The sequence below is a fragment of the Scomber japonicus genome, chromosome 22 (assembly GCF_027409825.1).
Source record: "Scomber japonicus isolate fScoJap1 chromosome 22, fScoJap1.pri, whole genome shotgun sequence".
Classification (NCBI taxonomy): Eukaryota; Metazoa; Chordata; class Actinopteri; order Scombriformes; family Scombridae; genus Scomber; species Scomber japonicus.
The window spans coordinates 24,747,369-24,808,316 of record NC_070599.1 but is presented as its reverse complement, the minus strand read 5'-3'; the positions used below and the strand labels follow the sequence as shown (position 1 = coordinate 24,808,316).

General features: G+C 39.8%; 3 protein-coding genes across 3 annotated transcripts; 1 reads left to right on the top strand and 2 right to left on the bottom strand.

Moving 5' to 3' along the window:
- Positions 1-6,265: 6,265 nt before the first annotated feature.
- Positions 6,266-11,947, top strand: LOC128384121 (coronin-2B-like). The gene is made up of 13 exons (XM_053343701.1): positions 6,266-6,487; positions 7,150-7,266; positions 7,542-7,691; positions 8,191-8,391; positions 8,493-8,609; positions 8,981-9,085; positions 9,320-9,416; positions 9,914-10,029; positions 10,130-10,220; positions 10,340-10,452; positions 11,133-11,300; positions 11,669-11,737; positions 11,882-11,947. Exons 1-13 carry the CDS (start codon positions 6,287-6,289, stop codon positions 11,945-11,947), a joined length of 1,611 nt encoding a protein of 536 aa, XP_053199676.1. The 5' UTR covers positions 6,266-6,286.
- Positions 11,948-25,648: 13,701 nt separating this feature from the next.
- LOC128384126 (acidic leucine-rich nuclear phosphoprotein 32 family member B-like) lies at positions 25,649-33,371 on the bottom strand. The gene is made up of 7 exons (XM_053343706.1): positions 33,184-33,371; positions 30,314-30,463; positions 28,283-28,405; positions 27,976-28,162; positions 27,780-27,877; positions 26,122-26,191; positions 25,649-25,793 (listed from the first exon to the last, which is right to left on the bottom strand). The coding sequence occupies exons 1-7, from the start codon at positions 33,235-33,237 to the stop codon at positions 25,717-25,719; spliced, it is 759 nt and encodes a 252-aa protein (XP_053199681.1). The 5' UTR covers positions 33,238-33,371; the 3' UTR covers positions 25,649-25,716.
- Positions 33,372-40,802: 7,431 nt separating this feature from the next.
- On the bottom strand, positions 40,803-45,087 carry LOC128384168 (endophilin-A1-like). The gene is made up of 8 exons (XM_053343757.1): positions 45,022-45,087; positions 43,856-43,928; positions 43,623-43,766; positions 42,893-43,026; positions 42,620-42,778; positions 41,618-41,721; positions 41,387-41,517; positions 40,803-40,999 (listed from the first exon to the last, which is right to left on the bottom strand). The coding sequence occupies exons 1-8, from the start codon at positions 45,028-45,030 to the stop codon at positions 40,803-40,805; spliced, it is 951 nt and encodes a 316-aa protein (XP_053199732.1). The 5' UTR covers positions 45,031-45,087.
- Between the last annotated feature and the right edge of the window lie 15,861 nt (positions 45,088-60,948).

Below are 60,948 nucleotides of genomic sequence, written 5' to 3'. Positions count from 1 at the left end.
CTTCTTTTCATCTTGGTGTGTACACAGTTGGTGTTTGTGTTTACTTACTGTGTTGTACTTTGTTAAAGCCACACAGTGGTGGTGATTTAACAATCATTAACCAAGTAATACCCTTGAACCTTCATTAGTTTAATGCCATGATCTAGAAAATTCAAGTACAGGGCACACAACACAAAAGGAATTGTAGTATATTTTAAACTCCATGAATCAAAAACTCAGACAAGAAAGAAAAAACATCTAAAAATATTCTATTCATGATTCATAATAAAGAAAAAACTAAAACTAAATGTTGATACCAGGGGTCATCTAAGTATGCATTGCTGTTTCTGTTTCTTGAGTTTTTTTTTGTTCTCTCTTCTGACCAAAGGACACACAGTGTTTGACGATGACGTCACTGAAGACGTGGTGTTTCCTGCCCATTACTGCCCTCCTCCTTCTGTCCGTTGTTCCCACAGCAACAGAAGTGGTGAGGTCGATGTCAGATTGTACAGGGTTTCTCCTTAACGGAACTCTACCACAGGTACCAGGAGTCTTGGAGGGCGGGAACATCCAAGATCAAAACCGATACAAAGTCATTTGCCAGACTTTTAACAACACAAGAAGATTTGTGACGCTCTACGACACCAAGAACAGGATCCCAGTGTTTTCTGCTGCCAAGTACAGAGGGGCAGAAAAGGGGGAACGCCCAAGGGAATGGAATATGGAACCACAGGTGTGTTTTTTTATTTTGATTTACTCATGCTGTCTTTTAACTAATTTGTAAGAGTTTTTGGGACTGCCAAAGTGCGTAACAAACAACTTTTAAATTTAGTTGGTCAGATGGAAGAACATGTTCATATTTTTGTTATGAGGTGGAACTTTACAAGTGTGCCATGTTGGATCCTGTTCTAAATGGAGAATAGTAAATTAACCCTTAAATAGGCAGGAGCAGAATATGAGATGTGAAAAATAAAATCCTAGTTATCTCATGTGTATCTAAGTAAAACTTTTTCATAAATATATTTTTAAATTTTGGGGCTAGTTAGTACTATAGTGCCAACTATAGTACTAACCATAAAAAAATATTTGTATGTTGTTAGGATGTTGGATAGTAGATAGGCTTTATTTTGTCACTATACAGAAGTACAGCGAAATTACAGCAATCACGATGTTTAACACAACGAAAAACAAGAGCTTCAGTCTATTCTGAATGTTTGCAAAGTTAGCTCTACTTTTACTTTATATTGTTCTCACCTGCACACAAATGGCTGTCCATTCTGTACCCTTTATTACGTAGGTTCTTTCATAGGTTTTTTGAAATTATTTGAAAATGACACAGTCCCGTCCTATCTTTAATTTTAGCCTCTTTCAGACAGAGGCTGAACTGAGGGGTCGCATGAAGGGCCAGATAGATTAGAATCAGGATGTGTTTAAAAACCTAAAAAAGTGCTTGAACTAGTTGGTTTGGTTGTCCAACACCTCCTTCTGTAAATGCTTTTAACAATTATCATAAAATCCTACTTTTTCAGTCATCATGTTTATCATTTAGTGACTGTTGTACTAGTGCTTTATATATACAGATTATTTCCCATAATACATGTTGCTTTATGCTGCCACTGACCAGGTTTGGCTGAAAGCTGATGTCATCTCAGTCTTTTAATTGTTGTCAATCCACCTTTGCTTTGTGAAATGAGCAGAATCTAGTAAAATAAATTAGTCTTATTATTGAAACTTGTCCAGTTTTGGGCTCATAGGGATAGGATTGCTGAGAGTTTAAATTATTTTCACTTTATTTATCTATTTAACATTTAATCTATTTCCCCGTTATATTGCCTGCATCAGTAACTTTCTTACTTACTTCTTACTTACAGCTTGAGAACATACTTTACAACAAGAACATGGAAAATGTAACCAGAAACAGGACCTACGAGCATCAGGCTGGGGACATTGATTATCGCAATAACAGCACGTTTAACAGGGGCCATTTATTTCCAAACTCATATGCATTTACTCAAACTGATAAAAACTCTACCTTCACCCTGACCAACATTGTTCCACAAGTAATCACATTCAATGGTGGAAGCTGGAGCAACATGGAGACCTGCATCAGATGTGTTATGGACAAGTACTGCATAAACAACAATAATAAAATTGAAGGCTTTGTGGTAACAGGAGCACAACCCAGCAACAACTCCCTCCTCAACAACAGGGTAAATATCCCCTCCATGCTCTGGTCAGCATTCTGCTGCTATAGTCGCAGTGGGAACAAGTGGCTAGCGAGTGCACACTGGGGCAACAATGATAAACCTAAAGGCAAATACCTGCAGACTAAGACCCTGGCAGAACTCGAAAAAGAATTGAACACAACGGCCTCAGAATTTAAAGTGTTTCCTGGAACACAATGTCCTCTCAACACAACTGTCAGCAAGTTTTACCCAAATCTTAATGCTAACTGCAAATGCCCAAAATACATTTCAACTACTTCTGCCTCGACTTCCACCCTGTGTCCTTTTCTTACACCTATGTTCATTATTATGTTTATACATATCTTGTATGTGTTTTTGCTGACAGCTGATTAACAGCTAAGCCTTTTCTTCACATTCAGTGCCAAACCATTCCAGCCCTCCTTGAAATTACAATCATGCCAATGTCCAATAAAATAGGAAGGGATATGTGTATATTCTGTCTCATAACAGTTGTCACAAGTGGCCCTGAGTTAAAATGTAACTTTAATCAAGTAGTTCAAATTTACCTTAACTGCATTAAGACCAGTTTAAAAAAGTTGTAATAAAATGTAACCTAAGCTTTGTAGAATTGTCATTCTTACTGTTGAATCAAGCTTTTTCTGCAGTTGATCTACCGTATATAATAAAATCAATCAAATCATGTTTGTCAATAGTTGAGTTTTGTTGATATGGTCCAAACCTACACTCACAAATTTGCCTCTAAAAACATCCCATCTTTAGACCTGAGAGAGAATAAAACTCACATGCTTATTCTGGAGAAGAAAACTCTTTAAGGATGTTACATTTTGAACAAAAGCATCACCAGCTATGTGATGCATGAATAGGAAAACTTTATTAATACATCAGTAGTTTTTCTCTACTCTACATTCAGATCTGTGAGCAACTCACTGATGTCAGCATATCCGACTCCGTTGGTTAAGATCTTAGCACGAACCTTTGGCTTGATCAGATGAGGAGCCACACCCATCCGCAGAGTTTGTTTCACCAACTCGCTGTTCATCATTAGTGCATCCTCCAGCTGGTCCTCTGTGGAACTGGACGTGTCGCTTGTCTCAAACAGGTCTGCCATCAGCTCCTTCATTTCAGAATAATTTGTGCCGTGGGTTTGAACCCTGCGCTGGACATTCCCGAGGACCAGGTGGTGAGGGAGGTCCATCCTCAGCACCTCTCGGACAATCACTGAGTTTTCTGGATAGTTTCCAGGTAGGACGTTTTGCTGCCTAGAAAACAAGGTGTTGATAATTGTGATGACAGCAGCACTGCTAGAGGTAGTAACTGTTGAGACTTAAATCAGGTAATGTGAAAGGAGTTAAAAGGATATTTTTCAATGCTTCTGCATCAATTCTCAGGTTCACAGTATCAGGCCAATATTAGGCCAGACAGATGTTGGCATTGAGACAGAAAATGGGTATTGGAAACAAGAATGGATTTTTAAAATCCTGCATGGTGAATCATGTGGTTGGTTTCCAGTGCCACATAAAGATAAAAACTGTCAAAGCTCAAACTTGTGGATCACATAGACTTTATTACCAATGTTTTCTTACTGCAGTGTGGTATCCAATGGCCCAGAGTGTTGCCCGGAAGAGGAAGCTAAGTGTTTGTTGTTATTCAGACTATACAAACGTTTTGTAATTCAGAGAGCAAAAAGCTTATTGAAGAACTGTGCAGGTCATGTAATCTGATTAATAACTCTTCTGAACTGTTTATCAATATTATTGATGTGAATTATGAGACACACATTTGTGGAAATGTGGTGGTGGTTTTCTCTTTTGTAGAAACATGTAACACTTTGGTAAGACAGTATGCTACATTATGCAAATGTTTATATATCTATGTATATATATATTTTATGCCTTAATCATAGGAAAAAAGACAGTAATGAGGACTAGGGTTTAAAACTCTTCTATCTAACTGTTCTCAGCTTTCAGTAACTATTGTTGAGTTATTGTCTAAAACTGTCGAAAGCTGTAACATTAAAATGTGTGTGTGTGTGTGTGTGTGTGTGTGTGTGTGTGACCATAGTATCGGATGTAGAGGAGTGTTTGTGTGCATGCAGCCGTGCATAAACTCGCTGGTTAATGTAGAAGGGGAGGCTAGATGTCATGGATCAGGAGTGAACACACACACACACACACACACACACACACAGACACACACACACACACACACACACACACACAGAAACAAAGCAAAGAGAGCAGCCTGGAGGTGGCTGCAGTCAGAAGTCAGCAGGAGTGCAGACACAGACAGCAGTATTCACAGCAGCAGAAGTTTGTTCTACTGATTCCTACATGACTGTATGCAAGGTAAGACACATTATATGCAGTTTTTGGGGGGATATTTTGGGCGCCTTTATTAAAAATTAAAGAGTCAAAAGAGAATTGGGGAAATATAGTCAACAAAGACCCATGCAGAGACTCGAATCGTGGACATTGTGGCACGTGGTCACCGCCTCAACCCTCTAGACCACCATGACCAACATGGTGCCCCTTTCTAAAATGTTATAATGTTTAAAGTGATTGAAATTAGTCTACAAAACTCTTTGTACTTGGTTTACAGAGCAACAAATGAAGCAGAATACTTGCTTTTGTCTTTTATTCTGTCATATTTATCTCATGCCATGTTTTCCTTTTAGTCTATTTTTATTTCTATTAATTCTACATTGAACACACATATATATGTTTCTATTGACCCTCGCTGCCCTCTAGTGTTTTGTTATCATATGACACCTATCCTATGACTTGAAATTATGAAATGAGTGACTCATTGACTGAAGACCTCTCATTTTAATGTTCCTTTTCCTCTTTCATCGTCATTTCCTTACTGTGGGAATTTGAATGAGGAACCTAATCTGTGGTTTGTTGAAATGTCACAAATACAGTGAAGGGAGCTGTGATTCAGTCCTCATATGTATCATATTAGCATAAATACAGTTGAGATGTTTTTGATATGATTTATATTGAGTGAGAGGAGCATCTGTGTTATTCCATATTAGAGAAGTTGTACTTGAGCTCTACTTGGTGGCCTGTACAAATATATATATCATGATACAAGTCAGTCAGTCCACGCTGAACAATCCTCAGACTGTCAAAGCTGGAGTCGAATGTCAAATAACACATGAATGCAACCTTGAGAGTCCTAGACTATTAATACAGCTAATTGGAAAGGATGAATAACGTCAGTGAGCACATCTGGACCAAATCTAAATACATCAGTGAGAGGTATGAAGCCAGATTTGCTCTGGAGAAATGTTGCCGGCCTCCAAATTTGTTGGTGGATGTAATAAGTCAACCTCTAAATTCATTATTGTGCAAAAGTGGCGCATAGTATAAATGTTTTCTGGATCACTTTTTGAATAACTGTCATGATTAAGTTAAGAAATCAGCTTTTCCTCACTGAGAGTAAACCTCTTCACCTTCTGAAACCAATCTTCAACAAAGAGTGGGGACGTTTTTCCACAATGCTTCCCGCATCTCCTTTCCTTTCTTCCCCTCTACTCTTTCCACTTTCTTCTTTCGTCTCCTCATGCGTTTCTTCTTCCCCTCTCTCCCTATGGTAAGCTGATCTTCTCCAGTCACAGTAAAGGTCAAAGGTCAGGATGAATTTGTAACCACAGGAAGTTTGTATGTTACTTCTGAATATTTGATGAGACAAGAAAACTGTTCTGTTCATGACGAAGGGATTTATCAGGGTCTGTGTGTGTGTGTGTGTGTGTGTGTGTGTGTGTGTGTGTGTGTGTGTGGTGGATGAATGATTCAAAAGTTCAGTTATTGAAGATGTATTATTGATAAGATTATCAAAGCCAATAATGACAGATGATTGCATTATTGATTAGACTGGATAATGCTGCTGCTGAAGTTCCACAACACTATTATGAGATTAGGTCAGTCTATCTCTCTCACACACACACACACACACACACACACACACACACACACACACACACACACACACACACACACACACACACACACACACACACACACACACACACACACACACACACACACACACAGATAAATCCTCTCAGGTTTCCTCCCCTCGTACTTCCTGTCCCACAGATGTCGTGGCGTTCCTCCTTCCGCTGCTCAAAGTTTCGTCACGTCTTCGGGAAGCCTGCCACCAAAGAGCACAGCTATGACGGGGTGCCAATCACACGCAGCGTCCATGACAACCACTACTGCTCAGCCAACCCCTGCTTCATCGCCGTGGTGACCGAGTGCGCGGGGGGCGGGTCCTTTTTGGTCCTGCCCATCCATCATGTGTGTAGTCATTTTTAAAGATGCTTGAAGACATAAAAATACTCAACTGACTAATAACTTGTGTCTTATATACTTCTTTGTCTCTTATTAAAAATACAAATGAATATATGAATAAGCAATTTCTTTTTAAATTCAAAAGTATGCTTTACTTATCCAGGAGTCATGCCCGTGGGTCCATGCCTTTAACTAAGATTTTTAATGAGCACTGAGGAAATTTACACTTTCATCAGATGAAGATGAGCGGAGGAAGACTTTCATCACGTATTGCTAACAAAACAAACCACGTCCTTTTGTTCAGGCTTTGGTGGAAAAGTCTCCATCTTTTGTTTGCAGTAGGGTTGTCATGTACTCCACAGTGTAGACTTATTTCAACCTTTGAGTCCATTGTTTGATAAGAATGTTTAATTTTATGCTAATCATGTCAAGAGGCTTTTAAAGTAACTCAGACATCAGCTGGATATCTGTCTGTGGTTAAAGTTCTTAATTTGGTACTAGTTGTAGGGAAAATAGGATTTTTCATGCCATAAAAATCTATATTAAAGCCCAAGTAACTTTATATAGTATTGACATTTTTGCATATTTAACTGACTGAAAGACTCTCTAGGTGACAGTTAACGCTTTTCTTCAGAGCAGTAAAAGTGGTTTCATGCTGTCTCTCTCAGACAGGCAGAGTTGACCCTCAGCACCCGAGGGTCTGCGGTCACAGGAGCAGAGTCCTGGACGTCAAGTGGAACCCGTTTGACGATCACTGCATCGCTTCGTGCTCAGAGGACTGCACTGTATGCACTGTCCCCTTCATGTTTTCCCTGTGTGTGTGTGTGTGTGTGTGTGTGTGTGTGTGTGTGTGTTGACTTTAATGCTCAGTTTTGTTTGTTTTGTTCTGAAACACAGTTTTTGGGTTAAAACTTAGTCTAAGGTTTAAAGTTAGAGCTGCAATGATTAGTCGTTTAGTTGATAATCAATTAACAGAAAATTAATGAAAAGCTATTTTAAAAATCGTTAGCTGCAGCCCTGAACACGTATAGTGAAAATAAGGATATGTGCGGGTGTCTAGGTAAAGATCTGGGACATCCCGGTCTGTGGCGTCCAACAGAACCTCACCCAGGCCAGGAAGACTCTGATCGGTCACTCCAGGAGAGTGGCGCTTATTGAGTGGCATCCGACAGCTGAGAATCTGCTGCTTAGCTCCGCCTATGACTACAAGGTAAGGAGCCTCATTATTAGGAGCCTCATTATACAGTGCTTATCTCAGTCTAATATATTACTTTTGTTCTTATATTGATGGTGGCAGTGGTTCAGGAGGTGGAGTGGTTCATCCATTAATCACTTAGCAGAACGTTTACTAGCTCCTTCAGTTTAAGAGTCCTTGAGCAAGATACTGAGCCCCAAATTACTTGATTGCTTAAATGATTAGATTAGATCCGGATGAGCAGGTTGGCACCTTGCATGGCAGCGCCTGCCATCAGTGTGTGCATGTGTGCATGTGGTTTGTAGTGTAAAAGTGCTTTGAGTGGTCAGAAAGCTAGAAAGGTGCAGTCCATTAACCATATCAAACATTATAATATATCCACACTGCAACTTGAATACACTATGCAGTTATGAGGCATTAATGTATTTCTTGCTGCAAAAAATGTAATGTCTGTGCAGATCAGGTGAACATACCCTGCATAGTAGCCTTGACTTTGTCTCTCTTTGGGCCCCAGGTGCTCCTGTGGGATGTTTCTCAGGAAGGTGCAGTGCTCAGGTACCCGGTCCGCATGGTTTTGATGCCAATCCACCACCGTTGCCCATCTGAGATGCTGCTGCTGTCTGTCAGCTTCAACAGTGATGGCAGCAGGCTGGCAATCACATCCAAAGACAGACGGGTTCGAGTCCTGGACCCACGGACAGGAAAGATTTTACAGGTGTGTGTTGGAAGAAAAAAAGGGCATGAGCAACAATGGTAATGAATGTTTTTCTGTAAGGCACATCTCATACATACAGTACATGGTGTGTTTTCCTGCAGGTGTCCAACAGTAAGTCCCACAGGGCCAGTAAAGTTTTATACATTGGAGGGTTGAAGATGCTGCTGTCCACTGGCAGCTCGCCCTGGAACCACAGACAGATTGTTCTTTGGGACCCTGTAAGACACAAACATAACGGCAAAACACATGTGCATTTTCATTTTTCTCTTTACTTTCTATTACCATAATCTCTTTCTGAACTGTGGTCAATGCACGAAGACCTTGTTCATTGTAAACAATGGTGACCAACATCTTCTATCAAAATATCTTCTAAAAAAAGTTTAAACATGTCTCCGCCTTTTAGGAATTATTACAGCAAGAAAAACACACACCAGTGTTCATTTGGGCATCTGACAGTTATTTTAAGACCGACTTGTAAAACTGTGAACGTGTCCTCTAACATTTCATCTGCCAAAACATGATGTTTTTGAAGATGTTTATTAAGAAAATGTAGAGGTGAAACTTTCATTCTATGTATATTTGTGTGCAGGACGACTTATCTGAGCCTCTGTATGAAGAAGATTTGGACGGGTCTGCAGGAGTTCTCTTCCCGTTCTACGACCCAGACACACACATGCTCTACCTGGCTGGAAAGGTCCTACAACACAGAAAAACATGCACACAGACAATATTGATTAAGGACAGGCAGACGATTTACACTCCTTTAGTTGGGTTTCTTTGGTCTGAACAGGGATGCTCCTCTGAGTTCAAACTAACTGCCTCAAAAAATATCATTGTGCACTGAAATTCCTGCATCACCATTACACAAAACCAACAGTAAGAAGGTCAAGGGTCACCATAAGTGTTTTGGTGTGTTTGCGTGCTATAGGGTGATGGGAACATCAGGTACTATGAGCTGAGTGCTGAGAAACCTTACATCAGCTTCCTAACAGAGTACAGATCCCTGCTGCCACAGAAAGGACTGGGTGAGATGTACAAACATACACACACTCATAGCTGCTAATACACACAGTCATAACCTGGGCTGTTCACTTACATAAATAAAAGTTGATGGTGTGGTCTTGATACATTTTTAAAACCAATAACAGCATTGAAATGTGTCGCTGTTGCATCCTAATACTGAAAAGGCAGACTTTAGCAACCAATCTCAAACGATAGTTGATGCAATTACATCGTTTTTTGTTAGCTGAACGCGACAGAAAAACCACACAAAGTTGGCCACAACCAAGCGTTGAAGACAAATGTAAACTATCCAACAATATGAAACAAATTTTACAAATGTACGACTTAGATTGAGTTAAAGTTTCAGCTTTAGGCAGGCGTTCCCTTACTATACTTTTCCCAAAAGTACAATTCTTATTCTTATAAGAATGCTTATTTCAGACAAAGACCAACTTAAGCTATCTGTACTTTGAAAAAGTAGTATCATTATTCAGCTTGCTATGCTCTTTTCTTCATTCAGGAGTGATGCCAAAGCGTGGTCTGGATGTGAGCGCATGTGAGGTTTTCCGATTTTATCGTCTGATTGCTGTCAAAGACCTCGTGGAACCACTGTCAATGATTGTACCACGAAAAGAGGTTAAGTTGATCTTGTCATTGTCATAAGTGGTGCGCTTTACCATGATATTCAAGACAGAAAAAAACTCTGAACGATAGAAAGTTATGTCTTTTCCTTCAGTCAGGTATTTTCCAGGAGGATCTGTACCCAATGACATCAGGAAACCAGGCAGCCATGACAGCTCAGGAGTGGCTATCAGGGATTAACAGAAGTCAGTAACATCTGTGCTTTTGAATGACCGACAGTGACTGCATGCCTCTAGTTTTTCTCAATGACCCAGAAATGCTCTAATTAGAAAAGCTACTTCATCTCAATTGTGTCTTTCACTAGACCCAGTGCTGATGTCTTTGAAGCCTGGGACTCAAATAGCCAACCCTTACCCAGAAACCCCAGCTGACAAGGGGCTAGTGAGGCAACTGAGCTGGTTCCAGATGGGCCCGGCTGTCGGCACAGTGTCTGGAGCAGACCTGGACTTAATGGAGGAGGTAGCAAATGTTTTACTATGTATTACACTTTAGTGAATTTCCAGTTTTGTGAGTTATGTCATGTCCTTTCACAAGAGGTGGAAGAACAGGTCTCTCAGTGCTTTGGCTGTACAGATGGAACTGTTGAGCTTCTGTGATGTGTTGATTAGATAAAGATGGTGCAACACCAAGATTTCTTTGTGCTTGTCCTGCTCACTCTGACAGACAAATAGGACCTTCATGTAAATGTTCTTGTATTTTAGAAAATGACCAACTAAGCAAGCTATTCCAATATTTATTGTTGTAAAACTATTATTGCACTTAATTTTGGAAAATAAAAAGCTAGCTACGAGTACATACTTTGGCACTAATTTAGCTATCTGTACCAATTCTTATTCTGGAAAAAGATCAACTTAGTCATTTAAGAAAAAGACCAGCTTTAGCTATACCTATTTTACGTAAGGACACACTTTATAGTTTGCTGGATACTTTTATTGGAAAACGAGCAACTAACTAGCTGGACTAATACTCCCACCTTTCTTTATAATAATAGAGTGATGTTTTCTCTCCATCAGCAGCTCTTATTCACAGTTAACCCAATAATATCTGAATGTGTCAGGTTGAACTGGCTTACCAGCTGATTTTCTCTCTCTGTTGAGGCCTTCATCAAAGAGCAGCTGGCCTACCAGGACGCCAAATACCCAAAGGAGGTGAGTGATCTGTCGGGGTGGCAGCCAGATGAGACACAGACCCCGCTGTGGACGTACTGCTGCACACCGCACTGCTGCGAACCTGCAGAGAAACCGCCACCCACCACTGAAAGCGAGGTGAGATACAGAATACCAGTGTATGTTTGTGGACACACACTGGGGGAACATTCTTCTGACTTTCCGGATTTTGCTATTTGAATTAGAAGATGTCTTTACTATCAATTTGTACCAACGTTTTCTTTTTTCCACATTTGTTCATATTCATCTAATTTGTAGAATTTGCAGTGGTTGAATACAGTCGAACAAATGCAATTGTTTAAATCTAATGTAAATCTTCCAAAACTGACTAGAAGAAGAGAAAATAGTTAATTTCTCTCTAAATTTTATCCTTCCCACTAAAAATGGACATCATTAATAAATGATGTACAGGAACAGTTTCCTTGTTCCTGCCAATAAATTCACTGGACTTTCCCTTTTTATTTCAGCTCCTTCAAGCATTTTATAGACAGCAAGACGAGATTAGAGGCCTGAGAGAACAACTTCATCAGAAAGAAGTTAGTACACAAACACAATTCAGAAAAGATGAAAACATGAATGAGAAAACATGTTAATCAAACAGTAATGTGCAAACCTATTACAAGCTATTGATATTTGTATTGTGGGGGATTAAAAGGACTCAGCTTGTTCCTGTTCTGCAGGAGAGGATCGCTCAGCTGGAACTGGAGATCAAAAACACCAGAAACAACATGAGGGCAACGTTCTGATTCAACCAATCCACTCTCGCATTGCCGTTTTCACACAATGAACCAATCAAACTGTTCAACATTTCCAACCAATAAAAGAAATATGTTGCTAATATTTTTACCTGGGTACTGATTTTCAGTTACATTCTTTGGATGGCTAACAACCCCTCAACTCTAATTTCTTTCACTTTTGGGTTAGGGTTACATAACTTCAACAAACTTTAGTGATAATTAAAATGATCAGCCATGATGTCAACAGCACATTAAAGTGATCCACATCAACGATTTAGCAAATTAACATGCTTTCAGAGCATTATTGAAGTATATCCGTTCTGCCAGACTCTTTCAATGATGTGGGACAGTGATCTTTTTTTCCCCACAACATTTCCAAAGTAAATGTGCATGTAGTAATTTATAGGATTGATCCCTAAAGATCTGAGTTCAATCAAAAGTGGAAATTCCCCCTGATTTTTGGGCCAGTGGTAAAATTTGAGACATGCAAGTTTAAAAAATGTTTCAACAACAGCCAAAAATGCGCACAGGAGCTCAATGCATCTGCTGCATGAACAAAGTTTCTGGTGAGTTCTGAGTTCAGTCAGAAGCTGAGCTGAACACAAACATTCCCACACAGGTAGATAGCTTGTAAATTGGCCATTTGGGGAAAACGATGCAGTTAAATCCATGTAAATGAGGCAAAATGTTCTCACTCTGGATACAGTTTTACTGGTAAAACCTGAGACTTGACATAGTTTGTAGGTGTCCATGTACCCATTACATGGGGGAATCATTAGAACTCAATAGAAAGTGCTCCAGTACACCACCACCACCACCACCCATTATGACCTCAGTAGTAAACAAAATATTATTATCACCTTTCTGTCGAGCTTCATGAAAGTAGTATTCACGGCATTCTTCCTCCATGACTGGAAACAGGTGATTTCGCCTCTGATTGGACACCAGGTGTCATTAATGACTGTGACTGGAGCAGAGAGCATGAAGAGCTGCAATATAAGGAGCGAGCAGCCACATGTTACTCACAGCTTCAAGCCTAAAGTCGACATCCTTTAACTGTCTGCTGCTGGAGCTGAACTACTGTTGTTTGTGAGTCAAACATGATGCTTGGACTCTCTTTAAGGTGAGTTAAATGTCTTTATTTTCCCCTTTTGAGATGACAGTGAATGTTTAACTCCTCAACCAATTTAATGTTCATGCTTGAAATAATTTGCTTTGTAACACTACTGCAGGGTTTCTTGGATCTGTCTGCTGCTATTTAGCAGTGGAGCATGCTTTCCTGCAAAAGGTGGTGACTATGCTCCTGGATCATCAAACCTTCAGCCTGAAGGCTCATTTCGTCCTCTAGTGCACCGCCAACCATCTGCTAACCCTGGTTCTCCTACTGGAAACCACGCCTCCTCCAGCATGGCTGCAGGCTACGCACCCAGCCTTCCTATCTCCTTCTCCAGTGCAGGTTACACCAGCCATCCTGCTGGCTCTGGCTCTGGCTCGGTGTATCGTCAGCCTTCTGCTGGCTCCGGCTCTGGCTCGGTGTATCGTCAGCCTTCTGCTGGCTCCGGCTCTGGCTCGGTGTATCGTCAGCCTTCTGCTGGCGCTGGCTCTGGCTCGGTGTATCGTCAGCCTTCTGCTGGCGCTGGCTCTGGCTCGGTGTATCGTCAGCCTTCTGCTGGCGCTGGCTCTGGCTATGGAGACACTTCAGGCTTTGCATACTCAGCTGGAAACGCAGGTACAAACTTCAACTAGCTTGAGAAACATGAATGTGCCAGTGTAATATTCTTGAAGTCCACGTTATGGCTTGGATGTCAGGTTTCAGTTGTAGTTCTGCTTTACTAACTTCTGCATACAAAGGATCAACACTGAATCTTTACTTAAACTCTAATTCTCAAGATTTAACCCCTTCCTTTTTCAGGCAATGCATTTGGATCTTCTGGCTCACTGTCAGGCGGTGCAGCCTCTGATCTGAACGCCTGGATAGAGGCTCGTCCTTTCATTGACTTGAGCTTCCTGGAATCTGCTCAGGGGATGCCAGATGGCCTAAGCCAGGAGACTTCCCTTCCAGTCCCTTCATCCTACATTGTCCAGTCCAGAAATGGTTACCTGCGAGATAGACAGGCCTACTCCCACAAGACTTACGACCCTGAGTTTCCTGAAGCACCAGTTTTGATGTCTGCACCAGCAAGTGGCTCCAAAGGAGGAAAGAAGGTCTAATGAGGTAAAATGAACAAGAGAAGCCTGAGCTCATTCTACAGTTTATGGTGATTAACCCATGTGTCTTGTTGCAGGGTAAACTGATCTTCAGCCCTTCTGGAACATCGAGTAAAATTTCTGAAAGTATTAAATAAAAAAATGACCATGACAAGTGTGTTTGTCTTTGCCCTACAGAATTGAATGTATTTGAAATATGAAGTATTTCAAAGAAATTAAACTGTCTAGCTTAATCAGACTTGGACATTAAGGTATTCTGAAATGGGTTCAGAAGTCAAACTTCCATCAAAACATGGTTGCAACTTGACATGTCATACACCTCAACATGAAGTGCTTTGGAAAAGTATTCATACCCCTTGCACTTTTCCTGTCACATTACAACCACAAACTTCAATTTTGTGATTGGCCCAACACAAAATGGCAGATAATTAAAGTGGAAGGAAAATGACTGTTTACAACTACCTGGAAGTTAACATGTATTCAGCCCCTTTTATACTGGTTACAATCCAGTGTAACCAACTTCCTTCAGAAATCGAAATTGGTAAATGAGTCCACCTGTATACTTCAAAGTATAAATACAGCTATTCTGTGAAGGCCTCAGGTTTATTAGTGAACTAATAGCATCATGAAAACTAGAACACACCAGACAGGTCAGGGTTACATTATAAAAACATATCCCAAGTGTTGAGCATCTCAGAGCACTGTTCAATCCAACTGAATGTAAACCATGGTACAACTGCAAACCTACCAAGATGTGGCTGTCCACAAACTAACAGGCTGGGCTAGGAGAACATTAATCAGAAGCAGCCAAGAGGCCCAGGGTAACTCTGGAAGAGCTGCAGATGTACCAGAGTTAGAAAATGCACTTTAACTTTTTTCTAATTGTATTTGGGGAACTTATTTTTTTGAAAATTTGTGAATTCTCAGTTTTACCTTTTTGGCTGTCATCTCTTTCTGTACCTCCTGGGTTTCCGTAGTTCATCGCGTCAGCTCCTCACAGTGCTGTGTTGTATTGATGAGGGTGAGTTGTGTTAGGAAATGCTGCTGTGATTTCTAACAATTTTCTTTGAAAAACGATCTATTTATGTTAACATTTTTGGCGCATATTATATAATGTAAATGCCGCTAGCATTACGTAGCTGTTTTTATATGGTTTTAACCATTAATGGATGTTTTTATTTTTCGCGCCTTTTGTACTACGGCAGGCTGCTGCGTAATGGAAACCAGACAGCGCTGCAGAGCATTTTAGCACATCTCATTATTTTACTTATTCAGGAGCAGAAAGTACAGAAATAGTCCAGAAGACTGGTACATATGTGTTTATGTCTCCTTTGTTAAATGTAATTATTTTCGCTATTTACCCCACATATACAATATTTTGTCCACTAGGTGTCACTTTTCTCATATTGGTTATTATGGTTTGAGATTTATTAGTTAAAAACAAAGTGTTTTCGTGTCTGCTTTTATTTAGTAAAGTGTAAAAGTACATTTCTAAGCATTGTAAAAGTAAATCTATTAAATCAGACAGTGGTGTGTTGCATTGATGAGGGAGCAGAAAGTACAGAAAGAGTCCAGAAAACTGGTACATGTGTGTTTATGTCTTCTGCAGGAGCAAATAAATGCAGGAAAACAACCCCTGACTCATCATTATCCACACCTGATCCAAACCTGTTACACAGAGATCAACAGCTCAGGTGTGAGAATCTGTTCACAGGACAACTAACAGTCGTGCACTCCACAAATCTATGGAAGAGTGGCAAGAAGTCCTGTTTGCATTTTGCCACAAGCCATGTAGCGGACACAGGTAACATGCAAAACGCCATGTGAGGCAGAAACCTAACACTGCACATCAACCTGAACACACCGTCCCCACCGTGAAACATGGTGGTGGTGGCATCATGCTGTGGAGATGCTTCTCTTCAGCAGGGACAGGGAAGCTGGTCAGAGTTGTTGGGAAGATGGATGGCGCTAAATACAGGTCAATCCTGGAGGAAAACCTGTTAAGGCTGCAAAAGACTTGACTGGGACAGAGGTTCACCTTTCAGCAGGACTACGACCCTAAACATACAGCCAGACCATCAATGGAATGGTTCAGATCAAAGCATATTAATGTGTTAGAATGTAGTAATTTATGGGACTGATCCCTAAAGATCTGAGTTCAATCAAAAGTGGAAATCCCCTTCCCTTCACAAGCACCACCACCCACTATGACCTCAGTAGTAAACAAAGTATTATCACCTTTCTGACGAGCTTCATAAAAGTAGAATTCACTACAGAGCTCTTTGAATTGTATTGAATTGCATTCGATTGCACAAGTGTTCCTAATAAAGTGCTCACTGAGTATATCTCTTCTTATTATTATATAGATAAAGATAATTAAAAAAAAATGTGTTTCTATAGATTAATATGTTGTTTTTGTCAGTTGACAAGCTTTTACTCTTAACAGAGTATGTTTACATTCATTTGGGTAGGAGTTCTTCCTCCATGACTGGAAACAGGTGATTTCGCCTCTGATTGGACACCAGGTGTCATTAATGACTGTGACTGGAGCAGAGAGCATGAAGAGCTGCAATATAAGGAGCGAGCAGCCACATGCAACTCACAGCTTCAAGCCTAAAGTCGACATCCTTTAACTGTTTGCTGCTGGAGCTGAACTACTGTTGTTTGTGAGTCAAACATGATGCTTGGACTCTCTTTAAGGTGAGTTAAATGTCTTTATTTTCCCCTTTTGGGATGACAGTGAATGTTTAACTCCTCAACCAATTTAACGTTCATGCTGGAAATAATTTGCTTTGTAACACTACTACAGGGTTTCTTGGATCTGTCTGCTGCTATTTAGCAGTGTTGCATGCTTTCCTGCAAAAGGTGGTGACTATGCTCCTGGATCATCAAACCTTCAGCCTGAAGGCTCATTTCGTCCTCTAGTGCACCGCCAACCATCTGCTAACCCTGGTTCTCCTACTGGAAGCCATGCCTCCTCCAGCATGGCTGCAGGCTACGCACCCAGCCTTCCTATCTCCTACTCCAGTGCAGGTTACACCAGCCATCCTGTTGGCTCCGGCTCTGGCTCGGTGTATCGTCAGCCTTCTGCTGGCTCCGGCTCTGGCTCGGTGTATCGCCAGCCTTCTGCTGGCTCCGGCTCTGGCTCGGTGTATCGTCAGCCTTCTGCTGGCTCCGGCTCTGGCTCGGTGTATCGTCAGCCTTCTGCTGGCTCCGGCTCAGTCTATGGAGACACTTCAGGCTTTACATACTCAGCTGGAAATGCTGGAAACGCAGGTACAAACTTTAACTAGCTTGAGAAACATGAATGTGCCAGTGTAATCTTGAAGTCCGAGTTATGGCTTGGGTGTCAGGTTTCAGTTGTATTTCTGCTTTACTAACTTCTGCATACAAAGGATCAACACTGAATCTTTACTTAAACTCTAATTCTCAAGATTTAACCCCTTCCCTTTTCAGGCAACGCATTTGGATCTTCTGGCCCACTGTCAGGCGGTGCAGCCTCTGATCTGAACGCCTGGATAGAGGCTCGTCCTTTCATTGACTTGAGCTTCCTGGAATCTGCTCAGGAGATGCCAGATGGCCTAAGCCAGGAGACTTCCCTTCCAATCCCTTCATCCTACATTGTCCAGTCCAGAAATGGTTACCTGCGAGATAGACAGGCCTACTCCCACAAGACTTACGACCCTGAGTTTCCTGAAGCACCAGTTTTGATGTCTGCACCAGCAAGTGGCTCCAAAGGAGGAAAGAAGGTCTAATGAGGTAAAATGAACAAGAAAAGCCTGAGCTCATTCTACAGTTTATGATTATTAACCCATGTGTCTTGTTGCAGGGTAAACTGATCTTCAGCCCTTCTGGAACATCGAGTACAATGCCTGAAAGTATTTAATAAAAACTAATTCAACCATGACAAGTGTAACTCTGTCTTTGCCCTACAGAATTGAACCTACAAACATTAAGTGTCAAAGAAATTAAACTAGAGTCTAATATCAGACTTGGACATTAAGGTATTCTGAAGTAGGTTCAAACTTTCTCCATCAAAACATGGTGCCAACTTTGCCCACAATGCAAATTGACCTACACTGGACAAGTGGTACACATCTACATACTAGTGTTGCAGTCAAGACCGCACCAACCGAGACCTTGACATTTAGAGGTCGAGACAAGACACATCAAAATGAGTTGTTTGCTTTTAAATGCAAAAATCTGTTTTCAGAGCAACACAATTATCAGTTGGGCATGGACAAAAAGCCCATCAGCAGTGGTCTTTCTTAAAACAACGTCAGTCCGAGACAAGACCAAGAACCTCAAAATGGTATCAAGGTCAAGCTCAAGTACTATTTACAGTGCCTTGCAAAAGAATTCATACCCCTTGCACTTTTAATTTTGTGATTGGCCCAACATGAAATGGCAGATAATTAAAGTGGAAGCAAAATGCTGTCAAGTGTTTCAACTATATGTAAAGTGACATGCATATGTATTCAGCCCCTCTTACTGATAACATCCAGCTGCCTTCAGGAGTCACATAAGTGAAGACTCCACCTGTGTACTTCAAAGTATTATACACCTATTCTGTGAAGGCCTCAGGTTTGTTAGTGAACAAACGGCATCATTAAGACTAGGACCACATCAGGCAGGCCAGGGATAAAGTTGTCAAAGTTTAAAGCAGGGTTACATTACAAAATCACAAGTTTTGAACATCAGAGCACTGTTCAATCCATCTGAAAATGGAAAACATGGCACAAGTGCAAACCTACCAAGACATGGCCGTCCGCATAAACTAACAGGCGGGGCAAGGAAAGCATTCAGAAGCAGCCAAGAGGCCCAGAGTAACTCTGGAGGAGCTGCAGAGGTCAACAGCTCAGGTGTGAGAATCTGTTCACAGGACAACTACTAGTCGTGCACTCCACAAATCTATGGAAGAGTGGCAAGAAGTCCTGTTTTCAGTTTTCCACAAGCCATGTAGCGGACACAGGAAACATGCAAAACGCTATGTGAGGCAGAAACCTAACACTGCACATCAACCTGAACACACCGTCCCTACTGTGAAACATGGTAGTGGCATCATCATGCTGTGGAGATACTTCTCTTCAGCAGGGACAGGGAAGCTGGTCAGAGTTGATGGGAAGATGGATGGATCTAAATACAGGTCAATCCTGGAGGAAAACCTGTTAAGGCTGCAACAGACTTGACTGGGACAGAGGTTCACCTTTCAGCAGGACTACGACCCTAAACATACAGCCAGACCATCAATGGAATGGTTCAGATCAAAGCATATTCATGTGTTAGAATGGCCCAGTCATAGTCCAGACCCAAATCCTACTGAGAATCTGTGGCAAGACTTGAAAATTGCTGTTCACAGACGCTCTCCATCCAATCGGACTGAATTTGAGCTGATTGCAAAGAAGAATGGCCAAAAAATGCTGTCTGTAGATTCGCAAAGCTGGTAGAGACATACCCCAAAGGACTTGCAGCTGTAATTACAGCGAAAGGTGGTTCGATAAAGTATTGACTCAGGGGGACTGAATACATATGCACGCCACACTTTTCAGATTTGTATTTGTAAAAAATCTTGAACACATCATTTTACTTCCACTACAAAATTGTTCGCTACTTTGTGTTGGTCTATCACATAAAAATCCCAATGAAATACATTTAAGTCTGTGGTTGTAACGTGACAAAATGTGGAAAAGTTTCTAGATTTTATCCTTTCCACGAAAAATTGAAATCATAAATAAATGATAGACAGGAACAGTTTCCTTGTTCCTGCCAATAAAACATTTTAATTTTTTTTTTTTTAATTTTTTAATTTTCTGCTCTGTAGCACTTTGAGATTGCTGAAATGTAAAGTGCAATACAAATACATTTATTATTATTATTGTTATTATTTTTGATAAATTCACTGGACTTTCCCTTTTTATTTCAGCTCCTTCAAGCATTTTATAGACAGCAAGATGAGATTAGAGGCCTGAGAGAACAACTTCATCAGAAAGAAGTTAGTACACAAACATGAATGATAAAACATGTTAATCAAACAGTAATGTGCAAACCTATTACAAGCTATTAATATTTGTATTGTGGGGGATTAAAAGGACTCAGCTTGTCCCTGTTCTGCAGGAGAGGATCGCTCAGCTGGAACTGGAGATCAAAAACACCAGAAACAACATGAGGGCAACGTTCTGATTCAACAAATCCACTCTCGCATTGCCGTTTTCACACAATGAACCAATCAAACTGTTCAACATTTCCAACCAATAAAGGAAATATGTTGCTAACATTTTTACCTGGATACTGATTTTCAGTTACATTCTTTGGATGGCTAACAACCCCTCAACTCTGATTTCTTTCACTTTTGGGTTAGGGTTACATAACTTTAACAAACTTTAGTGATACTTAAAATGATCAGCCATGATGTCAACAGCACATTAAAATGATCCACATCAACGATTTAGCAAATTAACATGCTTTCAGAGTATTATTGAAGTATATCCGTTCTGCCAGACTCTTTCAATGATGTGGGACAGTGATCTTTTTTTCCCTCAACATTTCCAAAGTAAATGTGCATGTAGTAATTTATAGGATTGATCCCTAAAGATCTGAGTTCAATCAAAAGTGGAAATTCCCCCTGATTTTTGGGCCAGTGGTAAAATTTGAGACATGCAAGTTTAAAAAATGTTTCAACAATAGCAAAAAATGCGCACGGGAGCTCAATGCATCTGCTGCATGAACAAAGTTTTTGGTGAAAACAATCCAGCAGTTAAATCCATGCAAATGAGGCAAAATGTTCTCACTCTGGATACACTTTTACTGGTAAAACCTGAGACTTGACATAGTTTGTAGGTGTCCATGTATCCATTACATGGGGAAAACATTAGAACTCAATAGAAAGTGCTCCAGTACACCACCACCACCACCACCACCACCCATTATGACCTCAGTAGTAAACAAAGTATTATTATCACCTTTCTGTCGAGCTTCATAAAAGTAGAATTCACCGCATTCTTCCTCCATGACTGGAAACAGGTGATTTCGCCTCTGATTGGACACCAGGTGTCATTAATGACTGTGATTGGAGAAGAGAGCATGAAGAGCTGCAATATAAGGAGCGAGCAGCCACATGCAACTCACAGCTTCAAGCCTAAAGTTGACATCCTTTAACTGTCTGCTGCTGGAGCTGAACTACTGTTGTTTGTGAGTCAAACATGATGCTTGGACTCTCTTTAAGGTGAGTTAAATGTCTTTATTTTCCTCTTTTGAGATGACAGTGAATGTTTAACTCCTCAACCAATTTAACGTTCATGCTGGAAATAATTTGCTTTGTAACACTACTACAGGGTTTCTTGGATCTGTCTGCTGCTATTTAGCAGTGTTGCATGCTTTCCTGCAAAAGGTGGTGACTATGCTCCTGGATCATCAAACCTTCAGCCTGAAGGCTCATTTCGTCCTCTAGTGCACCGCCAACCATCTGCTAACCCTGGTTCTCCTACTGGAAACCACGCCTCCTCCAGCATGGCTGCAGGCTACGCACCCAGCCTTCCTATCTCCTACTCCAATGCAGGTTACACCAGCCATCCTGCTGGCTCCGGCTCTGGCTTGGTGTTTCGTCAGCCTTCTGTTGGCTCCGGCTCTGGCTCGGTGTATCGTCAGCCTTCTGCTGGCTCCAGTGCAGGTTACACCAGCCATCCCGCTGGCTCCGGCTCTGGCTCGGTGTATCGTCAGCCTTCTGCTGGCTCTGGCTCAGTCTATGGAGACACTTCAGGCTTTGCATACTCAGCTGGAAACGCAGGTACAAACTTCAACTAGCTTGAGAAACATGAATGTGCCAGTTTAATGTTGACATCCAAGCCATAACTTGGATGTCATGGTTCAGTTGTATTTCTGCATCTAAAGGATCAACACTGAATCTTAACTTCAACTCTAATCAAGATTTAACCCCTTCCCTTTTCAGGCAATGCATTTGGATCTTCTGGCTCTTCTGGCCCACTGTCAGGCGGTGCAGCCTCTGATCTGAACGCCTGGATAGAGGCTCGTCCTTTCATTGACTTGAGCTTCCTGGAATCTGCTCAGGGGATGCCAGATGGCCTAAGCCAGGAGACTTCCCTTCCAGTCCCTTCATCCTACATTGTCCAGTCCAGAAATGGTTACCTGCGAGATAGACAGGCCTACTCCCACAAGACTTACGACCCTGAGTTTCCTGAAGCACCAGTTTTGATGTCTGCACCAGCAAGTGGCTCCAAAGGAGGAAAGAAGGTCTAATGAGGTAAAATGAACAAATTGAAGCCTGAGCTCATTCTACAGTTTATGATTATTAACCCATGTGTCTTGTTGCAGGGTAAACTGATCTTCAGCCCTTCTGGAACATTGAGTACAATTTCTGAAAGTATTTAATAAAAACTAATTTAACCATGACAAGTGTGATTCTGTCTTTGCACTACATTTAAGAATTTGAAAGAAATTAAACTGTCTAGTTTAACCACCAGACTTGAACATTAAGGTATTCTGAAGTTGGTTCAAACTTTCTCCATCAAAACATGGTGCCAACTTCACCTACACAAGACAGAGCTTCCCCCTCTACAAAATCAAGAACATGCTGTCTGTAGGCAGTGTCAGTGAGCTTGATTGGGCTATGCAGTTTTTGGGCCAAGGACAACCTTGAGGGCAATGGAGGCTGATCTGGGAATTGGAGATGTGCCTCCTGCTGGTGGAGTCAGGTATAAACTGGTAAAGCTGGTCCTGTGGGATAAAGTCCACTAAACTCTGGCACCTGGTGGGCCATGTTCATCAGCTGTCTACAGACTTGTTGACTCTGCAAGCATTTGAGGTGGGACAAGACACTAAAAGGATAAGTGCCAGCCTGCTTAAAAGCCTCCATAAGCACAAGAACCACAGATCCATTGCCACGAACTGAAATAAAGTTCTGTCTCCAGTTAGGTTTTAAGATGTCTGAATGTCAGACAGCACAAAGGTCCAAGCTGGCACAACAGACAGGAAACCCTTTACAGCATGTTCAAGGTGGGAATGCTTTTATTCCACTTCACTGTTCTGTACGAAAGGGACAGACAGTGGGGGGGGCGGGGGTTGACTCCACCAACGAGTCAGCTATATTTCTCATCTAAGTGTCTAATCAGTAACTGAAAACTATATGCAAAAGCAGGAACCAGATGACAAACCTTCCCCCTCAAGAAGATTTCAGTGACATGGGGAAAGTATTAAACACTTTCCAATGTAAAGCTCTCCAGTACATAACCACTACCATGATCTCGATAGAGAATCATCACCACCTGTTTGAGCTTCTTAAAAGTGGAGTTTACAGAACTGTTGTATTGAATTGCATTAGACTGTTCCTAATATAGAGCTTACTGAGTTTATTTCTCATATGTGGGTGAAGTTTACTGAAGCTCAAGTGTCGGTAATAATTGGTAGTATTTGTAAAAACTGAAAACTACATATAAGCAGAAGACAAAACTGAAGAGTGAAGTTGACTTGGGAAAAATTAAATAAAAAGTAAATTGCATGAAATAAAATCAACTGACACGAGAGCCTGAAAAGATCGTCCAGCTTTTCTGTTAAGTGTTACTATTTGAAAAAAAAAAAGTGGCATTCATCGGCTGCGACCCTCGAAGGGGAAACATCAGGGAGACAAAAGGCGAGAGAGGAGACGCCAGGAGCAAAATGTTAAGATTTTATTTACAAAGTCCTTTTTGTATTTTTTTGTTGGTTTTTTCTTTAACTTACAGAAAGTAAAAAAAAAAAAAAAAAATACACAACTTCAACCACAACCTACACTGAACTCTACGGAGCAGAAAGAAATGAAAAGAGGCGGAGAGAGAAGAGAGACAGTGTGTCCCCAGACAATCATACAAAATTAAACTTAAACAAAAAAAAACAAAAACAAAAAAAAAAAACAATTTCTCTGAAAAAATATTTCTTTTAAAAAGCTCTGTTGGCAAAAAAGAGAGAACACAGTTTGCCCTGAGCGCGCTCGGCCTCGAGGAGAAGGGAGGAAGGGTAGAGGGTTTTTTTTTTTTTTTTTAAAGATGTTTTTAAATTTTCATGCGACACTTCACTTTGACTGTCCGTCGCTGACATCACAGAGCCTGTCGGGTGATGACATCAGAGCCGTTGGTTCAGTCCCAGAGTGATGATGTCAGAGGTGCGGGGGGAGGGGGTGCTGTTACCTCCCATGAGCCCTTGTTTTATCTCCTTTTACAGACATTAACCTAAATGTATTCAAATCTTAGGTTTTGTTCTTTTTGTCTCTATTGAAGCAGTTTAAAAAAAATATTATAGTTAATTGTCGAAATAGTAAAAAAAAATACATTGGCAGCTTATGACAAAATTATAGTGATCTAAAAAAGACAAAAAAAAGGAAGAAAAATAATAATTATGAATGTCACCTCGAGCCGTCTGTACAATCAGACTGAAGCTAATTTTCACTTTCGTGACGCCACAGTTTCAAAAGCTTTTTACGACTGGTGATGCATTCGCTTCTTGGTAACGGAATAGGACTTCCCAAATCACATACGTGTGTTTGCAAGATTGTCTTAAGAAAAAAATTCATGTTGAAAAATATACGTTGATGTAATAGATTTCTAAATGCCTGTCATATTTTACCCGTTTCTCTCTCTCACTACTGAGGTTCTGGTTAGCACTTACTTTTAAGAACGGAGCAATAATAAACTGTTTAAGTGCCTTCTTTTTTTTTTAAAGTGAAAACTTGGTCAAATGATTCCCCTAAAAATGGATCATTTTACCACTAATGTCACAGAAGCTGTTTATTTGGCACCACATTTTCTATTAAATACGCAGTGAGGTTTGATCTGTCGTAGGGCTGAAATGATTAGTTCACTAGTTGATTGACAGATCATCAAGTTATCGTTTGAACCTTTTATCAAACAAACAAAAAAAAAAGCTTCTCAAATCGTCACTTGGTTCTTATAAACGGACATTTTTCTCACTTGTCTGACATTTAATAGACAAAAACAATTAAATCAAGACAGTAATCGACATTAACATATAAAATAATTGTTGGGAGTTCTGCTGTGAGAGTTTTAAGGTCTTAAATTTGACTTATGAGTCGTTGAGTTCACAAAAAAATTGCCGCCACAAAGACAGAAATGCAAGAAAATAATAATTTCATGTTCTTCTAGACGACTGTCAGAAATTCAGTAGTTTAAAAGTGACGTTATAAATTGTTGATATGCTGACTGTTTCTTACATTTAAGGGAATCTGTTAGCGGCTGTAAGAATGTTTTGGATCAAGCTGTGGATATGAATTAAAAAACTGACTAAAAATGATGGAACAAATTGTGAAAATGGGAAAAAATTAATGTGAATAAAAAAGGTGTTTTTATGAATGAACGGAGATGTTTTCGTCTGCCGGAGATGACAAAAGGCTCAGTGGGAGGAGACAAGCTACAGAAATGGAACGCAGCCCAGGAGTCAGAGGCCGAGTGGGGGTGGGGGGGGGCTAGCGTCAGTGGGGGAAGGGTGGGTGGCTGGGTGGGGTGGGGGGAGCAGTGTAGGGTCAACGGATAAGAGGTCAGAGGGGTTTGCAGGGTCTCCGTCGGTCCTTAATCATCGTCTTCATCATCCTCGTCTTCGGGGTCCCGCTTCCTCTTCTCTCCTTTGGTCGGAGATGAGTCCTCGTCTGCAGAGGAACAACGAGTTTAACACCATTATGAAACTATTAGTTATAAGGAATATTCAGAAAAACCCTTTAAAAAAAGGTTGTTTGATGTTGAAAAAGCTGATAACGAATTACTCGAGCAAAATGACCCAAATGTGACGATTCCAGCTTCTGTAATGTGAGAGTTTGCCGCTTTTCTTGGCTTGGTCTTGATAGTAAATTGTAGGTTATAGAACATTTTACTGGTTTCTTTGTTCCATAGATCAAATGATTTCTCCACTTTTACCAATGAATCATCAAAAAAAAGGTAAAGATAATTAATTAGAAGAAGAAGTAAACTCTTACTGACCATCATCGTCGTCATCATCATCGTCGTCGTCATCCTCCTCACTGTCGACATCTCCGTTCACCTCTCCGTCCTGCAGGGAGAAAAAGTTGGTTGTTGAAAGGTTAAATTCCTCTGGAGGACATCCCAACTTTCTCCAACACGAGGAACGGACTGTTCTACTCCTGACATCTTTCAGAAGGTCTAACTGGTGTCGTATGAAAGCAGACGATCTGAGGAATCCACTGGATGCCTTTGTAATGCTGCCATGTTATCTTAGTTTGTTGGAGGCTAAACACCATTCCAAACTTGGGCTTCATTTCGGCAAGGGTCCCCACATCAAGGTAACGCAATGAAAATATGTTCTATGGTTAGGGTTGGGTACCTTTCACATTTGAACCGATACCGATACTGAAACCAGTGCCGGTACTCAATGGTTCTTAATTTTGGTACTTTACTCTAAATCTGTAACTCCTGAAGTATCAACCCAAAAAGTCCCCAAATTCTTACTTGAAATACACACAAAAAATAAAGATATAAATATAAAAGGGTGCATTTATTATGAAGAAAATGTGAGAAAAAAAAAATTAAAAGTGCAAAATATATATAAAATTATATCCACATGGGTTATTTAGCTTATATCAACCATATTTCTTCTACATATATTCATTCGTGTGTTTCTGTTGTTAGCACTGTTTTCCCATGATGCATCTGTGTAGCTGTAGCCCTATTATAGAGTTACACATGGTGCCACCACTGGTTACTGGCGGTATTGCACCCATGAGCATGAAATATTAAAAACAGTCAAACATGGAACACGACATCCGGCTCTGTGCCCAGCTCGTGTTCATACTGAAAATTGGCACCGTTTGATTTGACGTGAATCAATACTCCATACCATACCAACATAGCTCGGTTGGTATTAAAAGTACCGACCTCGGTACCGAACCCCATCGATGGGTATTCACAAATCTCCCCTTTAAGACATACAGATTTGGTGCAAGATAACTTGAGTATAACAAATAGGGCTGGGTATCGTTAAAAAAATGTCTGATACCAGCACCAATCCAAGTAGTCTGAAAGTGATACTGATACCAGCTGAGTACTTCATTCGATACCCATTAACACATTTAGGTCTTTTATCCGGTTTAACAGGTGTGTAGGTGGCATCTTGGTGGCTGTGATCAAATTCACCACAACTTCACCACCACAGACGGGTCGTAGCTGCTGTGGCAGTGGACCAATCACATGCCAAGAGTGCTTGTGTTGGTGGCAAGTCTGTATAAATAGTCCTATTTTCTAGCTCTGGGTGCAAAAAGGATCGATTGCAGGACATTTCGATTCTACTTGGTATCGATTTATTTTGGTTGATACCTTGAATAGTCCCCGAACCAAAACACAATACAATCATAGATTTATGACTAGAAAAACTATTCTTGAGGTGTCCAGCTTTAATCTATGTGCAATATTTCTTATTAGGTTCAGTGCAATTATCTGATTGAAAATACAGAAACCACAGGAATGTGTAGAAATCACTTATGTCGTATGTAAATTTATTGTGATTGTAGCCACTATACAAGACAGATTTCCTCCTTGAGAACAATTAAGTTTATGGATTTGGTGTAAATGTCCGTTAGACTCAAACATTTGCCCAAAAAGAGTGAAAACCATCCCAAACTCACCTCATCATCGCCGCTGTCATCATCATCGTCATCATCTTCGGCCACTACGTCTTCCTCATCCTCCTCCTCCTCGTCCTCAAAGTCCTCTGACTCTCCCTCTGCAGAAAACAACAAAGAGGGAAATTATCCAACAGGTTTAAATTTAGACTTTAGTTGAGTTTTTTTTACCCCCTGGACCTTGACGTTGACCCCTCACCTTCTTCGTCCTCGTCCTCGACTCCGTCTCCCTCTCCGTCGGAGTCGGAGGCCTCGCAGTCATCGATGTCGTAGCCGTCCAGGTAGGTGAGCTGAGGGAGGAGCTTGAAGATGGAGTCCCTGTAGTCGGCCAGGTTGGTCACCTCGCAGTTAAACAGGTCTAGACTCTTCAGCTGGGGCAACTTTTTCTGGAGGGGGAAAGAAGTCAGATATGATTGATGACGAGTTGGATATTTATGGCTCTTTAATGATTAATGGTGAGCATTAATTTCCCAGCAGGTGACGGTGTGTTGTTTTACTCCACCCACCAGGGGCTCCAGGGTGCTGATGTCTTTGAACTTGTTCCCGCTGAGGTTGAGGTGCGTTAGATTCACCAGCCGCTCCGCCAGAACCTCCAGACCGCCTGATATCCTGTTATCGCTCAGCTCCAACTGCAGAGGGACAAAGAAAAGAGATGAATTTCCATTTTTTGAAAGTCTTTCCTTGATATTTAAGCGGGTTAGATGATTGTCAGATAATCAACCAATTTATCAAATCAATTATTTAGCAAGTAAAAATGCCAAAGACTTGTCAATTCCAGCTTTTTTAAAATCTGTTTTTGCTGCTTTTCATTGAACTCATTAGGATTTAGCTGCATGTGATGTGAAAATGTCATTTTAAGTTAAATATCATGTTTTCATGTATTACAGCAGCTGGAAAAGATCCTACAAGAAACACTGAGGTCGTTTAGTTTTCTCACCGTTTTTTTTTTAAAGTACAATTCACATTAAATAACAAATAAGTGGACTCTAACCAGATAAACAACAGAACAAAAGAACAAGTGGACAGCTATGACCTACAAGAACAACAATGAATAAATAAAATAAAAGACAATAAAAACAAAACAAAGTGAAAAATTGACAAAAAACATACAAACCAAAAAGCCCAACACTAACACAGTTAAACTAAGTTATTCACAGGTCTGTGCAATCCACATTCCAGCCACCATGCATCAAGAGTAGAGAATAGATAAATTATTAACTTGGAATTGCAGAGAAATCCAGTCGCTTAATGTAAGAAAAGAAGTGTGGACCCCCCCCACACTGCCCAGAAATTATTTATAGAGCCCTCTCAAGGGGCTTTGGAGGAGATTTATCGACTCGCCAGCAGAGTGACAAAGGTGATCACATCTTTATCAATTTTGGTCAAATGCAGTACAGTTCAGTACAGAAACCCCAAATACTGCTATTATGGGCTCCTCCCCAGAAGCCAGTTAGAGATGGGCAATGCCAAAACATGTGTACACAATTAGCAGGTGACTGGTGACATCTTACATAGTTAGAAATCACATCATTATAGATTCTGGATCCTTGCTTTGGTTCAATATGCTCTATGAATAAGTTTACATTGTATAAAGACCAGACCTAGTTCCTCCTCCCATGCCGATTAAACCGTATTCAATGAGGTGGTTTGTAGAGAGCTAATGTTCCTATAAATTATTGTCAGGGTTCCTTTCAGAGTTGGAATTTCGCTGATAGTTGTCCAAATGTAGAGAATATGTCGTTGATATCATCACATCTCTAAACCTTTTGATACCAGATCACGTTGAGAAAATGCCCAACAGCCAAACCACCGGAGCAGAAAGAGGTCGTCTGAATTGGCTCCAAATCTTTAAAAATGTTGTTCTAACACATATATTTTTTTAGTAAAGGAGGAGTAGGGGCTTGTGATGGAGGAGTAAGCAAGACAAGAGAGTCACGCCGACCTTTCATAAGGGGGTTGGCAACAAGGGCAAACAATGGAGGACTTAAAGGGCAGCGTTGGCGAGTTGACCGTCGTGGAGGGAAATATTCTGCCTGAGTGTTGTTGGTTCTAACAGAAGCCCGAGGGCATGAATATAAAAGTCTTATCCAAGTGACCAATTTTGAGGCAAGGCCAAATCTATTCAAAGTGTTGAAGAGATATCTCCTCTCCACACGGTCGAACCCTTTTTCTGCCTCAAGAGATATGACGCCTTCAGAAGTGTCAGTGGCAGATAGATTATATGTATAATATTAAACCACCGTCCAAGAGAAGAGAACGAGTGTCTGCTCTTGATGAGCCCCGTTTGATCAGGAGGCATAATTGATAATTGAAGGGAGAACTGCTTCAAGACTCAGACTGCTAAGAGCTTGGCAAGAATTTTACAATCGACATTTAATAGGCCGATTGGTCGGTATGAATTATTAAGAACAAGACAAGATAGTAGCCTGAGGGAGAGTCTGTGGGAAAATGCCAGATACAAATGCCTCATTGTACACCTCAATTAAAATAGGTGCAATCTTGGTGGAAGAAGAAAAAGAAAAAGAAGTTCCCCTCACCTTTTTGAGTTTGTCCAGTTTGGGGATGTCTGCTACGCTGGTCAGGCCGACGTTGATGAGGCTCAGCAGCTCCAGGTTGGAGAACTCTGCTGTGATACCTTCGATCTTTCCCTCGCTGGAGCGACAGTTATCCAGAACCAGCTCCTGGACCTGGAGGGGAAGGGAGGGAGTTAGTCCGGTTTGGGTTAAAACAAGTCCAGGTAGGGTTTAAAATGGGAGGCTTTAGATCAGCAACTACAACTAAGTTAAACAGGTCTAGACTCTTCAGCTGGGGCAACTTTTTCTGGAGGGGGAAAAGAAGTCAGATGTGATTGATGATGAGTTGGATATATAGATTTAAAGCTACTAACTCAAGAGTGCTCCGTTTCAAAATGACCCTTTGAAGACTCATTTCTTCATTTGATGTTTGTGGTGTCGGTGTGACTAATTCTGGCCCTCTAATCTCCGTCACTTCGCTTTTAACCGCGAAAAAGAAGAAGAAGAAGAAACACCCTTTACATGAGGGGTCACGAGGGAGAGAAACCACATGAATAACGGTTACTAAATCAAACTGTACAAAAAAAAAAAAAAAAACACTGCGGTTTTTCATGTTTTTGTCTTGAACACATTAATACAAAGATTCTGGGACTTTCTTTTTAGGGACAAACCAAACTGAGTCACAGAAATGAGTCATTACATATCAACAAAACTGACTGGCAGAAAAGGGTTAGCACTGAAAAACTAATTCATCTAGAAATTAAACATGATTGTGGAAATAATCTGCAACTTTATAAATACATAAATTAGTTGTTTTATCTGTAAAATAACAGAAAAGTATGAAAAAGCTTCATCATGAACATCTTGTTTTCAGTCCACAACCCAAAGATATTCACTTTGTCAAAAAAAGGACTAAAGACACCAGAAAATATTCACTTTTGAAGAGCTTTAAGACTTATTTTTTAATTAAATACTCAAAATGATTAATTGAGTATCAAAGAAGTTGCTGATTAATTTAACAGTCAGCTCTAATTAAGTGTTCCCTTACTTATGTCCAATTTAACATCTTGTTGAAGCCTCTTTATAAACATACATGCAGTCAAAAATGTCATAAAAACTTTATTTTATTATACACAATCCAATCATAGGATTAGATTTTTCATTATCGATCTATAAACTATATGTCAAGTCTGTAAAATACCAATAATATGTGACATGTCTCCATCGTAAAGCCCAAGGTAGAACCTAAAGTGTTGTTATTAAATCGATTAATCTTGCACAAACACAATTTTGAAACAAAAAGTACATTTTTAAGACACATTTGAAAGTTGGATATTTATGGCTTCTAGGAATGAATCAGGATTATTAAAGCTGCAACTTTACTTGACATATTCATTATCAATCTAGTTGTTTGGTCTGTAAAATACCCTAAAAGTCTCCATCGTAAAGCCCAAGATACAACTTAAAAATGTCCTTTTATAAATCCACAACCTAAAAGATATTCAGTTTACTATCAAAGAGGACGAAAGACACCAGAATAAAAATCACATTTTAAGAACTTCTGAAGAAATTGAGTATCAAAGCTCTAATTAAATGTCATGTTTTCTTACTTATGCACAAATCAACAGCCTCTTTATCACAAACATGCAGTCATTAAATCTTTATTACACATAACGCACCAATAGGACCAGACATAAGGAGACTACAGACATTAAGACACATTAGGAGACTACAGACATTAAGACACATTAAGAGACTACAGACTTTAGGAGACTACAGACATTAGTAGACTACAGGGACCCAGATGGAGGTAAAGACTCTTGTTTGTAAACTCCCAAACACACGTGACGTAGCTACGTTAGCTCTGCTGCTACCTCTCCGTTGCTCCGCCGGTGCTTTTACCGTTTATCTCCCCGGTAACGACCCCGTGAGTTAACCCTCCAGTGGGTAATAAACTAGTCTGTTGTTGCTTTGGGGTCAACAGAGCGGGGCAAGTGTTAAACTTTAGAGCAGACGTAGTAACCAGAGTTAGCACGCTAAGCTATCACGCTGCTGGCGCCCTTATATATGGACCTGGGCTGCGTCTAATCTCTGGAGCAACAACCCACCATTTAAGGTTTATTAAATAAAAATACACAACTTAAAGATTTATGAAGCAACGCATATTAAACTTCGGAGCTGTAACTATAACATATATTAATATTTTACCCGCATTAAAGGGTGCGGACTGAAATTGGAGCATTTCCTGCTTTATTACACGAAACATATCGTGACAAATCATTTATTTGCACACATTTAACGCTATTTGTTAGTTATTTAAACACATTTAACCACAGCAGATGTTTAAATTTGACGATAAAAATCAGTAAAAAGTATAATATAGTGGCGCGTTTATTTTAGAAATGTGTGCTGCCATTTACAACGCAGACATAAACCGCCTTTTAACTTAGGGGGGAAATAACGAGGTGTTCCAGATATTAGCCAGGCCCCGCAACGCACACGGATATGCACTTGGGCGCAATGAACAGAGACGCACATGCACGAGTTTAGTTTCATATTAGGGACAATTTACGATTAAAAGAATAAAATTTGACCCTATATATTTGAGTGTAAATAAATGTGAATATGATGATAAAACAAGGACAGTGTGTCCGAGCTGTTTACACGTGAGAAGAAGAAGTAAATTAACCCTTTGAAAGTTAATTTATTAGGACTTTAAATGCTTATCTTTGCACTGGAGCTCATATTTAAGCACTTTATTTTAGAGAGGAGATGCAGACAGACACGCTGCCATGTGCTCTCCTCTTCTCCTCCTCCTTCTTCTTCTGCGACCGGTCAAGTTTACGCCACAATATATATATAAAAAAACACAAACAAGAAGAAAACAAACTTACTTCTGTCGGCGACCGGTGCCTCAGCTCTAAGGAGACCCTCTTCTTCATGTCCATTTTCCTATTTATTCTTTTTTTAGGCCGGTTTTTTGTTGTTTGTAACAACTTGTTTCTCCTCGATCCTCTCTGCAGTATCAACACGCGGAACCAGCGTGAAGCGAACGAGAATAAAAGCAGGGAGAACTTCCGGGTAAGACCTGCAACAATAAAACACGCCCCCCGTTTGACGACAGCGGAAACTCGAACTAAGACTTGTGTTTTGTTCGGTTTTTTTGTAAGGAGTCGTATTTACAGCTAAGCTTTCAACATCCTCGACACTTTTCAGACGTTTATTTTCGTTTATTATATTTTATACTCGGACAAATCAGCTGCTTTCTCTGTTAAAATGTTCAATATACACGTTTATTTTGAAAATGACTTCCGGTAACGCTCTCTTTTACTTGTATCGAACTTGACAGAGAGTCCAACGCTCCTGTAACGTTTGGTAAAAGTGGGTCAGGCCGTTTGTCGGTTTCAATTGTCCTCAAAAAAATCTGAATTGAGCCCTTTTCACCACATGCTGATGTGCTCAAAAATAATGAAATTGATTAAAATTTTTTAAAAAGTCCAATTTTGTTTTTAACTTACTACTATGGAAGCACATTGCACTCACCAATATAATAAAAATGGAGGCTTTTTTCTAATAATCATGATTTACTATCTCAAAATTACGAGAAATGCAATTTAAAAGAAATCCTAACGTATAAAGTGCGATTTATTATAGCTGCAGATCAGAACAGGAGGTTAATTTATCGAATAAAAAGGTAGAATATTTACTATTAGTCCAAAACGGATCATTTAAGAGCATTTATTGGTACATGCACAAGACAAGAGCACAGCAGATGGTGATATTTCAAGGCAGTGCAATTTCCCTTCCTCAAGCTTTTCTTCTTATTAAAGTATTTACTAAATATTTACAGTTGTTTAAAAAGGGAAAAGAGAGAAGAGAAAGATAAGAGGGAGACAATATATATTGCACATTGGTGCGCAGGTGCAGTGTTGCACATGTTTGCGCTGCTGGTAAGGAACTGTAAAGTCCGAGTTTTTTGAGGAGGACATAAATGCATCTGATGTTGATCTGTAAAAGGAGGGAAACGGCAGCAGGAGGCTCCACAGCGCCACCAGCGGCCAAATAGGCTCATCACAACGTGATAGTGCAACACAAAAAAACAACACAAAACTAATATATTTATGTTAGATCTCTACAGCTACCGACATAGTGACATATCCCTCATTACTAACACGCTTATCATCAACTTATAATTGATATTTTCTTTGAAATTACTCATTATTTACTTGAAAAATAAGACAGAAACCAGGGTATTCTTGGTGAAAAAATAACCCTCTGGTTCCTACAGATGCTTTGTGTAGTATTTGATAGTATTTTGTTCATTTGTATCATATAATTAATTAATAGTATGTACATTTGAATTACCATAATAATTATATTCCTGCAGTAACTGTTGGGTTTGTACTTTATCCTTAAAATGTCTGCATTGCCTCTGTAGGCCTTAGTATAGTATCAGGCAGCAAAACAAACTAAGTTTACACAAAAGGAATAAATTGACCTATATAGTTGACCTGTATAAACAAAAAACTATGGGCTTCAACTACTAGTGTTTATGATTTTTTTTAAATCACAAATTAATCTGCAGATTTTTTTCTTGACAAATTGATTAATAATTGTTTAAAAATGTGAAAAATGGTATTCACCGTATCTCAGAGCCTGCATTTGTCATCACTTTGTTTGTTTTGACCGACCAACAGCCCATAACCTAAGTCTTTTTAATGTACAATGAAAAACAACAGAGAATATTGACTAATTGTTACAGCCCTTGTTAAACACCATCATGTACTGCTACCTTGTTGTTCAAATAAACAATCTGTAGAAAAAAAGCATTTCTCATTAAAATGAATAATATAACTAACCCTTTTTTGGGGGAAACACGAATAAAATGGGTAAAAAAGCTTGTTATGGTTTGGGCAACCACCCTTTCATGTGATATTCCCCGTTTTAGTTTTGTGGATGCAGTTCTGCCTTTGGACAGTCAGGGGTGCTGTAGGTCTGTTTCCTAACTGTCTGTCTTTGAGGAACAAAGTGGAGTCATGCAATCATCATAGTGTTAATTTTTTTATTGTCATTACATTGTAGGTCATCTTCACGACAAGCAGTTATACATACAGTGGTCTTAGATTATATCATCATCCAATACGAGGAGAGCAACAGTTAGAGTTAGTATCACAGCTAGGTTTTCGCATTGACCACAAACCCCCACCCACCCCCCTCCACACCCAAAATACCCTCCATCCCCCCTACACCTTCATTTCCACCCCTCCCCCTATTCTCCACATCATACACCAATGTATTGACAATCGTCAACTACGCCACAGGTGCCAAACCAATAAATAGGACGCAGCAATAAATAAATAAATAAATAAATAACCTAATGAGTACACATAATACATAAATAAATAAGCAACACAGTGTGTATATAGTCACATACACACATGTAGCTCACTAGAAGACATTGGGCACAGGGCTATTTTATACAGCCACAAGGCGTACAGTATTATGTAACATATCAACAGGTCAGACCAATGCCACATTATTACACCCTGGAAATCACTCTGCAGATTGTAGTTTCACAAACATGTCTTTTGAAGCAAAGTGGCTCCAAGAGCAAGAAGCAATCTCACTGGTTGAGTTAAACTTAAGGGAGTGGAGTCAAAGACAACCCTGTTTTACTGTGCAATAATTGCAAACTCGGTCAAAATATAAACAAAACATACATGAAATTTGCTCTTTTTTAAATGCCTGTTAACCAGAAGAAACTCCAAGAAGTTTTTACACTTCGACTTTGTACAAAGTCAACAAACATGATGTAATTTGTTAGTTACTGAGATGGTTTTTTACAACTTTTGGTTGAGGCCAGAACAGATTGATCTTATGCAAGTTTAACCAAACCAATGAGAGTATTTCTGCTTTCAGAGCTCCTGTGCCTCTGAGGAAATCTGGACAACTGAAGGTTCAGTCTGCATGTTTTCTTTGGGGAGCTACGCTCAATCTGTCAATACGAGGGCAGTGGTGAAACTGAACTCAGGTAGGCAACGTGGCCGAGGTCTGACCCTCATTGAGGTGAAAAGGAAAAACAGAGGGTTACACTGTACAAGTCCCTCATTGAGGTTAGAATGCATGTCGCCATAAGAGGGCAAATCAGACCTAAAGAAAAGAAGACAAAAAAAGAAGAAAAGTGCAACAAAGAATAATTTCTGAGAAATTACAAAATAACATTAAAGAAAATTCAAAAAGGTCTTAAAGCACTTTGAAATTTTAAAGAACAGCGCTATACAAATATAGCATAAGCAAGTCAAAAGACAAAAAATAAAACAAAAACAAAGAATAAAGTAACTGAACAATAGAAAATGAAAAGTATCAGGTAACATACTGTAGGCTCACTGCAATACGAGAAAAAGCCAGCAGGACAAATATGTCTTCACATTTTGAGAGAAAACCACCTCAAACAGTGGACGCAAAGCAGTTCAGTTGCATGCAGCTCACAGACTTTCCACAGGAGGACTAAGAAAATCAGTTTTCAGACTCACAGATCTCACAGACAAAAAGTAAAAGAAGAAAGAAAATCAAAGAAAAACACTGAACACAGATGTGCTCCAAACCCCCATCTTTTACAACAACCTGAAACAAATGCAGAAACGTAGGTAGTTATGGTAGAGAAGAGTGAGAAAGAAGAGCGAGAAAGAAAGACTATTTTTGTATGACTTGGTTTATGATTGTGTTGTTTGCTGTTTTTCATCACATATGTGCTTTGGCAATGGAAGAGACGTCCAAGCTCATAGAGAGGCAGCATATCGCACAGTCCTATTTAACAGTTTTCCTTCAGCTTCCTCTTATACAAACATTCGATTTTATTGTTACATTATAATTTATTGCCTTGATTTTTTATTTCAGATCTATTATTATTACTGTTTGTGTCCAAAAGACCGTTATAGCGTTTAAGAGGAATCCTTAAATGTTCCTGTCCTGGAGCAAAAGGTTTTTATAAAATATCTATGAAATCTAACCATTTCAAAGAACTTGTCAACAACTTGCAGGGTGTGACCCATTTCAGAAACACGAACAATAAACCTTGGACAAATATCTTTGTGTTTTTCTTTTGTTTAAAAAGAAATAATGGACAGTCTTGACTCAGCAACACAGCTACAGTGGCATCCTGGCCCTTTGATATCATAACGTAATTGGGTTGTACTCAGAACACAAACATTTTGTTGTATTTTTGGAATATTGTATCTATTGGTTAAAAGGTTGTTTTTTGGTTTTTTTTTCAAAGCAAGCTAACCAGCACGAGCACACTTGTATGGTGTGCGTCATGTAGTGGTAGACTCGTTTTCTCAGGGAGAAGGTGGCAGCATCTCATATATAAATCAGGGATTTCCCAAATTCGGGCCATTTGATGATGTATTCTGAATATGTAAGAGGCATTAAATACTTTACTTTTACTTTTAAGTATACTGCTCAACACTGTGTCACCAAAGCGTACGTACAGGAACATTGAGTGAAGCAAAAAAGGCTAGCTGATTAGCCACATCTGGCACATTAGTATTGGTCATGCGAGCACAGATTCCTGCCAATGTTAAATACAGGGACTTTGTGTAAGCAGAAGACTTAATAAATCATGTCTGGATAGAAAAAACACAAGCTTTTTTTATCTAACTGCACAGTTTACACATTAAATACCCATGTATGTTTTAGTTTGAATTTGAGGTGACGGACTTTAGCTCCCTATGTGCCCAGGAGCAGAAATGGCCTGGTACAGCATAGGCTCTGTATCTGATCTTTGAAACCTCTTCAGATTTGTATGTACAATGGAGTCAATATAAACTCAGCACCATACTGAATACTGCATGCCCATTCCAACAAGTCATGAATATACTGTAATAGCAAACAATTCTTTAGTGTTATGTTTCTTTGACCAAACCTCTAAACACCACCAGAAAATGTCTATTGCTAGTTGAGGTGACTCAAATGTTGTGATGAGTCCATGTTAAAAATTATCCTGCTTATGTAAAATACTAAACCCCTTAACTTTAATGATTTTACATGAACTGGATGTTACTACTGCCCTTAAGAGTCACATCACTCAAAGACCAAAGGAAAACGCAAAAACTCAAAAAAATACAATATATATCAATCAAGCAGAAGATTAACAGTTTTCTGGATTCCACAAGGAAAAAATAATCCTTCGGGGTGAATGTTGAAGGCTTTCAAAGTTTTAATCCAACATCAGTGAGAGCCATTAACAATAAATACCATCAGCCTTTCATAAGATCTCTGTCACAGCAGGCCCCTTAATACTGCCTTACACAGAATACAAACATACTGTAGGTAGTACTGTGGTGGAGAAACAGTTTTAGCACTAGACCTGTATGTGCTGCATGCTCGAGGGAACTAGCAGAGCTAATAGTTGCCATCAACACTGACTGCTTACTAACTTAATAGGAACCTTTTAGAGTATTCGAAATGTTATAATATCTGACATTGCCACAACTATTAAGAAAAAAGAACTACAAGAGGATATTAAGAAGTGTTCTGAGTCCATCATGTGTTACTTCTACAATGACTACATTTACATGCACACTAATATTCCACTACTATTATGAATATGACAATATTCTGAATTTGTTACAGGTCATGTAAACAGCATATTTCATTTGGATGGTCCAAATGAGATTTTATTCCAAATGTAACATTTTCTGATTAAGACATGTTGGTGTACATTATTTGGGTTTTAGGAGCATTCTTTGGACATGTGCATTCAGATTATGCATCTCAATTGGGGTTTTTACCGCAGTTTGCGTCACACGGCCTTCTATGCCTGTATACACAGGCAAAATGGCATATGCTGGAGTAGGAAGGCAAACAGAGGAGAGGAATGAGAGGAGAGTGGAAAGCTGTCAGGGCAGGCTGGAAAAACAGAGTGTGCCTTCTCCAGGAGGGGGACAGAGGAGACTGATGGCGACGACTCGGTGTGATGCACCAGAAACACTCAGCAGTGTAGTAAACATTATGGGATAACCTATGTACAGGGTGTGCCTATAACTATACATTTATATTAGTCATATCAATATCACTTAAACATATCAGTTCACACTCATGTCCTTCACCTCGTTGGTTTAGTTCGCTGCCTGTGGAGAAAAAAAAACTATATTTTGTGCACGTAAATGTAGTCAATGTGTTGGGAGTGTGCTGCAACCGAATTCAATGTAGCATATATATAATATAATAATATAATATAGTATTTTAGAATGGCTACCACTGTTCACTCAGTCCTACATGCAAATGCCACAAATAAGACGGATCGACAACCAACTACTTGACACAAAACACTATGAATGGGTAACTAAAAATTGTAAAAAAAAACAAAAAAAAAAAACTCTTCCCCAACTTGTTCAATACAACTGTGGTTGCTGTGTGTAGTTGTTGTCTTAGCATATCACTGCTGTTGGGTAAATCATAAAACCTCAAGTTTTTCTTTCTATTGCTTAAACCACCATGTTTATTGATGAGTTTTCTGACCCTTAAACCTTTAAAACCTGCTAAAACATCCATTACAAGTTTCATGGGTTTCAAAATAAGTGAAGGCATATCCTTCTCTTCATCCTGGAAAAACCTACTTATTGCACTTATAGCTTTAGTCCAACGATGCACTCTTGAAACCTGAATTTCACTGGCAACACTGAAATGTTTGCTTTGGCTGGTTCATGCATGCAGCCATTTATCTGAGATTCTATGCAGACAATCTTGAGAAAGGCAGAGTTTGTCACAAGAAGTGCTAGAAAGAGATATACTCCAACAAAACCAGAAAGGTTTGATGACCAACCGTAACTCATGAGTTAGAGTTCTGTATACAGTATGGGGCCATGCTGAAAGGCCGTGCTAGCCAAGGGGGTAAGAAAGTTGGGAACACTGTGACAGTTGCTGAGAAATCTAGGGTTGAAGTAAAGCACAAGAAGGCAAGTCAAGGTAGAAAAAGTCAGAATTACTCTGTGAAAGACAGCAAGAAAAGACAGAAGAGAGGAAGAAGACAGTATCACAAAACAGCTGTCAGTAACAGCAGATTAACCGACAAGCAGGAATTTGTGCTGGCTTGATCGTAATAGAGTAAGAACAGGTCGAAAACGCACATACAGACATATACATGCACGTACATATACATCGTGCCTTATTTGTAAGTCTCCAAAGCCTCATTGGTATCCAGCGCTGTCCAGCTGAGCAGAGCACTGTGCTGTAAAAGATCATCATCTCTTCGTCTTCCTCGTCTCTTTCAATCCCTCTCACGCTTAAAATCCCCCCCCCTCTCCCTTTCTTCCTCTCCTCTAATCACAGTCATCCTGCCTCGTCTCAACCAATCCTTGCCAATGCAGTCCATTTTGTGAAAGCGGAATCGCACAGAAGCACAGAAGAAGAAGAAGAAGAAGGAGGGCGTGGTTTGTTGTTTATGCAAATGCGGGACTGTTTTCAGGGCATCTGGATTGGTCAGGGGAAGATTTCAGGTCATTGGCGAGACCTAATGAGGGAGCGGCACCAGGATATCCACGTAGTTGATGGGAAAGAAGCCCGACTGGCCGTTGATCATACCCTCGTACCAGTTGTCGTCAATCTGATTGGTCAGGGTGATGATGTCGCCCTCTTTGAAGCCCAGTTCCCCTTCGTTCTCTGGCTCAAAGTCGTAGAGTGCTCGGCAACAGGGCTGGTCCATGGGGGCTGTGGACGGGCAGAAACAAAAAAATGGCATTCATACCACAAAAAGTAATTTGGTTATCCACTGTTGTAGCTAGCGAGGGAACCACTAGCTTGTTAGCCTTTTCAGTCACAATAACTCCGGATCTTCTCCATTTTCTCACTACATTCTGTTCACCACTGTTCTACATTTTGAGTTTTGAGTTTGAGTTTTGTAGTTCCAGAAAATGAAGGGGGCTTCAACTAACAATTATTTTCATCATGGATTCATCCACAAATGATTTTCTTGAATAATCAATTAATAATTTGGTCTATCAGAATTTTCGTAAGCCGGAGTAGACATCTTCAAATTGCTTGTCCAACAGTCCAAAACCCAAAGATACCCATCAGCATTACACCCACTCTCTTTACCTGGTGATCTTCCGGGTGATTTGGCAGAATGTATCCCCCCGTTGTGGCTCTCACTGGGGGGCCGCAGCTCCAGCGTCATTCGGGGTTTGGGAGTGTACTCCTTCCTTGGTTTACTGGACACTTCTTTTATCCTACATAAAGGCCAGACACAGTTATAAATGTTTGTCTAATCACATCTTATCTGATGTTATGGATTTATTTCCAATCACAGATGTGCAAATTGATCCATACCTTTCCTCCATCTTACTGGTGAGCTGTTGGAGGATTTCGGCAGTCCGGCTGTGGTATTCCAACTGAGCTTGAACCAACGCTGCCAGCTGGCTCACCTGCTCTATCTGCAACACACATACATGTGTTTTTCAAGCTCTGCACTGTTCTCATGCTGGGCCTGGGTCTGGCTTGGCACAGCATGGCACAGGATTGCTGCCCTTTGTTTTCGTACTGCAGTTTTGAACACATTGGGATCCTATTCTATATTCATGTGTAATTATAGCTACAGCAGAGGCATGACAACATCAACAACAGACATTTTATTACAGTTGATTTTTTTTTGTTATTAAAAAAACAAAAACATAATTTGATTATTTTTGTGATTATTTGGCCCTTTATTTTTCTTTAAATTTTCATTTTTGCCACTCATCAAATTGTAATCACATTTCAGAGAAACTGGCATGAGAAATGTTGACTTAAAGCTTGTTTCTATCCATTTCTCTTGTGTGATTATTAAGAGATAAACAGTTGGTGCAAATTCTCCAGTTGGTGCCATTATACAACTGCAGGAGAAGAGGACACAATGAGATGATGCCATTAAAAGAGCGTCAGTCAAAGCTCAAACAGTGGAAAACCATATGGAATATGAAATTTCTGTTGTTTCATGTATTCATTTGACATACACTAAATTCCCAACTGTTCCAAAATATATACTTTCATACAACTAGTTTAGTAAAGCTGCAAAAAAGGATTATTTTTATTATTGACTAATCTGACGTTTCTTTTCTCAATTAATCGGTTAATCCTTCGTTCAAAAATTGTCAGAAAATAGTGAGAAATGATGAGTGCTGTTTCCCAAAGACCAATATGCAGCCAACAATATCTTATTTTTTCCTGACCAACAGTACACAACCCAAAGATATTCAGTTCATTGTCATAAGGGACTAAAGGAACCAGAGAATTCACATTCACACGCAATTCACATTTTAGAAACAGGGATGACAGAACTTAAAAATTCCTTACATCACTCTCCAGCAGGTTAAACATGCTCTGCTCTGCAATCTCTTTGCTCTCATCAAACTTCTCCAGCGCTTGTTTGATTTCATCATCCTGGACTTTTCCATGACGCTTCTTCTTGTAATCGAAGTCCAGACGCCGGCCCTCCATCTTCTTCAAATGGTGCTGCAGTGAAAGGAAAAATAAATCAAATCATCAAATATAAATCACTTGTGAGACTGTTTAGGGTTCAAGGAGGTTTAGAGTTATCGGGTTGCCTATACCAGGTGTTTCACTCACTTGTATCTCTTTAAGGTCTTTGTCGTGGAGGTTCTGCAGCGGGTCGATGAAGTTCTGTTTGACCTCCATGTCCAGAGCGTCCTTCACCTCCCCGAGCTCCCTCATTGCCTCGCCAGCATCTATCAGCGCCAGGCCTGCATGGAAAAGATGGAAGGTAAACAGAGAGAGAAGCAAGAGGGAGAAAGACAGAACTGGTAAAGAAGAGGACAAACTAGATACCGACAGCTTGGCAAGGTCTTTTAATCATTCAGGTTTGCTCAGTGTATGTTGATGTACTTTCTGCTCCCCTCAAAAACATCCACTGCCCTTTTCTAGTAGATTTATGGTATACTGAAGGATTCTGGTGACTCAAAAGTCAGAAAAAAGGGAGTAAAATTATTATATCAAGACAAAACTTTACATTGGTTACACCTGGTTTGAGTTTAATGAGCTGCCTTCTGGTGAATGACAATGATGTTTATTCCGTATCTCATTACCGCATGGAGGCATTTTGTTTGGAAAATATGTTTAAACTTTTGACAGGTAATGTTTGAAAAGGAAAACAAACTTCACATCTGAGAAGCTGGAACCATTCAGCTAATGGTACATTTTGTGTCTTGGCCAACTGAGGTCAATCAATCAATGAGGTCATTTTTACATCCCAGAAGTTTTTCGTTCGCTAAAACTCCTTCAAGATTTTGCAGAAGCCATCTTAGCATCATTAATACAGTTTGTGTACTTTCTCACTTACCGAAGCACGACTCCTCCCCTAAATCCCGTCCAAACTTCAACATGGCGTCTCCCAGCACAGACTCAGCCTGCGGGTAACCAGGTCCCTTCTCCTGCCCACGGATCTTTGACATGGTGTTGGTCATACTGAGTTTGGCTCTGGATGCTTCAGGACAGAAGGCATCAGTTGGATTATGAGTGGGTTGTGATTTCAGATCTTAGTATGGTGATAATATTCATGTGTGTGTTTTATACCTGGATTAGGTTGTAGGTATTCTGTAGTTTTGGTCATGATGTCCAGCACTGCTCTGCTGGTGATGTCCACCTTCTGCAGGGGAAAACACACATCGGGCAAAATATGAGGAATGAGCATTGGCGGAACTACTCAACTATGATTAAATATACAGTAAATTAAAGCTGGAGTAATCGACTTTTGACAGTAAAGGGGGCGGCTCAGCTGTGATTGGCTAACACAGGCATGCAACACTCCTCATGCACAGCCCGAAAGAGGGGGCTGTTAAAAATTGAAATGTTTTGACAGTCCTACTGACCCACTGGGATTTGTCCCCAGATTACCAGTATATCACCGGCCATAACCTGCTGCTGCAGCTGTAAAACAGTGGATGAATTGTTGTGAATGACTCGTTTCATTACAATTTGTTCCATTCAGTCAGATGAAGTCTAGAAGAGCCGCACAATTAATGGCCAAACAGCCAGTCGCATCCAACACAACAATTTAAAACTCTTTGTACTGTGAAATACAGAGAGATTTATCTGGCAGTGATAGGCTTAATCAGCATTATGTGAACTCAACCATTTCATTTGTATTTATTATTAAATAGGGACAATACAGATAAGCATTGAAGCAGCTGTTCCTGGTTCAGCTTTTAAATTCAGATTAAAACAAAATGATGATCAAACAGATTTAGGATTGTGTTTGTATTCAAAATCAAATATGTCTTATTCCTCTGTGTGTTATTGTCCATAAAAACACAGGTAAACAAGTCATATCGCTGCACTTGATGACATGTTCCTTACCCACTGAAAATAGGCCCCAACAAATACATAGTTTCCTCCCACTTTAGAGATGTTTGCTAAAGACAATAATGCCCAGCTTCTTTAAGAAGTTACTGAGCCTTTGTACAAATGAAACAATATATTTTTGACCTGTTTTTAAAGATTTACGTCTTCAGTAGGAGCCAGTGGGCTTGGAGCTGATTGCCATAGAGTACAGAAATCAGAAAGTATTAACAAACAGGCTAACACATTGTTGGTCTTAGTCTCTTAAGGGGATTTTCTGACAATAACAAAAATAAAGAATAACACCAGTGTCTCCTTTAAGATGTACTGAACTGCATACTGACATTAAGACATTTTCTTAAACAAAATTACAGTAGACAAATAGACAGATAGACATTTACCTTTTCCATTTCTTTGAAGTCATCGTCTAACTTGGTTCCTTCTGCCCCTCCGACCTTCTCACTGACTTTCTGTAGAGATCCAACAAAAAAGAAAGAAAGAGATGAAGAGAGAGAAAGTTAGACTTTGCCACTCCGATGGAAACCTAAAGAGAAGAAACACTGAACTTGTTTCAATGTCGTGGACAGAACAACAGTGATTCCTCCTGTGAGATGAAAGAGACAGAAGAGCAAAGGAGAGCGTGGCTGAAGAAAGAGAAAGTCTATCAAAGAAGAGATCAAACCAAGAGAAGAAGAATTTCATTAACTTGGTGCTGAACCGTCCAAACATTAAGACTACTGATCACAAGTGGGTAGCACTGAAACAAAGACAAAGACTCAAAGTAGTATTATTCTCATGTCATTAAATGAGCAGTTTGAAGCCTCTTCATCCTTCTACAATAAAAAAACTCTTTCAAGTGTCTCTCTGAAGACGAGCTGAGTTGATATTTGAATGTTTTTGTCATACTTACATTAAAGTTTACAAAGACAGCACACAGTCAGAATCGGTACTCACAGTGTCTGCTCCCTTATTAGACGTCTCAATGAACCGTATCATTGACTTGTCTCCATTTTTTAATTATTGCTTAGAAATTAATGAATATATTATGAAAGTGTGAAAAATATAGATTTCCCCTGATATCACTGTGCCTCTTTTTGCAGATACATGCATATAAAATATATAGAAAACTACTGCAGCACTTGACGGAGAATCTCAAGTCTTAAGTCAGGCTCCAGCTAAGATAAATTTGGAAACAAAAGGTAATAAGGTATTACAAAGGTAATAAAATGTAATCTGGCACTAAGACATCTGTCTTGTCAAGCTAACAGAGGTCCAGAGAAACTCAGATGCCAAAGATGTTGAGAAGAGTGAAAGACTAACAGAATTACGAGATGGAGAAGCTGCTTTACCGCCAATAACTAAAAAGAGGTGTCATTTCTTGAAACCCTGCCAACTGATTTACTTCAGACCTCCATGATCTTGATGAGACAGTAATAGTTATAATTCACCCCCGGAGAGAATAAATGGATCAACTACAATAAGCTTTTGGTTTAATTTATATGCAAACAGAGCGACACAGTAGTGTAAATAAAGCCTCTTTATATTTATCCTGAGGGTCTGCGGGTTATTAACCTTCTTTGTTCTACTCCGTCTGTCACTGTGAAACCAGGAAATGCTGCAGAGTGACACCTCTCGCTTTCTAATCGCTTCGGGTTGCAGTAAAGAAAAAGGAAGGAGGGAGGAGATGGGTGGGATTTTCTACAATCGTGACTCACATCAGCCACCCACACACACACAGCCACACATACGTATGCAGTAGGCACAGGGATGTATTTATTATAAGAGCTGGATAGGGCTCCACTGCTCAGCCTTACTGCCAATTATCCCCAGTGGCCACTTGTGGTATTGCAGCAACAAATCCTCTGTGGCCAGAAAAGCATTTCCCCCATTGACAGCCATTGTAAAAGATATATCTGAAGAACTGCTGATGTCGACAATGTAAAGTCTATGGGCCAAGCAGAGAAAACCATTTTTTTAATGTTTATTTGTCAGGAACCAAAGAGAAAAGACCAAAAAGAAAAGATGCATCGCGCCAGAGTATAGCTATTGGCTACTTTCCATCTGCAATCCCTGTGATAGTAAGACACAAGAACTACACACACTAGAAAGGGTAGACAGACATAAGTACAACACAAGTGCTATTGTGCATATTCAGTGGGCCGCACAACGTTGAAGCAAACCCAGAAGCTAAACACTGTTTTTGGCATATGCCCTATATATGAGTGAATGGGCACCATTTTCAGTATCTAGCTCTTATAATGCATCCATGAGTATGCACCTGAATATAAATACATACTTTCTGTTTACATTGTAGCGCTATGATTCACCACAAATTAATTACATAAACTCGCAGTAACACAAACTGTTATCGTACAATCTGTCACAGATTCTGACCAAGATTTTATTAGAGCTTGTCTTTCATAGTTTGATTTGCAATAAACTCACACAATTGTTGGTGTTGACCGTCTAAAAGTGCCTTACCACTGTTCAACAACAATTACAATACTACTTTGCTCTCTGAAAGTCAAAACTAAGGGCTTCAACCTGCTGATTACGCTCCATTCGCAATGTTACATCTCTTTCTTCTTTGTGATGATGTCGAATTGTTCACACATGCCCACAAACCGTCCGTTCTTTAGTCTTTCTTACTAAAGTTGTCCTCTGGATCAGATTTAGGCTTGAACATGTACAGATTTATCTTTGTTAGCTTATGTAAAGCCCAGTTATGCAGTCATATGTGTAGATGAGTAAACACATGGAAGCTCAATACGCAAACACTAAATGTACAATGTCACAATGTAGTGAGATGACTGATGTGTGTGCTAATGTGCGTGAAGCAGATGTCACACGTCTTCTTCATCAAGCTGACAAACCATGCAAACATAAAGGTAAACATTGTGTGTGTTTATGTAACTGCTTAACACGCCTGTGTGCATGTGTGTTGCTTAGAATATGTTTTGATCAAATACCTGATAAAAAAAAAAGAAAAGAAAATAGGGGCAGACAGATGGATGTTTTGTGAGAAAGAGGTACCATAACATACAAAAAAAACAAAAACATAGGAGGAAAGAAAGTGCAAGAGGCCGACAAATGAGGAGGAAGATGCAGTTGCTATGGAGACAGGGAACTGACTGTGCCCTCTCATGTTTCCAGGAACCACACACACACACACACACACACACACACACACACACACACACACACACACCAGCGCTCCTCCACTTGTCTGTAAGGAACATTCAGTCTGATTGCAGAGAGATGTACTGACACGCTGTTACATAACTCTTGAGTAGTATGAGCATCTTCTGCTGCTTTTACTGTCCCTTCACACTGTATTTCACATCAATTTGTTTCTGTTTGACCGGATTATAGAGCTCAGCTGCCGTGAGGACATTCCCAAATTAAAATGATACAGTACTCATATTGTAACCTACTAAAATTTCATGAGCTGCTTGATCCAAATAATGAAGCTATTAATGTTTAAGTGGCAGTCGTGCCATGTTGTTACACAGTGGAGCTTCTTCCCTCACAAACAAACTTTGGTTGAACAGACAAACAGACTCCTTTTGGCCTGAAGTTACTCACAGAATTAACAGTAATTAGAGACAGCTGATGACAGCAACGTATGTTATTTTAACTGGTGAAAATACTGAGAAGCTGCTAGATGAATGTTTGAGAGTTGAGTTGAGTAATAGCTCATTAGCACCAGGGTACACTGAAGAGATTTATTTAAACTGATACCAACCAAGCCCTGATACTAGAGCTGGGCGATATGGCCTAAAATCAATATCACGATATATTGAGCAGTTCACCTCGATAACAATAAATGGACGATAACTACCACCAGAGCGATAGATATAACATATGTTATATCTATCGCTCTGACTACCACCACTCCGTACGCTAAAAAAAAGTTTGGCCACTAGATGGGGCTGTGGCAGCATAATTGCTCCACTCCCAGGTTAGATGTATTGCCCTGGCTGGTGACAACAGTCTTTTTGCACAACTTACATTTTACATCTTTCTGAGCAGTATCTTCCCTTTTGAAACCAAAATGTTGCCACACGATTGAAGACGCGTTTTTCTTGGGAACAAGCTGCTGCTCTTCCTCCTCCTCCTCCTCCTCCACCAGGTGTACCTCCGCCGCTGGCGCTGCAGCTGCCGCTTCGACGTTTGAACTGTCCTCCATCCATCTATCCATCTATCCATCCATCTATCTGTTTATTTTGTTATAAGTCATATGTCAAGTCGAAGAAGAACCAACCGTGTACCAAAATGCCGAGTGCATAATGATATGGTTCAACTCTTTTACACAACGGGCGCACGCTGGTTACGCTTGGAGTTTGTTTATGGACAGTCAAACATGATAGCTTAGTGTCGTACACCGTCGGAAACCTCTGACTATTGGCTAAAAGGTTATCAACTTAATTTCACCGAATACTTCCATTGGCTGGAACAGCTGTCAATCAAACCCACGTTGTCGTCGGTCACATGTCCTCATTGGCTTTGGAGACATGTACTGCCTAATCCTAAACACCGATTGGCTTGTGTGGTGTCGTCAGAAGCAGGAGAGGCTCACGGTCGTAAACATCTAGTCACGTGTACTCTGAGATGGACGTGCAGGTCAGGAAATGACGTAAACGGACCGTGTATGGTTTGTTATTTGTGTTATTACGTTACGTGTTGGACTAAATACATGGACATATTGAGGAAAGTATTTCGGTTTTATGGAAACGGATTTCATATTTCACAAGAATGGATACTTGGTGAGCTGTACAGAAAGTCCTGAGTCATAAGATGATCGTTGTGGATAAAGAGAAGACTTTGAAGGTATGTAGGCATTATAGCTTTTGTCACTTAGCTGAGTGGCTAGCCGAGCTAATCACTAATACTATTACGGCTGTGAGCAACCATATAAGTCGTGAGTGGTCTTGAATGAATCAGGGCAATCTAAGCTTTCCAACAATGTATGGCATGAATATATATGTTTAAGGGTTGGTGTTTAAAACATTCAGAAGAACGTGTGGCTACCTCCTAACATCCGTCCCGTCCCGTCCCGTAGACGGAACAGCATGCGTTAAGAGGTTAAAAACCGAATATACCGACATGGGCAAAATGACGTCGGTAATTGTCGTAAATTTCGGTATCGATAAATTTTTGGTTTATCGCCCAGCCCTACCTGATACTGATGGTCTAGGTCAGGGGCGCCCTCTAAAAACGCATTTTGTCAGTCGTTTTGTTAAGCCTCATCATTCTACACAGAGTGATTACAGACAGAATACATATCTGTGGTTGAAACGAAGAAGGAAACACACCAGTCCGCTTAAAGTCCAAGTGAAATGATGAATACATTTCCCTGTTTTAATCTGACGTCCCTGATGTGTTAATTCTTGTTTTCTCTTGTTATATGCCAAATGTATCAGTGTCAGACTATTTTTAATATTAAAATCCCTGTTTCATGAGTCATCCTCCACTCAGAAAGGTTTACAGAAGTTAAAGTAGCTAGACAAACCCGTCATAAAACCAATAGTTTGTGGGTCATAGCTAAGAGAGCAATGTGGAGAGAGACAGCGAGAGATTTTTGTTTGGGTGTGAGTGGAACCAACAGTCCTCTGTAGTCCTGCCCTCTTTGTAGTGGTCCAATCAAATGCAAAGAAACTGTACAGCACTAAAATATTCCATTTCACTGTCAAATATATCACAGTATTAAAACTAAAGACACTCTAAGTTCTGTTTCATTGGGATTTCAAACACGCATCTCGTCCTCTACCATCCAATGTGACTCTTTGACTGACAGCAGCCAATCAGGAGGGACGGGCTTTGTGCTGAGCTTGGATTTTATAACTAAACTAACACCAGGACACATGTAAAAGATGACGCATATAGCTGTTATATCAGTATAGTGTGGGGTGGCTTGATCTATAACTGCAGTAACTGAGTGGAGTGGAGACAGAAACAAGAAGTTAGTATGTTGGCCTATAAGAACAGAATATTCATTGTGGTACTAAATAAATATAGATGAGATAGAGAGCGTTGCGTGAGACACTTTGTTCATCAAGTATAAATGTTCTGTACTGGATTTTGTTCCCTCCACAAAGCTGCTGAAAAATTAAGCTTCAGTGGCAGTAATCATAAAAAACAGCCTCAAATTGGACCCATGAGTGCTGCGAGTCGTTTCACACCAACACACGCAAGCAGAAAGTAGAACTAACCACCCTTTAGACCGCTGAGGCATTAACAAACCCCATCTGCTCTACACCTCTCCTCCTCCTCCTCCTCCTCCACAGATTTGCTCTTTTGTTTTTTGCTACACTTTTCCAGCTATATTTTCTCCAACTTCTTCCCTTTCTCGCTCATCTCTACATCTCAATCCTTTCCCTATGCTTCTCTCTCTTCAACAGCATTTTATATCCATGCACCTTTTTTTTTTGCTGAATCACACTGACAGAAAAATTAGCTTAATTAAAAGTTTGTAATTACATGTGGTGGCCGACAGCGAGGAGGTCAAAGGTCAGAGATCTCGGCACCCTGACAGCAGATGGAGCAGATATCTCTCCTCCAGCTGATATGAATCTTGTGTGCAGGAAAATTAGCCTATCAAGGGAGGAAATAAGAACTGGGGAGGAGAGGCTGCCAGCTGCAGTCGGTTCATCTATCAGTCTGACCGGCTGCCAAAACACTCAGACGCCATCTTGAACTGTAGATGGATAAACGTCTGGATTGATGGCCAAATTCAGGCTTTTCATCCAAACTGCAATCCTGTTTTAGGGGGAAAAAAGCTAATTTATTACTAGATTGAATTTCAAACCCTTTGAAATAGATTTGGCAGCTTAAAACATATTAGTGGGAGCAGAAAAAACAACTTTCCAAATACTGTGTTGACTGTTGGGCAACTGGAGTGAGAAATAATTGTGATATTATATTATTGTTAATGGTAAAATACATACACAGTATAGAGTATGTGAATGTTTTTGGGTTCATATAAAAATATTTTGTGGGTATGCAAACATATTGAGTAAAATGTATATTCCATAATTATAGTATTTAAGTTTTAGTAAGTCCGAATAAATTTAAATTGCTTTTACTACAGCAACATATTTGCTCTATAAATCACTGAAGATATATAGATATATTTTAAATTCTTTGTTTTCATGATGGCACCTCCTTGTTTTACATTATTTCAATTAAATACTGTTCCGTCATCCGCTATAAAGCAGTAACATGTTCTATCATAGACAGAGCAAACGGTCACACTGAGCCTGACTGCATCCTGCTACACAACACAAGAGCAATAGACTCTAAACAACAACCTACATTAGTTTTCCTGCTAAAAAGTCCTTCTTATCTAACTTAAACATGAACACGCTTATAAACATACCTGCAAATGTCATTATGAACCAGTTAAATGCTGGTGTGGTTCTTACTCTTCAACACACTGTCTGTCCATGACTTTTGGATACAGCCGTTTGTTTACTCCAGGCATGTCCAAACTATTCCATAAAGGACCATGTGGCTGCAGGGTTTCATTCTAACCAAGCTGGAGCACGACAGGCTTGGCTCATCTACTCAACTAATCTTCAGAGAGTTGATTGGCCGAATTGAGTGCTCTTTGGTTGGTTGGAACAAAAACCTGCAGGCACACGGCCCTTTAAAGGAATAGTTTGGACATGCCTGGTTTACTTTGTCTCTGTTCTGTACGCTGTAACACTGGTAGTCTGACATTTCTAGTATTTCCCCAAAGACCTTTTTTCTTCATTCAATTAATATAAACTCTTAACAGTACAGCAACATTTTGACTGCAAAGAGGAATGATTAAATGTGATTTCAGTTGGGTTGTGTGTCCACAAACAAAAAGTCTGAATTTCTTTGTTTCAATTTCGGAAAAGCATCAGGTGTGTTTGACCGGTAGTCTGACATTTCTAGTATTTTCCCAAAGACCTTTTTTCTTCATTAAATTAATATAAAATCTTAACAGTATGTGTAAAACCAACATTTTTTGACTGCAAAGAGGAACTAGGAGGATTAAATGCGATTTCGTTGGGTTGTCCACATGTGTCTTTCACCCTCCTCCTCCTCTTTACACTGCACGGCAACAACAACAGAGTTTCCTACAGGAGATTTTTTAACTTGCATGTCATCTCTAAATTGGAAAGAGCAGTTCAGCTGTCAGTGATGCTGCTGTTGCGTTTTGGTTTCATCATCTCTTGTGTAGAGAAGAAGTCAATTTAGACAAATAAATCCAATCTACGGTGCTGTAGATGATTCACAATGTCTAATCACTCGTATTGTTCTGCATTGCAATGATTTTATAACGGACAGTGTCAAACCTCTGTCTTTGTGCCAGGTTTCAGTAGCAGCTGGGCCGGTTATATCACTGGTGAATGTCATGGAAAATTATGCAATCTTTCACCAGCAGGCACAGAGAAGCACGATGTGGAACCCAAACAGCTTTTTTCCCCCCTTTCAGCTTTATTTAGCCGAGGAATTATGATTAGTTTCTTCACACGATATTCCTCGGAGGGGAAAATGTGAGACGCAGTTGTCATTTAATTACCAGACACGGGGAGGTTTCACCTGGTAGACCTGCAATAAATCAGTCTAAGGGCCAAAAAACGAGAAGGCATTGATATTTTATGACACGTAGGGCTACAAATCAGTTTGAGGACACAGAAGCACATCTATAGAGACAGAGAGAGACAAAAAGAAAATAAAGAGACAGTCAAGCATGGAGAGAAAACCAAGACATAGAGGAAAAGTGTCAGTCCTAACCAATATATACACTTGATATCTTTATTTGAAGGTATTTACTTTTACTTTCTCCTGGTTGTAACCTAGAGTAAACTGCTGCACTTTTGAAAACATTAAAACATCAACCACTTATTCAGAAAAAAGTTTTAACAGAGCGTGTCGATGACAATTAGATATTTCAAGGGCAGAGACACATTTGAGGTCTTCTGAGGATGTTTACTCTGATGTTCCTGATATCTAAACTATCAGAGTGGCTCACAAGACCTGATCCGAAACCCTCTTTGAGTTGCGATGTGAATCTACGCTTCCTTTGAGTGGATAACTGGATCAAACACACAGCAGGGGACTGACTAGACAGTGATTTCGGAGCCAGACAGGACAATGAAGATCAGATCAGAAGGAGTTTGATAGCGAAGAGGAAGAGGAGGACACAGGAGAGTGGACAAAGATGAAGAGAGGATTAATAAAGTAAACTGAGAGAGAATACAAAATGAAAAGAAGGTAGGAGTAGAAGAATTAGCAATAAGATGAGATCATGAGGAACGGAGAGGTGAGAAAATAGAGAAGTGGGAATAAAAGGAAGAAGGGTGGAAGAGGAGGAAGAGCGTCATGTGTTGCATTACAATTCCTGCAGGTTTCAGCGTTCTGCATTTTAATTCTTGGGAGGGAACGGTGAGATTCAAGCAGGAAGCGTCTGACCAGCTGCAGTGCAGCAGCTTGGAGAGACAACACAAACACCTCAGCAGCACTCATGCATTATTAACAACAACACAAGAAGAAGACGGAGAAGGAGAGGAGGACAGTAATTGCAGTAACACACATTTCACCCTTTAAACTCATATTTTTGATTCATAATGGTTTGATATTTGGTGATAATATGAAATATAAATGTAGATGAAAATGCACAAATATTTATGATGTCAGAATTTTTGCTAGCAGGATATTTAAAAATCTAAAGTTTGGTGGAACGTTGGGCGATAAGCCAAGAAACAATTGGTTATTGGTGTGGATCTGGTTGAATGTATAATCTAACAAGGAAAAAGTGCTGTGATTGGTCAGCCAAACATATTTCCAGGTCTATATTTATATTCAGGGGCATAAATAAAACTAAATAAACTTCTCGAATATATCAGACTACAACTCTTTGGAAAACATTGCAAACTAATCAGTCAGAACTGGTTGAAGCCCTGACTTTTGACCAGGCGGGGAGTTCCGGTCCTCTGAAATGAGGCCAATGCGGAAGTAACTTAGACGTTTTCAAAATGTGTTTATGGTCTCAATCGCTAGTTTAAAGCCTTCTTCAATGCAATATGATGTTCATTTGGGACATTTTGGCCTCCCTGATTTTATATTTGACGATAAAGCAGGGTATGCATTAGGGCGTGGCTACATCCTGATTGACAGGTTGATTGACCAATGTCCTCGAGATCCAGCCCTCGTAACCATAGCAACCTCCCCCCTCCGCCCATGGCCCCGCCTCATATCCATATAAGTAGAATCCGTGTTTTTATTTTTCCCAGCATGCACCTGAAATTTTCAAGATGGCGCTGCCTAGATTAGAAACTATTGGCTTCCGAGCAGCAGTCCACAAACCAACGGGTGACGTCACGGATGTTACGTCCATTTCTTGTATACTTTTGACTTGCGGGCAGCATTTCTACGTATTTTCACCTTAAGTTTTGAAACTTCGATGTTAAACGCAGATATTTAACATTGAACCATTACATACAAATGACAGAAAAATCACAAAATTCGCAATATATCCACTTTAAAATGTGTGTGTGACTTGATGCTGGTAAATAGGCTTTTGGGGCTTCAGTCATGCTGTGCGTGTGAGACAATGTGTTATATAATGAAGGGTCATCTTACTACTACTGTAACACACACACACACACACACACACACACACACACATAGAAAGGGTGTCACATTTCACACACTCAGGCTCAGCGGTGGGAGAAAGTGTGAAAGAAGGTGAGAAAACGTGAAGAAACTGGGGAAGAAAAAAGTTAGCAGAAGGAGACGAGATATTCTGACAGACAGAGAAGGCAAAAATCACCTGAATTAGATCTGCCTCATTTTTACTATCATTTAATTTTCAGATTAGATTTTTGACTTATCGGAAAAGACAAATTTAATAGAGTGAGAGCGACATCATCAAATGTCTTGTTTTATCGGCCAACTGTCCAAACATATTCAAGTTACTGTAAACTTCCTCTATTAAGTAATTAATTGGTTCATCTTTAAAATCATCAAATAGTGAAAGTGGCTCATAGTTCATTAAAATGTATAATTCTCACATTTGAGGACGAACCATCAAAAGTTTGACATTTTAAACTCACATCATAAAAGCTTCATTATCAGCAGTGTGTCGGCTCCCTTCATGCACAGAGTCGTGATTCACAGCCTCAGAAATGAATGTCTTAGTGAGTGTTTGATGGCTTTTAGGAGATCTTTCTGTCAAACAAATGAAGATAAGAGATCAGCGGCTTTCTAATGAACAAATTAGGCTTTCTGAAGCACTTCAGCAGGTCCACACAGTCGCCAACAGCTCGATAAATAACCTTAAATTACATTTTAAAAGTTACTTTTTCCCCCCAAGTGAAATTAATGGTTTCAGCCTTTTCACAGTTCATAATGTTGCTTTTTCAGAAGTGAAAATGAAGGCGATCACAATTTGACTTCAAACTTTGGAATAATATTATTTACTAACCATTTATTTATTTGGATGTCTGATATTAAATTTTATATTATTTGACACCTAATTGCATCATTATAATTATTTATATAGTCATTTTCTTCTATTACACCTCCACTAGGTCCAGGATTTTAGAAATACTGATGTCATGATTCCAAATTTTGACCAATCACCAACCAAACTCTGCACAAAATGTTGAGTATTTAAAAAACAACAACACAAAGATGAACATTTTACTTATTTAAAATATACAACTAATACTGAATATGTTAATGATAGAAACATCTGACTGTCATCAATAAACCTGAATCTAAATTTAACTGATTATTGTCCTGTAAATCTTTATCTCACTACATTTTGTTCTTAATGTTGTTCAAAGCCGACTGCAACTAACAATTAATTTAATTATCAATCATTCTGCCGGTTATTTTCTCTATTAGTCAGTGGCATTCACATTGTTTCGCTTGCTTTGTCTGACTAACTGTCTAAAATTTATTCAATTAGCTCATTAGTCATATCTGAAAAGGAAAACCATTAAATATTCACATCTGAGAAGCTGGAATGATCACATTTCTCATATTTTTGCTTCAGCTAATCACTTAATCCACTAATGCATAATTCTGGTGGAGAATACTTAATCCTCTATAATTTATCTAGTAATTTGTGCGATAGCATTTTAAATACTCCGGGCCGGCTCCAGTGTGCTTTTGACCCGTCGTTCTTCCAGCACAGCTCTGCCTTGGCCACATTATAATCTTCATTCAGAATATGAAAGGATTTGGAGCTGGAGCCCCGCAGAGCTGCAGTGATGTGGCTCTTTAGAAAGCAGCTCAGGATTGATGGGGCAATAAAAACACCCAGCAAAGAGACACAAACTGTCACAGAAGGTTGTCGTAATGCAGACAATTACTCCGTATTGGGTATCTGGAGATTAGAGCAGTAGAAAGAATGAGAATGAGAATGAGAGAGAGAGAGAGAGAGAGAGAGAGAGAGGGAGAGAGAGGGAGAGAGAGAGATTGATGGTAATAAATTAGTATGCATGGGAGCTCGGCAATATGTTTGGCTCATCTTCATAATGTGACAGAAAACCGAAAACACACACACACACACACACACACACACACACACGGCATGGAGCATGAACAAGAAAGCTAGAAAACAAGAAAAGAAAAAAAAAAGAATCTGGATGTTTTCTCTCTTTGGTTGGGTATTGATTTTCTTGTTTTATAAGATGGATAGTCTGAGGCACACACACATACAGGTTTACTTAAGTCACTTTTGGGGTATTTACATAGACTTAGATTCATTTCCTGGAGACTTAACCTAACTATAACTGCTACTTGTCTTGTAGGACCAAACCTTAACCTTAAATCTAGGTTACACCAATTTATACCAATACCTATTTGCCAATTGGAGACGTAGCTCAAGTCTGTTTGTGACAGACACACACACCGACGTCTCCGATATCTTTAGAGATGACCAGACCATCGCCGTCAGCATCAATGTGTCAAGTTGTCATTTTAGCTGTCACAGAGTATTTTATTCAGAGGATTGGAGGCAAAAATCATTAACATGCAGAGGTGGCAGCCGTTGCTTTAGAAGAATGTCTGCAGATGAAAATAAAAGCTACAAAAAAAACAGGTCACTTTTTCAAGATATTTATATTTTACATCTACACCGATAATACCATGACCTCATTAGATACAGATTTATTTAGAAATCCAACTGAAATTACTTTTTTATTGTTTTAAAATATAAATATATATAGATAATAGTTTTGTATTGTTTAAAAAAGATGAAAGGGAATCAGAAATGCTGCTTTTAGTCTCTGTTGAGTCGAGGGATGTGCTGGTGTTTGACGTTAGCTGATTAACATTAACATACAGAATGGAGACAAAATAAACTATTTCCCTGGTGAAAATGAGTTTCCTTGGCTCATTCAACAAGCTATAATGCAGGACAAGACGTAAATTCATGTCTGTAAGTTAGATAAGAAAGAGACTAATGTGGGTTGTTGTTCGGAGTCTGTGTAGCAGGATGCTATCAGGCTCAGTGTGACCGTCTGCTCTGCTTGTGATAAAATGACACATTATTGCTTTTGTTGTATAGAAACAAGGACTCCAGCTACAAGAATGGATGACTGTACTCTACGGTATCTCACACAATAAGAGTTAAACAGCCTTTCTTTTACTTTCATTGCCTCCTTGCTTTTGTTACTTTGATTTACAGCATAAAGTATCTATCTATATATCATAAACTAATATCCGCTGATATGTTATTTAGCTGTTGATACAGTTTTAAATCAACATAAGAAAATCAACAATGTGTATTTCGATCAGTCTCCTGGAGCAGCTCTTCTTCAGTGAACAAAAACTACAATCTCACAGCTTTTATATTGCTTTCAAAAGCAGGAGATGAATTCCCTTCATGTATGATGGCTGAATTTACAACATCGTCACGACAAGCACTCAATACAGAGATCAGAGGTCAAAAAGTCATGGGCGGCGAGACAGTAAATGTGATTAATACACCACTGAAACTCAAGACTGTGGTCACAGAGGAGAGTGAGTGTGGAGTGAAATAAATAACAGCCAGGAAGCAAAGGCACAGTGTCACACACACACACACACACATTTGTCTTCATGTACTTGTGAGAACCGTCATTCACATAATGGATTGACTAACCTCTAAACCTAATTCTAACACATATCTTAACATCATGTCTGAACCCTCAAATTGCTTTTTAAAATAACGTGGATCACACTAAAATGTCCTCACAATGATTGCTTTTAACCGGGTGCTCACAAAGATAGATAAACAGGAACACACACACACACACACACACACACACACACACACACACACACACACACACACACTCGGGTCTCCCTTTCTCTGCTTCTCCGTCACGTGTGATGCCCTCAAGGGCGATCAATTATTGAGAGAGCCAACCAGATCACAGCATTGCCAGTGTGTGTGTGTGTGTGTGTGTGTGTATGCATCACGCCTGCTTTCTCTTCACACGTGTGTGGTTTCCATGACAACGCGGCCCTCTGAACGGAGGCGTGTTGGATGAAGCAGTGGAGAAACATACTGTTTTAGATCGCTTGCTTCTTCTGTTTATCCTTTTGAAATAAAGACATTCTGACATTTGATTATTGATGTATTATCATCTATCAATAATACTTTACTCATTATTTGAGCTCCTTTCCCGTCATTGCTTGAAAATCTGATTCAAATTTGTGGTCTTCTTGTTTCCCTCTCATTGGGTCTCATGCAAAAACATTTTTATATTCTTCTCCTAAAACTCTAAGTCTCTTTTCTCTGAGTCTCTGTTTTAGAGACAGACCCCAGAACAATTTATCACTCTCCACTGAGTGCCTTAGCAGTGCCTCCTTGTCATTTCCGTCTGCCAGCAAACAACAGAAAAATGCCTAAAAGCTGCGGTGTGGTGGGATGTGCTGCCAACAGGATAAATGACCCTGAATTAAGTTTTTATAAGCCGCTGAAACTGAAAAAAAACTGAGTCTTTAAGAAAACGAAAGTGGATAACGTTACAGGTCTGTGTGGAACAGATAAACCCAACATCAACCGCAGTGTTTATAATAGACGTTTAAATGACAGCCTAATTAACCTGCATTCAGCCTGAATGGGGCATGATTGCAAGTCTGTATCTGTGATTTTATTGCTTATGTTTATAAACTGTACTGCTATATAAGTGGTCTGTTATGTGGCGTTTGCTCTATACACTGAACCAAAATGTACCTCCACATTGTGATCAGCCCAATACACACCTGTGCAGTAATCATGCTTTCAAATCAGCGTCTTAATATGCCACTGCTGCCAGGTGGATGTATTACCTTGGTACAGGAGAAAAGCGACACGGATTTAAACACATTTGTGAACAAACTTTGAGAGAAATAGGCCTTATATGTGCATAGAATAAGTTTATTAGGGCCCGAGCGCTGAAGCCCTATTGTATCTGTAAACCGACATGCATGGGGTGGCGAGGGCCCATTCATCGCTGCTTGCAGCTTTAATTATCTTTTATTTCTACTCATGAAAGACGCCCTTACTGTTATGTATTGCATCTTAATTTAACAGGTTTCAGCATATGCTATAAAATACATTTCCCTCTCTGGTAGACAAATGGTGCTAAAATAATCATTTGACATGCTGAAATCTAATTAGCTAACAGTGTTCCCCTCTGGTGAAGTGTTGCACTCTGTCTCGATAAGCATCCTCAACAGCCTTAAAATGTCCACAAAAGGCGACCTGTTCCATTCACAAAAATGTTCCTAAAGAGTCCTGCTGTCAAAAACCAGCAAACACTTTTACCAGTATCAACTGTTGTGTTAAACAAGCTGAAACAATTAGAAAATATCTGATATCTATCAGAGCAGCGCTGCATTGTGACAGCTCTGCGATGTTTTGATATGGAGTTAGATGCTAAAAAACGATCCTGCTGAAGCAAAGCACTCTGTGACTAATATGAGAGGCAGCCATGTGACAGTCGCAGAGACATTAAAGGAGAGAATATTACAGCCTACGATATATTACACTGTCAGCTGCAACACAACATGATACTGAACAGACCTGCAGAAAGACCCTGAAGCAGCGGTTTTAAAAATTGCTGACATAAAACTCATCATAAAACCACTTCTGTAAACTGGCAGCTTGAACAACTCAAAATCCTCCACACACCCACACACCCACACACTGCACTCTTTGTATTTATCGCATGTAAAAATAGAAAATTAGACATTTTTGGTTTAACAAGCAGGCAGGATAAGTAGCTGCAGCAGAGCATCCGTGAAGTCCAAGTACAATTCATACTCCATTCAAGTCTGAAGTAAACCAGCATCAGGTGAGTCCTGAATGT

Coding starts and splice junctions, on each gene's coding strand:
- LOC128384126 (XM_053343706.1), bottom strand. CDS start 33,237: ATGGACATGAAGAAGAGGGTCTCCTTAGAGCTGAGGCACCGGTCGCCG. Junction 30,464..33,183: donor GGCACCGGTCGCCGACAGAA/GTAAGTTTGTTT, acceptor CTTCCCCTCCAG/GTCCAGGAGCTGGTTCTGGA. Junction 27,878..27,975: donor CGAGGACGAGGACGAAGAAG/GTGAGGGGTCAA, acceptor TGTTTTCTGCAG/AGGGAGAGTCAGAGGACTTT.
- LOC128384121 (XM_053343701.1), top strand. CDS start 6,287: ATGTCGTGGCGTTCCTCCTTCCGCTGCTCAAAGTTTCGTCACGTCTTC. Junction 7,267..7,541: donor CGTGCTCAGAGGACTGCACT/GTATGCACTGTC, acceptor GCGGGTGTCTAG/GTAAAGATCTGGGACATCCC. Junction 10,453..11,132: donor GGTTCCAGATGGGCCCGGCT/GTCGGCACAGTG, acceptor CTCTCTGTTGAG/GCCTTCATCAAAGAGCAGCT.
- LOC128384168 (XM_053343757.1), bottom strand. Junction 42,779..42,892: donor AAGACCTTAAAGAGATACAA/GTGAGTGAAACA, acceptor CTTTCACTGCAG/CACCATTTGAAGAAGATGGA. Junction 41,722..42,619: donor TTAACCTGCTGGAGAGTGAT/GTAAGGAATTTT, acceptor TGTGTGTTGCAG/ATAGAGCAGGTGAGCCAGCT.